Below are 53,349 nucleotides of genomic sequence, written 5' to 3'. Positions count from 1 at the left end.
CATGTTTGCCATGACTTAAATGAAATTCGTTCAACTGTTGGACTGAGAGACACGATGTGACATATCCAACAGTTATGTGATATTTGACAAACCTGGATAAAAACGATAAATATTTTATAAAATAATATTTGTTTTCTAATGTCAGCAATACATTTAGGACTTAAATATCACTGAAATATTTCGTAATGTAATGACGATAGTTTAAAATCAGATAAAAAGGTTTGAAAACAGTGTATCGACTGGATCTCTACACATTTAAAAGGTGGAAATCTCTAAGTTCCAGTTTTCAGAAATGAGCTTTATACAATTTTGAAAGCCAATTAATTTACTTGATAAATTGGTTGACTTTCAACTGTTTCGTGTAAAAAGTAATATCACAAAAATACTGAACTCCGAGGAAAATTTAAAAAGGAGGGTCTCTAATCAAACGGCAAAATCAAAAACTCAATCACATCAAACGAATGGAGAGCAACTGTCATTTTCCTGAATTGGTACAGGTATTTTCTCATGTAGAAAATGTTGGATTAAACCTAAAAAAGTTGATTGACGATGAGTTAGGTGTACCATTATCTCAGCATTCAGTATTTCTTTATGGAACGCCGGGACTGTCTTATAGTGTAAATATTTAATGTGTTTTGTCGATTTGCCGTTACGTCCTGTCATTTCTTCTTTATGTTATGTGCAGATGCCTTTATTTCCTGCCACGGCATCTCTGTATTATGTAAAATTAGTAATTTGTTTGGTCAAACAATTGTATGATATGTCATTGCTAAACTTTGTTGTGTAAAATATGCATTACATTATGCTGTAACTACTATATATTCTGTGAATACTTCGAAACTTTACGATCAACTACCTTTACATTCTCTCATATTTTATCTATGTTGTGTCTATTCCTCTTTTACGTAAGTCAGTTAATAATTGCGTCTTGTCTCAAGTGTTATTGTTATGTCAAATGTTCTAAAGGTTTTGTTTTGATACACCTTTGTTCTATGTAAATCTCATGATATTATAGTTTTTTTGGCGTTATGTTGTGTTTATACATAGGTATGTCTAGTGAAAAACACAATACATCATGGTATAATTCATAAGCGTTTTGCCGAACAATTGATAATCTCTGTGAGCATTCATTACGTCAAGTGCAAATGCCTTTTACATTATGTGCAAACAACTAATACGTTTTGTGCAAACCTCGTTTACCTTATGTGCAAACATCGTTCACCCTGTGTGCAAACATCGTTTACCTCATGTGCAAACACCTATTACGTTATGTGCAAATACCTATTAAGTTATGTATACAACTACATCATTATGTGCAAACACTATTACGTTCTGATAAACGCTTTTTTGACACAGATGAAAACAAAACGCATCAATGATATGCATTTTGAAAATGAAGAAAATAAAAAGTTTGACCTTTCTATCAAACTGTGGATTTTTATATTAATTATATTGATTGGTGTAAAAATGCTATATACATACAATGTATCTAGTTTTATGGGAAATTATTTTGCTCTTCTTTAAGAGTGTGCGTTATGCATCCATGCTTTGAACATTTGTTCACTTTACTTGTTGAAAATTGTAAAAAATAAACAGACACGACACTAGTTTTCAAGATGTGCAACCGAAAAGAACAATACGATATAAAAAGGAAGATGTGGTACGAATGCCAATGTGACAACTCTTCACAAGAGACCAGGATGATTTTTTATTATCCTCCCAGTAGGGTTTTCATCTAGCGAGAAACGTGTACTAGATTAATGCTACAAATGTAATGACGTCTCCCACGATTCATGTAGCAGCTAAGGAATTCTACAAAATGTTTAAGATTTTATTTTCGTTCATTTCCTTAACAGTTGTGAATATTATTATGAATAACCTTCCTAAGACTTATTATTTCCTCCGTCCCTGAAAAGGAGCGTTGAGACGGGTGGGTGTCCTGAAAAGGGGTGGTCAGGTGACCCGCTCCTCTTATCTGACAATTGTTTTTAAAACTAACAGGGATGTTGGAAAAATCTGATCAGATTTTAAATCAGACAGGTAGAAGGGTGTAACAAAAAGCTGCAATTTCTCCAAAAAAAACCTATTTTTTTTCATATTAAAAACTGCCTTATCCTGTAATCCACAAAAATGACGCATACACATATTTTTTTCTGAGGGTTATCAGCCTTGTTTCACCTTCACTGGCCATACTAGAAATTAAATCCCGCAACTTGACATACTGATGTAGTTATTATACATAACTTAATAGGTATTTGCACATAACGCAATAGGGTAAACTATGTTTGCACATAGGGTAAACGATGTTTGCACATAGGGTAAACGATGTCTGCACATAGGGGGAACGATGTTTGCACATAAAGTAAACGAGGTTTGCACAAAACAAATAAATGTTGTGCACATAATGTAAAAGGCATTTGCACATGATGTAATGAATGCTCACAGAGAGTATCAATTGTTCGACAAAACGCATAGGAACTATACCATGATGTATTGTGTTTTTCACTGGAGAAACATATGTATAAACACAACATAACGCCAAAAGACTATAATATCATGAGGTTTACATAGTGCAAATGTGTATCAAAACAAAACCTTAAGAACATTCGGTATAACAATCACATTTGAGACAGGACGCAATTATTAACTGACTTACGTAAAAGAAGATTAGACACAACATAGATAAAATATGAGAGAATGTAAAGGTGGTTGATCATAAAGTTCCGAAGTATTCACAGAATATATAGTAGTTAAAGCATGATGTAACGCCTATTGTTCACAACAAACTATAGCAATGACAAATCATATTACTGTTTGACCAAACAAATAACTAGTTTGACATAACCCAGAGATGCCGTGTCATGAAATACAGACATTAGCACATACCATAAAGAAGAAACGACAGGACGTAAAGACAAAGCGACAGAACACATTAAATATTTACACTATAAGACAGTTCCGGCGTTCCATATTTCTTCACTAACAAGATCTATAACATATATTTCTTAAATTTTCTTTTGATAAATTTGATGTGTTCATATAAGAACTATGATTCCGACTGATAAGTTGACCTAAGGTTGGGTTTGCTATTCTCCTTAAGGTCATTTTGTAATTTTCCATTGAGCTCAGTTATAACTTCCCATTTGAACAGTCTAATTAATCTTTAATTGTTTATAGAACTTTTTACGAGCATAACTGTCAGAAGAATTCCTAAGGTAAAACTTTCCGAAACTGTGCAAGATGCTATAAAGGTTGAAATGGAAAAATCAGTTCTTGAGTAGAAATGTTTAAATTTGATCTAAGGTAAAACCGCCCCAAGCTTAAAGACGTTATCAGAGCAGCTCTCGAATTGTGATTTAGAACAGTAACAGAGAGTCGTATCTTCACTGTAGGTCATATTAAAGATAACCTGATGATTGAATAGTAAATATGGTTACAGTCTTGGTATATGTTTTAGTTGTTTTGTTTCTCTATGTTTGCAATAATTCAATATACACAGCGTCGGTATCATGTTCCCAAAGGTCTCGAAGAAGTGATGATTTATACCAGAGATACTAGTTAGCAGAATTTACAAAACCTTATGTAACGAAATATATGTATAGATATAGATAGATGACCACTAAACTGTAGCAGTGATCACATTTTACATTGTTTTTCGTCTTTCTTTCCTCGTTCATGTCCTCTTTGTAGGTGAACTGTTTTTTCTGTTTACATGTACTATATTTAGAAATAAGGAGATTAATAAACTCATCATAGATACCAAGATTGAAATTTTATATTTGCGCCAGACTCTCGTTTCGTCTAATAAAGAAACATCAGTGTAGCTCGAAACCAAATAACTTTTAAAAAAGGCCAAATTTAGTATGAAGTTGAAGAGCATTGAGGACCAAATTTTTGAAAGTTTTGCTAAATACAGCTAAGGCAATCTATTCCTTGGGTAGAAAAAGCCATAGTATTACAAAAATTAAAAAAAAATTGCAAACCGTTAATTTGATCATATCAATCTTAACTCATGTCAACACAAAATTTGGTTTTTAAGCCAGATGCGCATTTCGTTTACAAAAGACTCATCAGTTACGCTCAAATCCAAAAACGTTTCAAAGGCCAAAATAAAGTAATCTTGGGATAATATGTGTAGAAGATGCTGTATTTTTTTGGTGTCATGTTTCAACATTTAATAACATTAACGGTACCAATTTTTCTGCACCAGATGCGCATTTCGACAATACATGTCTCTTCAGTGATGCTCGTGGCCAAAATATGTAAAATCCAAAGCTTATTTAAAAGATAAAGAGCTATAATCCAAAAGTTCCAAAAAGTATAGCCAAATCCGTGAAAGGAATCAGAGCTTTGCATGAGGGAGATACATTCCTTAATTTATAATAATTTGTATTATTGTATAGCAATATAATATTTCCCACAGAACGTAACCAAAAGTTAGCGTGCAATAAATCTAATATTGCACTAGTGCAATAAATCTTCAAAATTCATGACGTCACCAACGTTTAAATCTTAGTTTAAACCAAGTTTAACTTTAAAATATTATATTGCTATACAATAAAAGGGTTATTGCATGAATATTGGGGAATATTGTCCCTCGTAGAACATATATTGCACTCGCAAGCTCGTGCAATATAAAATTCTACTCGGGACAATATTCCCCAATATTCATGCAATAACCCTATAATATTATATAACGGCAAATTTAATAACACAAAAAAATCCGTATTTTCATGCAAGTACCGGAGTACTGGCTACTGGGCTGGTGATACCCTCGGGGACTAACAGTCCACCAGCAGAGGCATCGACCCAGTGGTAGTAATAACATTAAAGGTACCAATTCTTCTGCACCAGATGCGCATTTCGACAATACATGTCTCTTCAGTGATGCTCGTGGCCAAAATATGTAAAATCCAAAGCTTATTTAAAAGATAAAGAGCTATAATCCAAAAGTTCCAAAAAGTATAACCAAATCCGTGAAAGGAATCAGAGCTTTGCATGAGGACGATACATTCCTTAATTTATAATAATTTGTAATATTATATAAAAGCAAATTTAATAACACAAAAAAATCCGTATTTTCATGCCAGTACCGGAGTACTGGCTACCGGGCTGGTGATACCCTCGAAAATTTGCATCTAGAATGCGATATCCTTTGGCAATATCAAAGAAATTATAGTCAATTCATACCCTTACCATTTCGTACCCCGATTTCGTAATCTCACAAAAACCATTTTGTACCCTGATCATTTCGTATCTTGACCATTTCGTACCTCATGGAAGATTTACATGCATGCCATTTCGTAACTCATGGAAAATTTATATACATACCATTTCGTACATCATAGGCAATTTATATCTGTTTCATTGATGTGCGATTTCGTATCTCATGGAAGATTTATATGTATGCCAATTTGTATCTTATGGAAGAATTATATGTATGCCATTTCGTACCTCATGGAAGGTTTGTATGTATACTATTTCGTACCTCATGGAAGAATTATATGTATACCATTTCGTACATCATGAAATATTTAGAAGTATACAATTTCGTACCTCATGGAAGGTATGAAATATAAGAATGTTTAAAATCCTATTAACTGTCGGAAAAGACACCGTTATCCTCATTAACAATTTGTACAAAACACTATTATTGATACAAATTACGTATCTTTTATAGCTGTTAACTAACGTGTATCCTACTCAATGAAACAATTAATGAGGGATATTATTACCGACCTTGTTAACAGTCACCAAACGTCTCAATTCCTATTCGTGGCGGTGTCAAATAAATTTTCGTACTTCATACAAATTTGCTTCAGTTATAACTTATTCCCGATTTCAGACTACAAAAAGTAAAATAACAAAAATGCATGAATTGTAATATCTGGCATACAAGTACTGAAGGACGCCTCCGGGTGCGGGAATTTCTCGCTACATTGAAGACCTGTTGGTGACCCTCTGCTGTTGTTTTTTATTTGGTCGGGTTGTTGTCTCTTTGACACATTCCCCATTTCCATTCTCAATTTTATGTTTATTATTGCACATATATATAATGTATAAGATGTGTTATCAGTCAGATAGGAAGTGGTCAATTTAAGTCCTCTTATCTTTCTATTACTTTACATGATTATATATGGGTGACAAACTCAGTACGTTGTATATTGTACCTATGACGGAATTGACCCAAGTTTTATGTATATCAGTGAAAGATTGTTGGACAGAACTACATACGGAAGTTGCCATCAGTTGATTAACAATGAGGGAAGCAATAGTCTTGTTGGTAGTCTTTGTAGCTTGTCAGGTATATTTTTATAATTATGTCCTTTTGTTAGTCAAGGAAACCTCGATTCTTTTCTCCAGTCACTGCTATAGTTATGTAAGCAGAGTTTTAACAATTAGACGGAAGAGATAAAACGAAAACCGGACAATTCATAAGAATAACGTGACTAAATATTGGGATATACGTTTAAAAGACGCCGACACAAAACGGTCTGATATGTGTATTATTGAAGTTTTTCGGTACAATTAGTTAGAGTTGTAAAGTTTAATTATAATTCGTACTTGCAGTGTATTGGTTTTTCTTATCAGCTTGGCAAGAAATGGCCATTGTATTTTTGTCATTCCGTTTTTCATCAATATTTGAAATATAATAGACATTTATGTATTTGAACAAAAACTGTCAATTCCATATCTAAACTTATTGTATTTGCGTCCATTCATAACATGTAAAGTATAGTTGAAAGTACCTTTTTCAGGCCGTGTTTCTCAACTTGAAACACGATTGCAAGACAAACAACGATTGCCCAAATACACATTGTTGTGTGACTGATTTCCATGGTGACACGTGTTTCCATTACCAAAACGAATCGCAACCATGTCATCTAGCAGGACATACTATGCATTTATATAAATGTGGGTGCTCAACTGGTACGTAAAAATTATATAAACATCCATATTTATAGTTTTCTACCATTATTTTAGCTATTTAACGATATTGTCAAACATCAGATTTGACTCAAGGACTTCCAGCTAAAAAAATGATCCATTCTGTTTGAAATCACTGTCAGCTTATTGTTTAGTGGTCAACCAACTTGTATTAGTAGATCAATTGTATTTGCTGAATATAGTCATGGACAACTGCGAGTCCTTATTGGTTATTCGAATTACGTTTAGTCCGTTTTGGTAAATTTGGTACCGTTCATGTTATTTCTACTTTTTTAAATTAATCATGTTTTGTTATTGTAGGTTATACATGCCAGGGAATACATATTGATCCAGGACATACACTTCCGGACCCAGATGGTTCTATTCATCATGCTGAAGAATTACTGGGACAGGTTGGATATGGTTTATGTGTCAAGACTTCGACTTAAATAAAAATAAGTTAAATTCACAATTTTGTTCAGTCTATCATACACAAATTATTCTTTTTCGACAATATTGTTTCCCAACATAACTTTATCGTTACCAATAACAACTAATTCCTATGTTCATCCCTCTCTGAAAAATGTTGATACATATTTTCTTGGGTTTAAATTATTCAAAAAGGAGACATTTTCTTTCCCATAGTATGTATATTTTCCCGGATTTGTTCCATTTGTCGAAATCATAATCCAGTCCTCCTTTTCCTCGATTGTAAAATCACCTTAGAGGGTTTACCACAGAGTTTGTACATACCATGAACAACATGATTAATGCCTTAATTGACTTAGATTGTTTACTAACCCTTCCGAATAACCTAATGCCATACCGTTTGTTTTGTGGGGTTCGTGTTGCTGATTATTTGTTACTCTTTCGCCTTTTGAGCTTTGAATGATACTTTTATTTATTCCGCCCCTTTTTCACCTGTTTGTTCAAATGACGTTGTTAATCTAATCTGTTGAAAGGGATAACGTTTTTGACAGAATAATATCCTATGGTTGTTATCTAAAGAATTTGGTGTTAATGGTAGATCTTTGATTTTTTGTAATTCATTCATTACATTTTAGATTCTGAACTATTTAGAGCTTAACATGCAGTTGATGACTTTTGATCTTTTGTGTTTATTGGTTTCTATCCCTTTGGCGTAGTCCTCACATATCCTTATATTCACAAGAATGTGAAAACAGCAAGTTAAAGGCGTCTCCGTCTTGTCATGTTTTTGTTGTTGTACTTAAGTGTTCTGTTGTTTCGTTGTTCCTCTTATTGCTGATGTTTTCCCTCGATTTTAGTATGTAACCCGAATTATTTTTCTCTCAATCGATACATGACTTTTGAACAGCGGTATATTACTTTTGAAACAGATAACTTTTTAAAGCAATACCGAAAATATATCACGTGGGTTTACTTGTTGACTCTTTTCTGCTGTGTTAACTAGCAGTAAGACTCACAAGAATTTAATTCCATGGATTTTGCAGACAACTTATGCACATGTGTACAATATTTTTATATATGTAAGTGATACCATTTCCATTTAAGAAAAAATTCAGTGGTTGTTGTTTGTTTATGTGTTACAGATTTGTTTTTCGTTCATTTTTTTTTATATAAATAAGGCCGTTAGTTTTCTCGTTTGAATTGTTTTACATTGTCTTATCGGGGCCTTTTTTTAGCTGACTATGCGGTATGGGCTTTAGTCATTGTTGAAAGCCGTAAGGTGACCTATAGTTGTTAATGTCTGTGTCATTTTGGTCTCTTGTGGACAGTTGTCTCATTGGCAATCATACCACATCTTCTTTTTTATATTTACAATTAGCACAAGTTAAAATTTCAGTATTTTGTGCATGAAATAATGACTCAATTTCCTGACGCGTGTTTCACTGTTGTCAAAGACGACTTATATTTATCTAACACACGCTTTCTACTTCTTTATAAATAGCGTTAGAGTTTACTTTTTAAGCAAATTTGTTATAATTCTATATTTTGGGGCCAAAAAGGGATCCTGATTGGCCTAGTATGTTCGATAACTAATTTCAAAGGAGATTTTTTTTTTTAAGTTAACGACGACTAGCCCATTGTTATGAGTAAATCTCATTTAGCTCTTAGACTCTATTAAAATAACTTTTGCTAAACACAATACGTATTTTTTTAAATATTTTTTTGTTTTAATCTTCCACTGTTGACATATAAATATAGCAATGAACAGATGCAGGGTAGTTCTATTAGTTAGGAAAGATCATTTTATATTTTGTAATGGGGATAATGGATGTTTAATGAAATGAATGTGATAGTGTTTTGATCTGAAGATAAATAATATTGCCCAAAACCTGCTAAAAAATATTTCTGTACATTTAAATACACATCATCCATAAACTATTTTAAATACAAAAACGGTGTGTACGCAATGAAAAAATAAATCGACGAAAAAATATGAAATAAATAATCAAGTCTTGTAACGAGTGAAAATTAATATTTGTCGCATTACTTTGCTCGAAAGGCCAACCCCAACCAAAGAATTAAACTGGTCGATTTCTTAGCAGTTATATTCCTTTTTCTCTTCTTCTTGTAGGTTCAAAAGACATGTCTTAAATAACATTTGGTTGATTTCTGGACAGTTGTCTCATCAGCCGACATCTTTTAAATTTTTGTATATATGTGTCATCAGTCTCATGAAATTAAATTTGCTATATAATTTACTTTTCTGGAATAGCCATGTGTTCTTAATATTATTTGTTTTCTGATTTTTGTCCCAATGAAACTTACAATATACTGTTGCTGTGCAGTTTTTCTAAATAATTGAATGGTTGCTATGCACGTTTTCAATATAAAAAGATGGTAGCTAGGCATTTTCCTAATATAAATAAATGGATGCTAGGCAACACTATAAATAAATTATTGTTTACAACTAATATGATGACACCCGTAGACCTTTAAGGTTAGGTCTATGTTATAGTTTATATAGTCCTGAATGAAATCATGTATGGTCGCTAGGTACTTTTTTGTATAATAAGGGTGCACGTGGTTGCTAAGCACTTTTGACATGACCTTGACTTTTTATTTTTCATACGTTAATAAGTAGGTGCTTAAAACGTCCTGAACATTTTATCCATTTATAGTATGCCTCTTTCTATTACATTTCATTTCAAAATTCAATTAATATACACAAGATCAAATGACCTTTGACCTTTGGAGAAATTTATGGTTATTAAATTGCCAATAGTTTGCACATCATAGTCATTCAATAATTATTACTTTTTGAGGATTATTTTAATAACATGGCCACATTTTAGAGGTAAAATGGTAAAACTGACACATGTTTGTTTCCATAACAATCATCCTAGAACCCAATTTCCCAAACATTTTGTTATAATTTTTTTATAAGAAACATTGATACTATTCATTCATAACCACAGGTTTATAAATGGAGGTGGATGCAAAAATGTCTATTTTGTTCATACAAAATGTGTAAAATTTGTCTTCTGAACTATGTTGAAAAATGACCTCTGCTTCTGCGGTTGTGACAATATTCAGCCAAAATATTTCTTATATATGGCATTGCTATTTTGTTTGTTTTGTTTCATGTTTTTGAAAAATATTTATAAATATTATTAAATACAACCTGATTTTGATTACGAATGACTGCAACGTTGTTGTTTTTTCTATGCTAAATTCCTAAAATTTGCGGGAAATCGCATTCACTTGGTTGCCATGGCAACCATGGTCTAGCAACAGTTTGGTGGGCATTTTCTAACATGAATCACATGTTTTGGCTAAGTTTCATGACAATCGGTGACTATGTTTGCTGGACCCTATATAAAATGGTTGGTAATTACAGAGAATTGCTCTTAAATACAACTGTCGCAAAAGTTTACTTTGTTTGAAAAGATGCAGTCTAGATAATACATGCATATCATCCGTCTTACTAAAGCTGCACTTTAATTACGATTACAAATGTAATCCTTTTCTGAATACAACTTTTGATAAACTGTTTAAAATAGCTGACTCAAAACAAAATACTGTGTATGTTATGATTTCAATTGATGAACATGTCCCAATATCCGTATGAGTAGTATATATTGTGTGGCAGCAGCAAATATTTTTGCCACGTTGACAAAAATTTGTTCCCGCTAGCAAAATTGTATAATATATTTGTTGAATAATATCAAAATATTGGATTTTAAAATTTGTAGAAATATAAAAGACTGTTTTGATTTTTTCACACGTTGCATTTTGCAGACGTCAAGAAAATTACATAATATAACTGTTGTATAATATTAAATGAAAATTTTGTTTTTTCACTTATAAAAGAATGTTTTGATTTATTTTCCATCGCATTTAACATATAGACAATTTAAATTGTTAATATTTTGGATAAAGAAGTTAAAAGTAAAACTGAAAAAATAGAAGATTAAATGACTTCGCGTTGAGAGAAGAAATTTTATAAAACTTTTAAGTTTCATTTGTAACAAAAATGAATAAGAATTGAAAATATATTAATTAACCCTAACCCTAGCGTATATTGTAAAAACTATTATTATTATTTATTAAAACAATCCATACTCAAACATTAATTAAACCTTATCCATCTACCACTCTTATCCCAACCATATATCACGGAATTAATTACCCCTAATTTATTCCCTAATTAGACTATTGTTTTTATTTCTCATCCGGGTATTTAATTCCTCAAAATATTTGCAAAATGTCACCCATCAACACCATGTTTATATTCATCATCATTTGTTTCACAATGTCAGCTGTTTCATGCTCGCATGAATTGAGAGATGTATGCACAGTGGAGGGGGATACTCTCCATTGCAGATGGACTGGAGCAGGGCTCTACAACACCAGAATCCGACTAGATGTAAAGAAAGTCGTATTCGAAAGATTTTTTGTTGCCGGACAATTGGACCTTGCAAATAATAGAGACCTGCATTCAATTGAGATCAAACAAGGAAATTCTAAATGCAGCAATGTTTTAGCAGCACCAGAAACAATAACAATTGTTAATGGTATACATTGTGATGTAAGTATATAGGAAATTAGAAAAGAATAACAGAATAATAAGAGCTTTAAAGTAATCACGTAGTATTGTCTCTATATGTAAAGTGACTAGAAACAACCTAAACTATGAGCAGATCTTATATATTATTTATTAATTTTATTGTGTAAAACATTTCTTACATTATGTATATTTTTTTTTACAGAATGGAGTCATAGCTTCTACAACAACAACAGCAGCAACAAGAGTAACACCAGGATCCACATTGTCAATCGGCACCACTGATAAACAACTGGTAAGCATTTATCTGATATTTTTTTAATTAAAACGTCCGTTTTGTTTTCTATTTTTATTAGGAAATACATGTACATGAACGAGTCAATTTGTATTCTCTATAGTATAGTGCTTAAAAACAAATTAAAATGTGAAGGATAAGATTTTTTAATATCAACATTTTCATGAAATACATGATTTTATTTCTTTATTTCAGAAGTCAACACCACATGCACAGGAGGAAGACAAGGGTCTAGATAATATTAAGATCATTCTTATAATGATTTTTGGTAAGTATCTAAATTTAATTTATTTATTTGATTGACAAACAATATAAAAATAAAATAAATAAATAAAATAAAAATATATACATGTTCTAATAAAAACACTTATTTATAAATAAGAAAAAGATGCGGTATGAGTGCCAATGTATTATAGATCAAAGTATGACCTTCAACACAGAGCAAAAGCTCACACCAAACAGTAAGCTATAAAGACAATTCAAACAGAAAAACCAATGGTCTAATCTATTTATATATATCAATATATTTTATAATTTTTAAAGTAAGTGACATATTCAAATTTATCTTTACAGCATCTCTAGCATGTGTTATGCTCTTGTCGCTGATGTTATTTTGCATCTGCAAAAAGAAGAGAACTGCAAAAACCAATTTCCGCCAACACCAATTCTCCTTCAATGTCGATGCAGATTCACTATCCGAAATAGAAATTGCAGATTTTGTTAATACACCAAAAAAAACTGTTTAAGTTAATATCTATCTCTGTATTTACTACTTTTTAATTTGTAGAATATATCCTCATCGCAATTTATGAAAGGCTTCAAGAAATTATAAATTATTTTTTTCCACCACGTGAAAATAACAGACGAGTAGCCCCAGCACAACAACAACCACCAAGAATATTGAGAAGATCAAACAGGATATCTATTCGGCCACAGAGACTAACCTATGATTAATTTTCTAAACTTTTAAATTTTATGAAATTTTTTAAATTTTTTTTCTAAATTTTATATTTTTTTTATTTTTTTTTTTTCTAAATTTTATAATCTTTTTTCTAAATTTTATAAACTTATTTATACACTGTTATCTAAATTTTAATAATCACTGATGAGGATGTATTCTACAAATCTACTTATATTATGAAAAATTATATCACCAAAACTTTTCAATTTTCTTTCATTTGATTTATTTGGATTAGTTACACTTTATTTTAATTAAAGAAAAGATTTTGATTATACTCGCATTTCTCTACTCTCATTTTATTATATTGTAAATAGTAGTATACATGTAGTTTGTTTTTATAAATTCACCTTAGTTTATATGTTTCATGCTCATTCAAACCATAAATTTCATTATAAATCTATTCTTTTCATTAAATAATCTACTTTCTCTGGTATTAAAGTTCATTATTAATCTATTCCTTTCATTAAATTATTCTTTTTAGTTTTCCATTTACATATGTTTAGTTTTGTAATAGAAATAAATTAAATTAAAAAACAAATATGATTGGTATTATTGTATATATGTAAATAATATATATATGTATATAATGTTTGGAGAACTTTTTGTTTTTATGTTTACTTTATCATCATTTTCATCTTTGGAATTTTTTCATATGAGAATTTACAGCATCCAAATTTAATTACAACATATTATCGCATATTTTATCATATTGTGTTTGCTTAAACTTTTTTTCTTTTGTTTTTATTACTTTTTATAGTGCTATATGATTAAGTTAAACCTAGAGATAAATATATAAAAATTCTTGATTTGTAACCGCTGTCATGGTGCTTTCTATAACATGTTTTATGTGAAAAAAAATGGTGCATTACAAATGATGTAAGTTTTTTATAACCAAATTTCATTTGATAGTTCTCTTGTTTATATTATTTACAATTGTTATATAAATAGTGCAGAAAACTTGATTTGTTTTGAAACTTACTATGTTGTTTCATGGAATAAAGTATTTGTATTTGATATGTGTTAATAAATTAGACTTTTCTTAAACTTTTCCCACTGCATTGCTACCCCAATCAATGTGGATGATTACCAGTTGACACCATTTGTATATCATCTAGAAATTTGCAAACAAAAACTTTGCTTAATTAATTTTTATCTACTTTAAATTTATTAATTATAAAAGAAATATGGTTTAATTGCTGATGAGACAACTCTTCAAAGAGGTCAAACCACAAGCTTCAATCTCAAATCTTGTCAAGAAAATGAAATATTTACACAGGAAAAAAGAAGCTAGCTGAAAAAAAAGTCATGAACAAAACAAGATTCACCATTTACAATGATCCAAAGAAAAGAAAAGAGCATATCTAGAAATTTGCAAAACAAAAACTTTGCTTAAAACATTTTTATCAACTATTAATTATAAAAGATGGTAATCCACAAGCTTCAATCTCAAATCTTATCAAATGAAATATTTACACATGGGAAAAATTAGCTAGCTGCAAAAAAGTCATGAGCAAAACAATTAACTACGATCCAAAGAAAAGAAAAGAAAAAAGTAGCATGTAGGGGGAAAAATAGAGAGAGAGAGAAAAAGGAGATATGATCCACCATTGAAAATATGATCCAAAGAAAAGATGATCCAAAGAAAAGAAAAAAGTCGCTTATGTTCTAACGAAGGAAAAAATAGAGAGAGAGAAAAAGGAGATAGGATTCACCATTGAAACTATGATCCAAAGAAAAGAAAAAAGGTGTTTTAACGATGAAAAAAATTAGAGCGAGAGAGAGAGAGAAAAAAAAAGGAGATAGTAATGAGATGTAAAAATAATCGTCAAAATCCAACTCGATTTACCATTGAAAATATGATCCAAAGAAAAGAAAAGAAAATAGGTTTTGTTTTAATGAAGGAAAAATTATATATAGAGAGAAAAAATAGTAATGAGATGTAAAAAATAACCATCAAAATCCGGTTCGAACAAATCTATAATATATAATTGATCTTAAATAAAAACAATCAAAATTTATTGAGTAATGATCACTTTTCAAATTTGAAAGGTGATAAACACTTTATATTTAAACTGATGAACTAAGATTTAATGTAAACAGAAGGTGTATTATCCAAATACTGCCGCAATATTGGAGATCAATCTGACATGAAAAATCGCGATCGGGACAGATCTACACTGAAATTACATATGAATTAATAAAATGGTGTAACATGGATAATGGAAGGTTGGCGAGCCTTTAGGAGTAAATAAGTGTTGGAAACTATTATTCATAATTTAATGAAACGGAAGCTTTATTCCTTTATTAACGCGGTACACTCAATTCTATCATAAAGCGATAAAAATGATGAACCAGGTTGAGTACATGAGGGGATTTGGTGGAGAAGTAGAGCGGGCTGAGTTGAATTTTGGAAGAAAGAAGAACATTGCGGTTACACCGTACAAGGGATATGTTTATATCCACATAGGCAGTTTAACAAGTAGCAGAAGCATAACTCTTGGGACTGATGAGTTTAAAGAGCTATGCAATCTGAAGCCAGTTCTTTTAAAAGCTGAGGCAGAAATAAAAAAACAGGTTAGTGATTTCTAATATTTAGCAGTAAATATTTACATGAACATATAGCTAAATTATTATCGTTCAGCAGCAAATAGTTGAGCGTGATATATATTTTATTCTCTAAGAAATAGGAGCGATCTACAAAATTATTTTAAAGTAAGATATTGCGAGTGTTTAATAAAAGCACCAGCTGCAGATGTTTCACCTTATATGTTTTTTCGTAAATTTCACTACTGCTAGTAAGTACACATAATTTTCAAAGTTATTGAAAGCGAGTAAAAACTATATGATAAACGTTCTAATTATCCTTCAACAGCAAATAATTGAACATAAATATATACTTTATAGGTTTAATATACAACAAACGTTTTAGTTAAAAGTAAGTTATTGATAGAGAGTATTTACAAGCGGCTTGCGTTCAGCTGCAGATATTTCACTTGTTTCTGGGTTGATTTCACCACTGTTAGTATTAATTTTCAAAGTTATTGATAGCAAGTAAAAAATGTTTTGATAAACGTTCAGTTGCAGATATTTCAACATTTTTGTTTCTAGGTAAATTTCTCAACCGCTAATAAATACGAATTTCTTTCCCACAGCAAACGTTGATTTATATGATTTCTTACACGTTCAATTGTTTTTATTATATATTAATTTTTTTAGCTGCAAAAACCTAGCAGGAAAAAGAAGGTTATAGTTGTTGAAGAGAAGAAGAAGAAGAAGAAGAAGAAGAAGAAGAAGAAGAAGAAGAAGAAGAAGTAGAAGAAGAAGAAGTAAAAAAAGTTACTTTGAAAAGAAAGGTAAAACAACTTTTGTTTTTTTTTTTCTATGTAAATCAAAATAAGTAGTTATAATTTTCAAGTTTATGAATTTAAAGTAATTATCCAATTAAATGTACCATAAAAAGAAAAAAAAAAAAAAAAAAAAAAAAAAAAAAAATTGAAAACATTGAAATAACTTTAAAATTTTAAGATGATTTTCTATATTATGATATTCTTATTTTAGAGAAAGGTGATTGCTATCAGCGATAGCGATGAGGAGGCGGGAGTGTCAGAGTCGGACGTCAGAAAGGTGATTGTTGCAGCAGAATCTGGCCCGTTCAAGGGGCTAAAGAAGAAAAAGAAAACAGCTGGAGCTGGATTCATACTTTCTGAAGCAGTTGAAGATGGCGAGTGAAGATAACACCAGTAAGTGATCAAATTTTTATTCTGTTTCTAATATGTTCTTATATACAATAGTTAGGATAGAAATCATTTATAACTTAGCAACATTTTTCCAATCAAAGATTGATTTATCAATATGTGAAATACTCGCTTTAAGATAAAACCATTGCCTTTGATTTAAAGCGATCTCATTTCTAAGAGGATCATTTCTCAATAATACAAACAGTTCACTATTCAATATACATGTATTTACAAAAATATCTTCAGATAAAGCAAAAGTGTCCATTTTATTACAAAATAAATCGTTTCCGCTACTGTTTCGTTTAACATCATCAGATATGAATGGAGGATCATTTTCACTGTTTAATGGCCCATTTATTAATATAACTGCTAGAGTTATCGAACAGAATAACAATCCGACAATTTTCATCTTTGCACCAAGCCAGTGCAGTTGTGGAAACTGGTCACTGATTTCAGCTGTATCCATATTGATAAAATTGTAATCATGCTCATCTGTCATTTTAAGTGAATATTCTTCCACATTTGCACTACTCAATTCATCCTTTTCATTTATTTTAGAAATCTCCATTATGAAATCCAATTTCTTAATACAGGTGTCGCACTTTGTTCATTTGTTTTCATGCATGTATCTGTAGATTTATGATGTGAAAACTATTTTACTAGAGTTTATGTATCTTATTTATTTCTTTTAGCCAATCAGAACAGAAAAAGGACAATGGGAGAAGAAGTAGAAAAAAAGACACTGAGTGAAAAACGAAAGCGGTCAGCTCCACCTTCATTAAGAACTTTATCTGTTGCATGTATTTATAATAAATTAACAACAAAATGTGATATTCAAATGAGAGATTTTTTTTGTAAAATTCCCTCACCAATTTTAATTATTTTTATGGATTATGCAGACTTTCAATTTGTTTTAAATCCTGGATTTGCCGAATTAGATGTGTTTAATGCTGCCGAGGAAATTTTTGATCAAAGATATCAATTAAATAAAATGATAAGGGAATGCAGCCATTTCACATCTGAAGAGATATTCATTCATTTAAAGAACGTCCCAGGGTCTGTTTTAAATTCACTCGGACTTTCGTTCAATAGGGAGAACTTTTCCGATATTTTAAGGAAAATATTAAACATGCGATTTTCACGTGTTTAATTTACCAAAGAATATGTCTCATATATTTTAATCTAAAATTTAAGAAATTTATTTGTAATATTTTCATCGTGTTTGAAGGTCTTTTTCCCCATTGCACAATGTATTTCACTGGTGCGTTTGAAGGTGTAATTCCCCATTTTCATAATTGTGTTTAATTTACCAAAGAATATGTCTCTTATATTTTAATCTAAAATTTATTTGTAATATTTTCATCGTGTTTGAAGGTGTTATTCCCCATTGTCCAATGTATTTCACTGGTGTGTTTGAAGGTGTTATTCCCCATTTGAAGGTGTTATTCCCCATTGACATAATGTTTGAAGGTGTTATTCCCCATTGTTCTAATGTTTGAAGGTGCTATTCCCCATTGTTCTAATGTTCGAAGGTGTTATTTCACATTGTCCTATGTTTGAAGGTGTTATTCCCCATTGTCCTATTGCCTTAATGTTTGAAGGTGTTATTCCCCATTGTCCTATTGTCATTATGTTTGAAGTTTGTTTGAAGGTCCATTTGGGTTTTAAAGTTATGTATTTTCATTGGGGTTTTTAAGTTAAAGTCGCCATTTTACCATGCTACTCCCCATTGCCCTATGTATTTCACTTCCCCAGGTTGATAGCAAACGGATAAAACTTAAATATGTTGATATATTTTATTATAAAATCATATATTTATTTACATGAAATAAAATATTATATAATTATTGTACAGTGTGTTTTCTTTTTCTTGAATTTATTACGGATATGGATTTTTTTTTCAATTTACAATTGTATTAATGTTTTTCTTTTAATTTTCTATGAAAATATGCTAGCGAATGCACATTATCATCCAGCAAGTGTCTCTTGTCATCATATGGTGATAGTCCACTTTTCACAACCTTCACCATGTGAATCTGATGGTTGAAACTTCTCAAAGTGTACATATGCGAGAGTAGTGGAGAACAATTGAACAAGGTGTTTTTATATTGTTCGAATCTAACATTTCGGGTTTTAATACCCTTTGCTACTACAGTTTCCTTGTCGTCTGCGGTGATAAAACTATACATTTTTGCTCTTAGTCCGATATATTCCACCATTTGAATGGACTTGCATTCATCTTTGAATAAACCAATAATCGATTTCCTGTCTTTGGTGTAAAGAGGGTGATCAGCTGGATAATTTGAAAAGTCATATAGCTCACTGTTTAACGACATGTCTCTATATATGTCATCAGTTCTCACATGCATAATGAAACTGTCAGTATCTGTGTAACATAATGTTACATTCTCCTTGTATAGTTTTTTCATGTGGTTGTAGTAGTAATCAACCATGTGCGCCTTTGACAGATCGAGAATCATTTGTCCTAGGTAAATTGGTTTGTTGAAGAAAATTTTTGTTTTGGTTTGTAGCACGCCGCACAAGTGGTCGTTGAATATCTTAAAGCTTTTAAATGATGATTTTGCAGTAAGTTTTTGAAACTTATCCCACCTATGACAGAGAGAGAAGTTGATATGTTTCCGCAACGATTCCATTGATTTACCGAAAATAGCATTGTTGCCATTTTTAAAAAGTTTTTGCTCGAAATTGCTAGTAGCCTTTTTCCTCATTTCGGTATTGAAGTCAATATACTGTTTCAACCATGGACGCTGTTCAAATGAAACTATATTGTGAATCTTCTTCAAAACCAAACCTAGTTTGAGGTATAACTTTAGATTCACATAGTGCAAGATGTAATGCTTTTTATCTTTCAAAGTAGCTAGCAATTTGGTGCTCGGTTGGTATTCTTTCCCATCATCATTTGCTTGCTCATACAGATGACGTGAATGAGGTGAAAGCATTTCATTTGTTATCACTCCTTTTTCAACTGCAAGAGGAAAATCATTGTGAAGATCGTGTAAGTTATCTGGGTAATCCAAATCGCATTCAATGACATATCCGATGTCAGCGTTATTGGATACATTTAAGACATTGAAATCGTTTATTTCCTCTTCTGACAACCACTGGAATTTCCCCACAGCTAATGGCATGCTCATGCTTAAACCGTATAAATTGTTCGCATCTACATACATCAAGTATGAAGTTGGTAAAGCTGGATCATAATTGCTCAAGTAGGGATTGTTTGCTTTTGCATGTCTGCAGCTCACCATTGTTAAACCTCCTCGTATACTCTGCTCAAAGAAGAGCCACATTGTAGGATCTGTCAATAGCTCAAGTCTCACACCAGTCATTTTCAATGCAGATTGCCAGGAAAGCCCTGGAAGAGTGTAATAATTTGCAGGGTCGAGGGAATAGTTCGTTATCCACTTCTTCCTGAAAGTTTCAAATACATCAGCTAATAATAGAACGTCAGTTTTTAGATAAAGATCGTGATATTCGCCTATATTCTTAATATTCATTTGATTCCATACCCGTTGCGCATGTTCATACTCGGTTTGACTAATTGTTTTCTCTGATAAATTGCTGTAGAATTTGTCTATAGAGGGTAATTCAGTTTCATTGAACCTTGCTGCATTGTCAATGTATTCGTAAGGATATGTTCCTTTTTTCAACAAAAGAGCAATCCGCTTATCATCATCAAATTCTTTTGTAAAATGTTTAAATGTTTCTTTCGGATTCTCCTTAGACATTGACGATACCAATTCCTCTAGTGAACAATTCAAAAACTGGTATGAATCGATAAAGCGCAGATTGGATAGGTTGAAACTGATGTACTTTTCTGCATTCGTGGCTATGCAGCCAATTTCTTCACTCTTGAAAATACCTATCGAGGAACAGATTAAATGTGCATCAAACTGTTTCAGGTTATGAAATATAACTGGCACGAATGTGTGTTCTTTAAAATTAAGATTGCAATCTCTGCATGAAGCGCCACGAAATTTACCTGAAACATGTGCATGGTCTCGAACGCGGATAGTGGAATCTGTAAATTCTTCCATGCAAATGTGGCAATGTGTACTTGATTGAAAATCTTCCTCATCTTCAACAGTCATGCACAAGGGTTCAGGATTGTTCAAAATAGCCTTTATACGTTTATTTTCGTCAAGAAGACTATGAAGGAAGTGTTCACTAACATTTTCACCTCTATATATTTTAGGTGGTTGAGTGTATCTGTCATCGATGCAAACAACTTGATAACCGTACCCGCATGGTATCAACTTTGTTAATTTCGTTGTGCTGGTTCGATTATCTTCTGGCTCTTCAGTAACCATAGGTTCGCAAAATGTTTCCATGTCAGCATAAATAACAAATGATGTTTGTAACTGTTTGGCGTGATCTTGAAATGTTAGTATATCGTCTACCCCCTTGGTGGGATATGTCACATGTTGAGCTTCAAATTTTGAGCAGTATTTTATATGTTTCTCTAAAGTATGTTCACTGGTGAAACCTGATAAACAGAATCTGCAATACTTATGACTGCGTCCCAAGCATTTTGTTCGATATAAAAGTCTATTGAGATCTGTAATCAAACACCAGTGACTTTTATTCCCACTTTTCAAATACAATAAGTCAACTTCATGATGAGCTTCTCTTAGACCTGTTACATGGAGGGGGAAAAATTCACCCTCTTCAAATCCTAACACCATTACTGAAATGTTATTCTGCCTTTCAAATTTACTCACAAATGATGGTGCAACGGGCAATTGTATACCTTCCATGTTCAATTCATGTTCATATGGGATGTAGTGATGCACTTTAGAAGGGTCACCTGAACACGTAGGATGTATGGATGCTATAATAGCATATACAAAACATTTTTCATCTAAGTTTCTTATGTTGAGTAACGCTCTGGTTGCAGCAAGAGTTCTTGGTAGGGGTATATACGATCCACCGCCTAAAGGTTTATATTTAGCTGTATTAATCTCAATGTGTTTAATATGATCTAATGACCAACCGCTCCCATTTCGTATATACTCATCAAAACTTTTGAATATTTTTTGATATGTCACATTAATATCATGTTCATCATCTATATTTGCTCTATCAACTAGATTCGATGTCTTCGAGATAAAATGTGCATTATTCTTTAAATCATTACCACCTTCACCTCCATTCGGCTTGATCATTTGCACAAGACAATTCATATACCACTTAATATGACCGAGTTCATCACACATCTCTTGTAAATGAGTTTTTACCTCATGCTTAATTCCAGATAAAAATGCTAGAAGATCATACTTTTCCCCATTATCCTCATTCGGATAAATGAAACGAGCTCGTGCTATTCCCAAGAGAGCAGACTTATCCACACTTTTATGTTTGATTGTAGTATGTGAATTTGAATCAGTGTTTCCTGAACCAGTCTGATAAGTTGTATGATCGATGTTGCTATGTTTAAACAAATTTTCCGCTGAATCAAAATGTCTATCACATTGTCGACATGGAAATGTACAACTGTTTCTCTGGTGTCTCTTCAGTTTGGAAGGGTGATCAAACAGAAGTTTACAATAATAACATGAATAGACCTTAACCGTAAGATTTGATCTGTTGTCATTATCAACACTCAATCGATCATTTAACTCTCGCAACTGCTGTTGATATTGAGGGTTACTGTCAGGATAAAGACGCAATAAATCCTCGCAGAAATGATCATCAGCCATGACAATTGTGATATCAATAGCACTTTCAACGTTTTATATATACTACGCGATCGTGGACTAGAACTAATAGGCGAACATATGTTATCTAAATATTTATTTTATTAATTAAATTTAAAGGTACACAGTGTAAATATACAAATAGACAATATATTATATACATATATAAATATAGACAAATTTAAAGAAAAATACAAGTGATTGATTGAAGTCTCCAATAGTTTTAAATAATCCACTTCTTCATTACAAATGAAATGATAACCATTTACTCTTTAATCTTTTGCGATTTTGCGATTTTTCCACATTTCTTAAGAATTTTTCAGGAGACATCTTGATAGCTTTACCCTCTGCTGCACCATCATATTCATCAACATCCATCCTATTTTCCTCTTGATTGTCTGATTTTGATCGATCTACAGTTTCTTTTAAATTTTTCAATTCTGTTTTTTGCAAAACCTGACCACTACCATGTTGTTTGGTTACATCTTCTTCTAGGTTTATTTCTGTTTTTATACTGTCACTATCTTTACCATCATATTCCTTTTCTTTTTCTTTCACATTAACAATTTCACATTGGTTGGACATATTCATCAATCTTTCATATTTCTCCTTGGGTAATAGTATTAACTCCCGAGTCATAGTATTTGAAAAAAGATGATATCAATGTTGGAATAATAACAATTATCTTCAGTAAACGTTTTCTCCTCAACTGAGGTGTTATATTATTAACTACCACAGCACGAATGAACTTTGCAAAAGTTGAAAGATTCCTTTTAACCCTCTCAGACAATGGTATGACGCTTTTTAGACAGTTGAATACTATTTCTACTAATAGTTGTAATTGTCTGTGGTCCGTGCTTTTTATGATTTGAGCAGATTGTTCAGGTGTAGTGTTCGCCAATAATTTAAGGAAGCTTCTACTTGATTCTTTTAAAATCATTTTGGTTGATAAACAATCGTGTCCTCCCCCGGAAAAGGATTTGCGCGCAACTGATATTCAGGGTTTGAACCTGGTGCAATATCCACTATCAAGCAATTGTATGGTCTGCTAATTGCACGTTGGTAAACGTCCATGAAAAAGCGAACTTGACCTGGAAACATTTGTCGAGCTAAAGATTGTATTTGCAGTGAATCTCTACCATTTTTGAAAAGAAAAAAGACGTGAGAATTCAAACTGATTGATCGCATAACCTTCCCCTTCTGATATAAATTTTGTAGTATAAAAATAATTGATGTTAAGGTGTGATGACTTAAAACGCAATAAATCTTCTGCATCAGTTTACAGTCCACTACTTCATCCATTTTATCATCAATGATCCATAATGTGTGTATATCCTTATCAACAAGAAAATCACTTTCATCAGGCAGTTCCAGTTGAAATGAAATGTTGGAGACAGTTTTTTTCAATTCATCGAAGACATCTTGCCATATGCTGTAACAGTAGTATATCTTCTGAGGTGGTATTGTAAACATTTCCTGAGCGTTCTCTAATAATCTTTTAATGTATGTAGTTTTTCCTGAACCCGTTGGACCGACACATATTGAAGTCATGGGTGTTTGAAATTTCACCAAACTCATGATGATCACCTCTTGCTCGAATGATGATTGTTACCATGTGTCTCATCATTTTAAACACTTTTTCATATGCAGTGTGAATAGGTTTTACCAATCACATTGAAAACAAAGATGTCGTTTGCTTGATGATTATCACTGAAAAAATCGTGAATGTTAGTTAGATCATACTCTCTACATAAGAGTGATAAGATGAAAATGCAATATTGACCGCATACTGATGAATTCTCACTCTGTAATCGTTTTTGATTTATTTCCAGAGATATCGCATTGTGTTCAAAGAATTTTAAGAAGTGACGTGAATAATAATCGGGAGAGTGTGCGAAGCTGTCGAAAAATATCCCTCTTCGTTCCTCATTTATGAAAAAGGCGATCCAGTGTGCACCATTCTCAAAATGATTTTCAGTGTTACAAATAAATCCCATGGGTCGATTTCTCACTATCTTAGGTATCTGATCTGCTGCAAATATACCAACAATTTTATCCTTCATTAGTTCATCACAATTAATCATACACTCCAATTGCATAGTGTTCATTCTTGAATTATGATGTCTCGAGTTTGAGTTATTTCAAAATATCCACTAAATTCACTATAAATGATTATAGTTGTTGGTTCAGTGAGGGGAGAATCAAATGTGCATTCCAAATTGACACGTTCATTCCTTTTCAATGTTAAATAATCTAAACCTTCAAAAATTGGTTCCAGTTGAAAGGCATACAAGGCATATCCTTCAGAAAAACTGTCTCTGTTTAATCCATTACCACAGTCTTGCAGAGTTTTCCCAGCAACCTCAAATAGATTGCGAAATGCAACAATGGATGATTCTCCACTTGACGAGTCAAATTTTACTCTGACAGGATTCCCGGAAACTGGCACTCCCTCAACTTTAAGATTTATTTCACTTAGGTGGCAATGTTTGAATGTCCACGGACATAGTGAGTAGTCACCTGCTATGTTTTGACTCCCCGTAAAGGCTATCAATACCTTATTGGGTCTATTATTCTGGAATATGTTGTTGAAGTTAAAACTTATTTGACCAGCTGGAAGTGAAATTGTGCGAACATCATTTTGCACAATGGGATATTTAGCGTTTACTGTCCTGAGTATAGAATCGTGGCCATATACAATGCCGGGGTGAACGTGGATCTTTGCTATTGATAGATACATATCTTCAATCTCAAGGTAATAATCAGCATCTTCATCAACCGACATTAGATAAAATTCTGGTCTCGATCTGTAGAATTTCACAGTAACTCCTACTTGATTTAATATGTAACGATTCATTGAAAACAGGGGATGGAAAATGTTTCCTTCAAGATCAACAGTTTTACCATTTTTTATGTATGCTGTTCTTCTGTAGAGCCCAAGATTTGATCCTGTGTTACAATCTGCATCATCCAATGTTCCTTGATGATCGTCTATCCATAATTGACTTGAGAGCTGCGATTCTTTAGCTTCTTTCCCATATTTCAATAAAGTTTGCATATAAGCTTTGTAAGGGTAAAATCCTGTTGAAGATGTGACAATTTTATTTTGAATTAAAACATCTATTTGATTAAATAATGCATGCAAAACATAGTTCACAGGCCCGCAATTAACGTCACTGCTATCTGCTATGGTTCCATCTCCTCTTTTAAGTCTTAGACGTACATGCATTGTTGATTTACTTAAGTCTAGATACTCTGTTCCACCAGATATGTGAAACTCTATTGGCGATGTCTTTGTAAAAGTTGCAGCTGGTCGAATATGTTCATATGTGATTCTTGTGACTGCAGTTTGATGACCTGGTAGATTGAATAAAGACAACTGACTTGGTTGCAGCTCATGAAATGTTTCAGGATTTATTTTAGCCATTTTGAATTTTACTGGAAAATATCCTTTTCAATTAGCTGATTCTTTAATCTTTTTTTCACACTCTGTACACTTCCTTTCTTACTGTTTGTTTTATTTTTCCTTCCTCCTTTCTTTGTCTTTTTCGTTTTCTTCTGCTCCCCTCTATGGCTTTTTCTATTACTGTTTTGTAACTTCCCACGTTTGCGTTTTATCTTTTTCACAGCTCGACTAATTTCCGACTTAGCATTTTCCACCTGCTGCTGTGCATGTGTTACAAGTTTAATGGGTGATTGCGCATGTGGTTTACTTTGTGGTAATGTGATTGGTTCCATGAAGCTAGCTGCTGAATTAGTGAGGGAACCACCACTCTGGATAGTTCTTCTGTATGAATTATTAAGATATGAATTGTGATGTTTGTCATTCGCTAGATTTTCATAGTACATTATCCATGTCCTAGGGTCTAGCACATATTGAGAATTGTTCAATTCCATGATTATCATGCAAAGTATGGATACGACCTGAAGTGCAGTGTAATCGACACTGGATTTTTTAAAAATGATGCATGACTCCCTTGCATGTCAGTAATAAAGAATTCAATGTCTCTTATTTCACTTTTCACCACTGGAATGTATGCAAGTTGATCAAAGTGGTAGTATTCAGTTTGAGAGCAGCAACATATTCGCTTCAATAAGGGTTGTTTGTTACCATCGACTATTACATCACCGCATATGTTTGCATATATATATAGATCATTATTTGATGATAATTTAATATCAACTAATGCGACTTTCCATTTTGATTTCATCACTATTGGCGTCTGAAGATATGTACGGAATTTGTGTGGTCTGTTATGTGGGTAAATGTCTAAATTTTTGTTACTGTTAATGACCATGTAAAAGCTCATTTTAAAAGTCAACAATATCTCTCTCAGGAATCCACTGACAAAAACGTTTATCCCAATCCTGGAATTTTACATAACCCTCACGTTGACCATTCCGCCTTCGCCATTTAAGCACTTTCTCAACAAACCACAATGCGTCAGCCTCCTTTTTCACACGCTGCAACTCTGTATAATTGAAATTGCCTACAACTTCCTTGTCCAAAAAATCTTGTACTTTATAAAAGATTTTCCCATGTATTAGAAATCGTCTATATATTTTAAATATTTCGGAGGTCCACTGTTGCTGATAAGCTCTTTGAAACGGTTTCTTCAAATGGCTCAGTCTTACCATGTCATTGATTTTAAAATGAAACTGTTTCCCTCTTTTACGTTGTACTTTTAATGTTTCTTTCTTTTCTCTGATTCGTTTTTCTTTGGGTGGAGTTTTAATATACATATATGCCCACAAATCATATTTGTTTTTCTCATTCACATCTTTTGGAGCTGTATTATTTAAACTTCTATGTGGCGTTGCATTATAACTTGCTACCAAATTTTGTAGAACATTGAGATAGCTATAAGTTCTATGCTTTGTAAAATATCGGAACATCATCCTCCGAAATGTCAAATTGACCCTCTCTGCTATTGACGCTTTACTACTGTCGGAATTTAAATAGACATGATGGTAAATGTCATATTTTTTAAACACACGTTTCAAATCTTTGTTTTTGAATTCAGTTCCCGCATCTGTGGAAACCTTCAAAGGGATTTTACCATGTTTGAAGATTTTTTCAAATGCATCAGCTACTGTCTTCCCAAACTTGTTTTTTAATGGATAAATCCATAAAAACCGTGTGAAAATATCGATAACAACCAACAGGAAACGTGTCTTATTGTTATATTTCTGTATGTTGGATACATCCATAAGGTCAGCATCGTATTGCTCATACGGTTCCGATACAATTATTTTCACTCTTTTAATTCTACGTTTTACAGGTTTTTGTAAATTGTAGTCGTCTATTTTTTCCATCCATTTCCTGATCTTGTATACGCTTGGTACATTTCCATCTCTTGATGTCTTCAACGTTTGATAAATTTTTTCAGCACTTAGGTATGCTCCCCCATTTGCTGTATTGTAATATACATTCCTAAGTTTTTCATCTAAATCATCATTTTCCATTGTTAAAAATAGGTTCCAAATCTATCATTTTTTCAACTTTATCTATTATGCGAGATGCTCTGTGCGGTGTTTTCAATATAGTATTTTTCCAATCTGTTGATTGTAAAAATGTAAGTTGATAGTAGACTCTCACATTATCTGGAATATTTGATTGTCTGACTAAATTAACAAAATCGGTGTACACTTTATCTGTTTCTACTTGATAAAAAAAATCCCATGCATTTCCTCCACTTATGTGTTCCACTTGATTTTCCTTCTTCAGAATGTCAAAAACTGACTTTGCATATATTATATCGAATATGTTATCAAGTCTGGCTATATTTTCACATGATTCTATCTCATCCATGTTTTATTAATAATAATAATAATTTATAATGTATGATATTTTTGTTTGGGTTAGGGTTAGGGTTAGGGTTAGGGTTAGGGTTAGGGTTAATTATTATATTTACCAATTAAACTTTTATCAAATTAAAGCTCTCAAATTGTTTTAAATGTTCCTTTTACTACTTCCATATCCAGCATATCAACAATTTAAATGATTGGTAATGCGTTAAATTGTTTAATGAAATGAAAATTTTTTTTAAATGTTCAATTTACTTTTACTACTTCCATATCCAGCATATCAACAATGTTAAATTGATTGGTAATGCATTAAAATTGTTTAATGCAGTGAAAAAAAAATAAAAACATTCTTTTATATTTTACAAATTAAAAATCAATATTTTGATATTATCCAACAAATATATTATGCAATTTTTGCTGACGGGGGCAAAATTTTTGTCAACGTGGCAAAAATATTTGCTGCTGCCACACAATATATACTACTCGTATGTGTAGTTTGTATTTTGCTAGTTATTAACTTTTCAATGATTTTTTTTTATGTAACATGAAGTGCATTCATATTGAACTAAGCCGTATTTGGCACAACTTTTTGGAATTTTGGGTCATCAATGCTCTTCAATTTTGTACTTGGTTTGGCTTTCTAACTATTTGATCTGAGCGTCAATGATGAGTCTTATTTAGAGGAAACGCAATTCGTCTGGCGTATCAAATTATAATACCTGGTATATATGGTACCTTCGATAACTATTATTGTTATTTTTTGTCCAGCACATAACTTTTGTACTCTTGACAAACTGATGCATCTTCACAAGACGATGTTCCGCGTATAATCATGACCGTCTTATGTCGTTCACTTTTGACTTCAATGTAAAAATATTTATCTTTATGGCTAACCCAAAACAACATTTTGTCTTGTTTGTCAAGCCAAATTTAAGTGCATTTTAGTGTCTTGTTCCGGGGGATATTCAAAACCCCTTATAAAATATATCTTAGCAAATACAAATTTCAAAAAAAACCACATCACAACCCCTTTGTTTATCTCTGTTTTTAATATGGGAGGATATCGTGTCGTAATTGCACATTAAGATGGTGTACATTATAGGTTTGTTTTCTTAGATGATCTCAGAACTGTATTTCTGTCATTTGCTAAACCTGAGATCATCATAATAGTAAATGAATAATAAAATAATAGGAATATCAATGAATGCATATACTTTTAGCTAAATAAATAAATACAATATGATAGATTGCAGAACAAATTACAGAATTATTCGACACATGACTGCTATTACTTTAAAAAAAAACATAGCGTCGTTCAAAAATATCATTTTCACTTTGTTCGAGTGTTTGGAATCACATGTACATGTATAATTAAATTTATCCGACTCCAAGATATGAACACCTACAGAATGATTTATATGGTACAGATACAAATTCGTACTCTCGCGGGTTCTGTAAACTGTTCACCAGAACTTCTGTAAACCCAAACTCTTGCTTACATTTACCACGATCGTATTTCCCACATGGTGATAAATTCCTTAAATATCAAAACATATCTTAAATAAACTTTCAAAAGTTGGCACAGAGTGAAACTAAAATTTAGTAAAAATCTAAAATTAAAATTGAGCTATGTGCACAAATGTCAAAAATATCTTTAGGTATATACTTGTACTTCAGTCATTTCAAAATTTCGAAAATGCCGAATTTAACAAGATATAAGTTTGCAAAAAAAAAATAAAAAAATTGACAGAATGGTTTCGTAAAGATCATTGAATCTGTTTTGAGACAGAGACGAAGAGAGCTCTATTCCTCAAGATTAAATAGATATTCTAATTACAATGTGTTATGAATTACTTACATACATTCACCTTCCACCCGAAACTGTTCATTTGTTATCAAACCTCCACCAAACATTGAACTTATCACAGGGGTTCTTGTTACCCCATTATGTGTAAAAGGTTCGTTATCAGCAACGATTTTTATATTTCTGAAACGAAAGTTAAAAAAGATTAAAATTAAACAGTAAAATTTGTTTTTCGATTTTAAAAGCAACGAAATAATCAATGATAGTATTATTTGACATGTTTTGACTTACGTTTCACAACAACGAATATTAGGACGACCTTTTGCTGATTCATTCGAACCCGCTCCATCGAGTCCAGCAGTATCACTGATTTGATCATTAGATGTTTCGCAGTCCATCTTACGTTCCGTTGGATTGCTGAATAAGCCTTTATAGTTTCTGTTAAGTAGCCTTTCTTGTCTGTCAATATTACATTTATCACTATAGCAATCACAATAGAGGCATGATTCGACAGTTCCGACAGGACAGGTGCGAGGTCGTATATTCTGTGGTATATAGTCTCCATTTATATGTCCATCAAAACCATAAAATTGTCCCGTGTGTCCACGTACAGCTTCACAAGTCATGATAATTAAATAAATGGCATTGAGATTCATTTTCATTCTCTTTTTATGAAAGTAAATAAATTTGCACATTCAAAAATTTACATAATTTTTCTGTCAAATAGTGTCATATACAGACTATAAGTATTTCATACAAAAATTATAGACTTTGTTATACGAGAAGATCATACCATAAAACTAAATATGAACTAATTTTACTTTGTGAACTTAAGGTCCCAGCTGTCAGAGGATTTTGTATCCGATATATTAATATAATTATCCACATATCTTTAAATAAATTAATTGTGTTTACCAATATGCATTCAGAGAGGTTTGGTATGCTATCTTAATCTCTGTTGATAAATAATAAGAAATCCTCTTAGAAAAGATTCTATAGCTATAACTTTCATTTAATTGATCATCTTACCCAAAATTAATCGTGAAATGTTTGATTCATGTCACCAGCAGCATTATCGCATTTGGTATGGTAAGTCCCAATCAATTTCGAATTAGAAATTATACAAGTATATATCCCAATGACACCATAAATCTCCGACCTATTAAAAACTGCTATATAATATGTATTTCTTCAACATATAAACACTAATTGAATGAATAAGGTTGTAATTTGATACATTTGTCAATAATACATGAACATCTACATCTAGATGAACGAATATTTTATGTGTGGACGAATGCTGGTTACATTTTCTACATGGTATAGTTAACTGGTATAATAATTTAACCAAACAAAAAGGATCTTATGTAATGCTGTTCTAGTTGTCTTAAAACTCTAGCAGCAAACTGACAGCATATACACTTGTAATACAGGTTTTTATATATAAGTTACACTATACAGCATCTACACATTATATGATTATATTAAAGAAAATTCAGTAACTTATCATGTTTCATAGAAAACAGGCTTTCCGTGATTATATTTCTGTTATTAGTTGAAGATTAGCATATATTCTAGTAAAGGTTTTTGACCTACATATTTCCATAAACATATTGTACTTTACCTGGATATTTCTTAAATTAAATAAACACAGAAAATGCTAAAAAGGACGGAAATACGTAATATAATAATAGTTTATATTTTACTGGAGCAAGCATCCGGTCAAATACCAGGTTTTGGAGAAAACAAACTTCATCAAGAATTACATAAAAGTACACGCGTTCGTGTACGTTCGTGTCGTTTAGGGTCATCTGCCAAATGCCAGTATTGTGATTGCTATGGTGACTCTTGCTCAGCTAACAAAGTTGAAAGAACGATAGTACATTTCTACGGGGGAATATTTGTGAACAAGAATGAATTTCGAAAAATGTTAAACTTAGGGTCAAACCATGAAAAAGTTGGCAGAATAAAGACATTTAAGACTGCTGCTTCTTCCAGGAGTTGTAAAAATAAATTTATAGATGACGGTTGCTGTAAAACGTAAGTTTTTGTGTCGTTTATTAATTTTTGATTTTGTCTTTTTTACACAAAATTTAATCTTTGTTTCCATCTGATCTGATGTGCGAGGCTTGTCGAGAATTTTAAATATTTAAATTTAACTGTTGTAAGTAGGAAATATCGTAATGCACGAGTTATAATTATTATGGTGGAATCTGTTTCTCTTATGATTTTTATCCTTCCTTTTCAAAGATCTGCAGAAAGTTGTGTTCTTTATCCGTATCGTCATCGCGCATGGTCGCCTTTTTCATGACTTCACAATAGGAAATTTAGAAGAATTCAGAAAAAATTTAACGTCATAATTAAATTTCGACACATCATTTGCTGAGAACAGATATTGCACTTGTGAGTAGAAATATTTTTCGCATATCGCTCAAGAAGTGCGAAAATAGCACAAACACTAGAGAAAAAATATCATAACACAGGTCTACGAAGTTAAAAAAAAACCAATGGATTTAAAAAAAACCAACAAAAATGAATATATGTAAACATCGTAACTTGTTTTGACTTAATATGATCAAACTATGCGCCTAATTTAAAAAGCAGTTTTATCATATTTAAATATATTAATAAGATTTTTAAAAAAATGCAAATTTGTACATGTGGTATATAATATATTCAGATATATTTCTTTTTTTATATAATATGCATTGAACATTCTAAATATCATATCCACATCATAATTGCCATTTGCATTCGTGGTACATTTATCCTCGAGCATTTATCAGATATCATCTTCACATAGGAATCACAATATCCTAAATCTCATCAGATTCAAATGTTGTTGGTTAAAGTGTTTTATAACTCAACATATAAACTCAAACAATTCTGAGGATGCCGGAATACCATTTGGAACATACCGAACATAATGTCTTTATAAACGGAATTAGGAGAAAAACACACGAATGGTGCCGATAAAATAAAAACAAAATATACACATGAAAAACTGTATACATTGATTTTACTCTTACGAACTCCAATCCAACATACTGATACCACAAATTAAAGACCGTGTCCTATTTTTTCATGCAAAGTTATATTTGAACATATGTTTTTTAGGGTTATTACACATATTGAGCCTTTGCAAATTGAGTTAGATGGTGTAATAAGGACAGTTGTAAGAGCTGATGGTAACACACATCTTATATCAAATCAAACTATTGAAACTGGCAAATGTCGCAGGTAAGAATAGGAATACTCGTGGTGGTCTTCTATTCTAAAAAAAAATAAAAATTAAAAACAAATAGAGGTTACATTTATATTAATGTTTATCGATTAAAAATTATAAATTGTATATTTACAAATACATAATTATTAGATAATTCAAAATCCCGATAAAAGTGGTACGAAAACATCCGTAAACATCCGTTGAGGCTACATCAAGACGCATTCTTACTTACCATAGCAAGAGGGATTTTGCTGTGTGTGATGTATGAATACATAGATGCTACTAAGTGAACATTATCCCAAGATATTTTAAGGAGAAGCCTATACGCTTTTCAATTTTTGCAATAACTTGTTTAGGGGTCAATAGAATTTTCTTTTTTGAATGACAAAATTCAAAACTGTATTTTTTTTAACAAAACTGCCATATTATAGTGTTGCGTTTTACGCAACCTACAAAAACTGTAAGACATTACTTAGTTACTTTCATTTGTAAGCATATAAAATATGTTCTGCTAGTATTGACAATGAAATAACGATCCATCGACGACCTAATGACGTAGATAGTGGCAAATATATGTCGCCGTACGGTCTTAAACAATGAGAGCATCTGATAGCGCATAGATATATCAAGTTTAAGAGCTCAGACAACGGCAAATGTAAAACAATCTAGAAATGAAAAAAAAACTAGATATTTTAAATCGCAAAATTGTTTTTCTTCTTCGGTCAATACATGAACATTATTATTTTTCCAATAGATGTTCAGGAAGTTTTTGTCGATGTGGAACAAACAACGAAAGCAGGTGTATGGAAGAAAAGTTTATTACTCATATTCTTGTCTTTGCAGAAAATAACAATTTTGAATACGAGTTTATTTTTTATGAATTTAACAGATTTTGCAGGTGCATGCATACATGAATAGCCTTTACAGAACAATTAGCATTGGTGTTGTGTTTTAGTTTCATTGTGTACATGCGTATTGATACCATTTTATGTATAAATATCTTATACTATTACTTTACTGTCAATAAATCATTGTCAATAAATCCTTGTGTTAATGTACTTAGTGTACAAACTGTAGTATAGTTAACATGCTATTAAAATGTATATTGAGATTAGTACTTTTATTTTTGTTCAATTGTTTAGTTTCTTGTTAACAAGATAATAAACCCCATTAGAACTTTCTGCACCATATACTGTGTACTTACGTAATGAAATGAGACCAAAATCTCATTTATATTGTCTCAACCTGATAAGGATTTCGGATTGACCATATAGGCACTTGTCAAAAATATAAAAACACTTTGAAGGATTGTTTGTGACCCGTCCCTCAGTTATGGTTATACACGGTTTACATGTTAAAGTTTGTTATTAGTTGAGATAACAGAAGTTTATCCATCCTCAAATCTCACATATAGATAAAAAAGAACAAACAAAACTGAGGGAATCGCATGATATTATTCAAAGCCCGCCTTCACGACAGGGTAAGCAGATCCTCCTCTACGTACATCACCCGCCATGCATATTATGGTCACACTCGGTCAAAGATATACGTACGGCTAGTGGTATCTACTTTAGTTTTATCACCATATGTCCATCTCGTTTCTTTTCTTTGATCAAGCCCCATGGTTTATTGACCCCAAAACCTTAGTTTTGCCATTCTAATTTCAGCAATTGCATTATACTATCAGTTTACATAGATGCGATACATTTCTTTTTGTCAATTGTTTATTTTACATTATGTCTTCGTTTATAATGACTAAAGATTATCGTCTTGGAATATCTCATTGCCATGCAAATTATTTGCCCTGCCCATTCAATCATGGTTCATTGAATGTTTTGAATAGTTCCATGACGTTGCCTGTTTATATTGGACTTATGAGCTTGATGTCCCTCTAATATCTTTTGTCTCTCTTTGCATCTCTTTTGTTCTCGCTATGTCTTAAGTTTTCTGCTTGAATAAAACACATTATGAATAATGATAGTATTGTCAACTTCACTCTCAGGAAAATGCTTTCTATAATACCAAAGAATTTTTGCCGGATTTTCAAAACAACACATGGCTAGAACTGAAAGAAATACATTTAACATGTTTATGCATATTGTTCTCGGTTTAGAACACATGTACAAGCATAACCGTTAGTCTAACAATGCAATTTACTTGCAACTTTGACGCTTAAATTCAACATACAATCTGGACTAAAAGAAAGTGGCCTGAATGATTAAAGAATTACAAAATGAATACCATTCATACCTTCAAGAATATCTATGCACCTTATGTCAATTTGTTTGCCATTACTTGGTATAACTGCAGCTCCCATACAATTTGACGTTATGAAAAACAATTGACCCATATAATAATGACTTTTATATGACGTTGATTCAAAGTTTTAATGTCACAATTCTAGTCCAATGTCGCATATATTTAAAAAGTGATGAGTCCTTGTAAAGTATTCTCCTTACCCGCGCGCGTATTGATGTCTAGTTGAATGATGTCTTATCTGCGACAACGTCTACATGGTTGTGGGATGTTAGATAGAATGCCTCGTCTCGCTCACTGAAAGTTGAATATGCTCCCACTTATAGTATTCTTAAATGCTTTGTTATTAGAACAATTTCAAGCAGGTTTTATGCCTTTCCTGTCAGAAAACATGCATATGGAGTAAACAAACAAAACTTAAAGTCCTGCTTTCTAATTCTTTCTAAATGGAAACAGGGGTCGGGGTATAATATGTATTGTAAGAGAACAGTTTATAGTATAATACAGTGATTTTATCAAGGCTTTGAATCTTATAAATAAGTATTGTTGTGAAAAAAAAGTGTTTTTCAAGAGTGTTTTGTTTGAATAAATGTTAGTATAGGTTAAACTTTGCACATAAAGCTGTTTTGCTTAAACCATGTCTCTTTGATGAGATATATAACATTCATAGGTAGTTAGTTTTGTTGACATTCTGATTCCCACACATTTTTATGTTTCATCTCAAAGAGACATAATTTGGGAATGCCACTTCTATAAAAGTACATGGTAGATGGTGAAATTGAATTATGAGTAGACATAAAGTGAATGGAGGGATAGTGTAGAATTTTAGTATAAGTTTTGAAAACGAAATCGACAAAAAAGGAAAAGACAAATATTTGAAAGTCGAAGGTAAAATTCGTATGTTAGTGCATAATGTTGATACTTATAAAATGCCTTAAACTGATTATTCCTTATAACATTATTAATACACAAATATATATTCAACTTTAATAAATAGGTTAAGCCAATAGTAACATCTGTTTTTAACATACAGCAAAGTAGATCACAAATGCAATTTATATTGAGGTTTTTTTTCGCAATAGCTCGAAAACAATCTAAAATTAATGCTCATTATTTTTCTCAAACAGTTATGCCCCTTGTAACGTAAATGATATGGAAAATTGAATTTCAATAAAGTTTTTATAAAACAAAAATTATTTATTTCAGTCATTGTCCTGGGATCCAGTATATAAAAGCGGGAATACTTGGTATTTTGCAGAGTTTTGTCTCCGAATGACCTTAGATCAACTCCGAATAACCTTCTTACGTCAAACAACAATCAATTTTTAATTGTGACGTCATTTTTTTCAAATTGTAATGTCAAAGTTTATAGTCGAGTGACATTTTTCAAAAAGACGCCTAGTTAACGACTTGTATGCACCAACTTAAAATACGTCCGTATGATATATCATTCGAAAGCGTATCACCTGTACCCTCTGTTTTGCACGGTCGTCAATAATTCGTATGGTGCAATTATCGTTAAATCAAGATCAAATGTTAAAATTGAACATTCCTAAATTTTGCCAGAATTAAACAAAATGTCATTTTCAGGTACGTGTATGGATTTAAAAAAGAAAAATCACCTTATAAAAAAATTTCCAATCGTTTCAAATCAAATGCAAACTTAAATGTTGATTGTGCTATATTTACAGAAAATTGCATTTCGAGTGGTATATGATTCAGCCGTATGTTAGATGGGCGTGCATCAAAAATATTTTTTATGGTTTATATATATCACTCGTGTATTACGGGAACCTGTGTAATGTTACGTAATGACGGACAAATTTGCATAAAAGTGCAAATAGTTTTTTTCTTTTATAAAAGTACAATTTTGGAGATTGTCGAACTGATGATGGCATTATCAAAGAAGAAACTATTGAAAAATAATATCAATGAAAAAGGTCAATTCCCATTTTCAAATCTGCGCTGGCTAATGCAATGTTTAAATAAATACAAACTGTATAAAATAAATGCATGTGGTAAATGCACAAAATACGTTACCTCCTTTCGTCTCAATAATCAAAGGATCTTTATCATTGAAGACTATCTAAAAAGCAAAACTACTCTTCACTGTCTTTTATTTGGTATCCATGGAATATTTTCTAGTCAAACTAGCATTCTTATGTAGAAAGTTAGATAAATTCAATAACCATTATCTATACTTGAACACAGGAAGAAAAGAGCTTGTGAAAAAATTACAAATGAAACCTATTATTAATTAATCTGATGTAACAGCTATAGCAAAAACCAAACCTAGAACTTTGCAGGAATTTTTTTTTTTTACAACTATTTTGACCCTTGATTGCGTAATTTTATACCCTTTACATTAATTAATTGTATATTTAGGACCATCTAGGCATACATTTTATATTAAAGTGTAATTTATTTTTTTAACACTGCACTGTTCCCTAAATGTGTATTTTCTACAGGACAGAATGGTTACAACACAAATTTCTGACTTTGTGCAAGCTTTTCCCGAGGTAAATGGGTATATGGTAAGCGCCCAATTTTATGACAGTTGTTTATATGTGTGTGGTATTGACAAAATTGGGTACACAAATATTGCATAACTTATAGCTTTTAACTTCTTATATAAAAAAAGTAGCATTTAGATATAAGTATAAATGCATTTATTTTTATTTCATTAGATATTTACACTTACAAGTAATTGAGAAACATAAGGAGATTTGTTACTCGTGGTTTTCAGTGTACGGATGGTACAAACCAAAAAAGTTGTGCTGCCATCAGCATTCATCGGTTCATTACAAAACGTCATGTTCGTCGTCGGAAAATTATTTGTGAAAAAAATATGCAAAACAATAAAACGTTTAATGTGTTTTAGCTTTTGATTGTGTCATTTGTTTAGACACATTGCGCTTATAATTTTCCTCAGAGTTCGGTATTTTTGTTATTTTACTTTCCACTTCCATGTATTCTTTTTTTAATCTTGATCAATCTCAATTCGTACATTAATCTTTTAAATGGATACAAACTTTTCAAATTTAAAAGGCGATCGCTGATGTTTAAATACTTAAAATTCAACTGTCAAAGTGGATAAATACCGTATCACATGAGATTTGGTGATGGAATCTGTTTCTCTAATGATTTTCAAACAATACGCAGGCAAATTTTATTATTCTTTTAAAGCAAAATTTACTGTGCGTATTGATATGTATCTCTTTATTCTGCATTGGCTAGAGGTATTGAGGGAAGGTTGAGATCTCACAAAACATTTTTATCCCCGCCACTTTATTGTGTCTGTCCCAAGTAGCTTCTGTCCATTGTTAGTCTTGTATGTTTTTTAAAGTTTTAGTTAATTTATATGTTTTAGAGTTTAGTGTGACGTCAATTTTCTATGAACTAGTACACATTTTTTATTTAGGGACCAAATGAGGAACACCTCCGGGTGCGGGATTTTCTCGTTGCGTTGAAGACCAATGGTTGTAATCTGCTATATTGTCGGGTTGTTTCTGTTTTTGACTTATTCCCCATTTCCATTCTCAATTATTTTATAATATATATTGGGTGGATATTAATATGTTATTGTTTCGTTAAAATATTAAGCCTTTATATATGTGCTTTTCGTATTTTGATTAACTTTTTCCATGTTGTTTCTCTTCAAATATTCATTACTGTACCAATGAACTTTTCATTTTCGTATACTAGTTATATATTTAAATTTATATAGGGCTTATTTTATGTGACTATTTATTCTGATATATTACCCTCATCTATGAAATTAAATACAGAGAAGGGAGGTTGGTTTTGTGTGTATTTAGGCAATATTTCGTCGATAGATTGTCATGATATGTTGTCTCATGAAGGGAGGTTATCAGTGGAAATGAAATCAAAGAAGTATTGGACAAGACATTCCTCTAATTCTTTACCTCAAAAACGCCGTCGCAAATAATATGCCGATCTAGTATATACAAATACTATAAGTACATTCCAAAATTTTCTAGGCACTCATAAATATTATTATTTCTGTGACTGTATCTTACATTTATTGTAGGATCCTTTACTATAGATAATTTAGCTGATCTGTAAAAAGAAACCATCCAGGCCATTTGGTGTCACGATATCTCAGAACCATGGGTTCGAATACCGGCGAGGGAAGAACAAAAAATTTGCAAAAGCATATTACAGATCTAACATTGTTGTTGAGTTGATGTTAAGACGAGTTGTATATATATACCAACATCAACCCAACAATTATAGATCAGTAAATTAGAGAACCAGTGACAACTCTACAACAGATTTATCCATCGGATCACCAGCAGTGGTGGTGATACATGACTGTGTACATTCTGTATATACAACTCGTCTTAACATCAACCCAACAATGTTAGATCTGTAAATTTGCTTTTGCAAATTTTTGTTTCTTCCCTCGCCGGGATTCGAACCCATGCTACTGTTATTTTTACAGATCAGCTAAATTATCTTAAGAATGTACTTTGGTGAGGTTAGGTGAAAATTAATAAATCAAGAATTTAAAATTGATATCATAAGCTGGTAGAGCATCAATTAAGGATAAAGATAAGCTAAAAATATTGATAGGTCATGGACCTTCTTTTCGAGATATTTGAGATTTAAAATTTGGCGGGAAAAGGCTGACTCGGACTTTTACCTTATATTTGCATTGGTATTATTTTGTCTCTCAAAACAGAAGAAAGAAAATCAAGAATCTTCTAAAATTTTGGTAAATGACCTTTCATGAGCTATTAAGTCTTATATGAAAAAATAAATGGTTGTTATGGGGCAAAATATTTTACATTGTATTGTATGGAAAAATACCAAGGAGTCCGAACATTTTACACAAATTCCAAAACCTCACCTAGGTACATCCTTAAGTAAAGGATCCTACAAATTAATGTAAGATACAGTCACAAAAATAATTATACTTACTAGTATATCAATTAAATTCTTCTACAGCATAGCACATGTGACAGTTGTATGATCTTGTTTGTGGAAAATCAGTATACTATTATGTCTAGTTTGTCTTCGTTATTAACTTTTGAAAAATATCACTGGAACGTCTGTCGGGTTGTATCATACAATATTATCTCTCGTCTCTTCAAAGACTTTTTGTCCACATTAGTTTCTAGAAGTTGATCATATATAGCAATTTTGATAAATCTTGACAATAGCAGAAACTATAATTGCCGATTGAAGATGTGTACCTTAATTTAGCTTTTTAAAATTCCGCCATTTCCCCTTAAAAATCAAAACAGTTTCAACCGTAATGAACTTTATGAAAAGGTAACCAATCATGTGAAAATCTGCATCTAACATTCCATGGAAACAGCAAATATGTAAAAAGATAAAAATTGGTGAATTTAAATAAAAGTTTGTTTGCCTGGTTATTCTTATGTGCGCAATTAATGGTTTTAAAAATTGAAAATTGATGCTTCAACCTTGAATACTACAAATTCTGGGCAACATCCGCTATTGCTATTACCTGTTGGTGTTTGTAATTGTCAACCAAAACCTCTAGTTATGAAATCATGAGATTATGATGTTGATGAAGTTACATAATGTAATAGAATCTATTCATTCCTTTATATCATTAAATGTAATGAATATTTTTCCTCTGCTTCTCGACGAAGACATAGTCCTTGTTATTGTTAATAAAATTAACGGTACCAATTTTCTTGCACCAGATGCGCATTTCGACAATACATGTCTCTTCAGTGATGCTCGTGGCCAAAATATTTGAAATCCAAAGCTTATATAAAAGATGAAGAGCTATAATCCAAAAGGTCCAAAAAGTATAGCCAAATCCGTGCAAGGAATCAGAGCTTTGCATGAGGGAGATACATTCCTTAATTTATAATAATTTCTATCATTTTGTAACAGCAAATTTTAATAACACAAAAAATCCGTAAATTCGTGCCAGTACCGAAGTACTGGCTAAAATACATCACAAACTCCATAATGTATCTAGTCATCGCACTATTACGGATTTTTTTCACTTGTCCTTTCAAATGTGTATTCCCTGTATAACTTACATTTGAAAACCTCTGTTGCAAACCCCAAAGTACTCTCTAAAATTTCCCTTTCCCAATAAAGACCTCGATGCCATTAACTTGGGCAATCATCCTTCATCATAAATTAATTCCCTTTTATAAACCTCTTGATTGCACTTCTGCATTCACATATAATCTGGATATAAAAACGAATTGGTCTATGAATACACATGGTATTCGATCCTTTATTAAACAAATCTTGCTAATCACCTGACCATCCTTAATAACAAACACATTGTTGTCCCCTCAGATTAAGTTAGCCTTTAATTTTCTGAGTTGTATTATGTGTATAATGTTTTTCCTTTTATCGTTGTTTGTTGATCTTTCTTATCACAATGTCAGTGTGTTTCCACTTATGAGTTTAAATATCTCTTTGATATCTTTCGCCTCTCTTTCACATAAACGACCACGTCTTTTCGAGGTACAACTGTAGTAACATCAGCGGCATACAAGTGAATCAAGTGTGTATTTCAACGGTAATAAACGGAAAAGTGGCCATTTAAAAAGATAAAGTCGCAACTTTTGCAATATATTTTCTCGATGAAGTAGAAATTTTACAAAAGAATTTTTCTAAATGCATGTTGTGAAGTCTTTATGGACTTTTGTCAACATACATTGAATTTTAAATTTTAAATAAACCAACGTCATTCACCAGAGTATCTAAGATATACAGGGAAATGTTGTTCTTTGATTATTATGTAATAGGTTGCTGTGACATACCAAACGTGTTAGTTTTCCAGCTTTATTCCCTTCTTTCAAAAAGCCCAGCTGTCAACACTGAATTATCATTGATATGGTTATATTTATAAATTAACTGTTTACAAAATTTTGATTTTTTTTAAATACTAAGGTTTTTCTATCTCAGGCATAGATTGCCTTAGCTGTATTTGGCAAAACGTTTAGGCATTTTGGTCCTCAATGCTCTTTAACTTCGTACTTTATTTGGCCTTTTTAACCTTTTTGGATTCGAGCGTCACTGATGAGTCTTTTGTGGACGAAACGCGCGTCTGGCGTATATACAAAATTTAGTCTTTGTATCTATGATGAGTTTATTTAAAACCACTGGGTCGATGCCACTGCTGGTGGATATTTATTTCCCCGAGGGTATCACAAGTCCAGTAGTCAGCACTTGTGCTGACATGAATTATCATTGATATGGTTATATTTATAAATTTACTGTTTACAAAATTTAGATTTTTTTGAAATACTAAAGCTTTTCTACCTCAGGCATAGACTACATTAGCTGTATTTGGCCAAATGTTCAGGCATTTTGATCCTCAATGCTCTTCAACTTCGTACTTTATTTGGCCTTTTAACTTTTTTGGATTCGGGCGTCACTGTTGAATCTTTTGTAGACGAAACGCGCGTCTGGCGTATATACAAAATTTAGTCCTTGTATGAGTTTATTTATTGGTATAGTACTCATTCGAGCTTATTTCATATAATTTTTAAAATTATATTTTCTAGGCTATATTTTTTTGCCAAGTTATATCTATGTACTATGCCATTTCGCGGTCCTTTCCTTCTGTGTTCTTTTTTGTTTGGTTCATTTATTATCTACTTTCGTTTTGTCGCATTATTTTATATTCTGGTCTTCTTTATTTACTTTTTCAATTTTTAAAGTTAAATAACGATCATTCATTAAAATGCAATCAAAGTTAAATATTGCTTTGGTTGGATAAATGAACCGGATTTTCCCCTTTACAGTCTAGTCATTTTCGTATGTTATGTTTTGTAAGCTGAATTTATTCAGAGATATTTTATCTATAATTGTGTAGGTTCAGTAAGACCCCTTTATGGCCCCAAAATATAGCAGTTTTGGAAAATTGTGAAAATGTAATCTTTAAGCTATATTTTGGAAAGGAAAATGCTTCTGCTACATAAATATGAGCTGTTTTTGCCACATACAATGCACAAATATCGCGTTCTACCATCATTAAGTCATGATAAATTACTGAAATCTTCAAAATTGTAGCATTTTGGTTAATTTTTAGACAGTTTCCGTCTAAAATGAAAGTGGCCGCATTCGTGTTTATTCATAATATTGAAATGGAAGTTGTATTTGATAATAATACAAAACATATATAAAGGTTGAGGATGAACACGGATGCGGCCACTTTCATTTTTGACAAAAACCGTCTGTGTTGTTTTTTTTTGGCATATTTAATAGATTTTTCATATTTAAGCTTGGATCAGAGCGTTTTTAATGACTAAATCAGTTAAAATCTTTCACATAAACTAATCGAATCAATTGAAATAGACACTTAAGTGTTTAAAAAGTGTCCAAAAACTTTCGTTAGATGAACCTGAAATTTGAGGCCAAAATCGGCCCTTACCGGACCTACTCCTTTGATAAGGGACTTTCTTATTAGAATTTTACTTAGAGTTCGGCATGTTTGTTATTTTACTTTTTATAGTAAGAGTTCTTTTTATGTTGCCAGTTTAAGGAGAACATTTGACAATAGGGCAATGATATTTGGTATCCAGTTGTAGCAGCATTATCATATTCATGATCATTTCCAGAAAGTATTTTGTAGCATTGCAACTTCAGTCAAATTTCATTGACTTTGAATGGTTTGCATAATAAAAACATGATAACGTATTTTACGTTATTTTCAATGACTGTATTTAACTATTAACATTACTTACAGACATGAAAAATGATACATATATTTGGGTCAACACTTCAATATTGTAGCCTGTAACTAGGCAGACATTTTTCAGAGAAATAAGTTTAATGTCAATTCTACTGTCTATGGTACAGTACTATTAAAATAATTAGACACCTCGTGCAAATAGGCTTTATTTAATGCAAATGCATGTTTACTCAAATAAAACATACATGGGATAAAATATTCAAAATACATGGCAAGTTGTAAATACGTTTGTCGTGTTCAATACGTCTATGTTTGAAAAAAATTAATATTGTTTTGTTCCAACAAATGTCAACATTCGTCGGAGAATTCACCATAATGCATCTCCCGTTTTGAAATGCTAAATCTTTTCTACTTCAGAAATAGATTACCTTAGCTGTACTTGGAAAAGCTTTTATGTATTTTTGGTCCTCAATGCTCTTCAACTTCGTATTTATTTGGCCTTTTAACTTGATGAGTCTTTAGTAAATACAAAATTTAGTCCCCGTATCTATGATGAGTTTATGAAAATATCCGCGTTTATCAACATAAGAAACGGTTTCTCTATTCGCATAGCCCATAGACTGACTTCTATCGAGTTTTTATTTATATCCTACATACTTCTAAAACTCCTGAAGAATCTTATTATCCATTCTATTAATTAATATAACAATTTAAACGGACGTCATATCAGTTGATTGACTGTCATGAATATCAAAAACTCAGATGACGACGGATATGTTCCACAATCATGACAATCCTGTCCTCTTTTTCACGAATGTGACCTACCAAATTAGACTTGTCACCGGCAAAATGTGGTCCAGAATCTTCTTATCCTTGTTGAGCATCTAAAATCACAAACGAGTTATCCTAGGACTCGTATTGCTCAGTCTATAGTTTTGTATGTTGTGGTTTTATTTATACTGGTGTTTGTCTTTTGGTCTATTCTCCTTTTTTAACATAGTGTTGGCAGTTTATTTTCGACTGATAATTTACATGTCCCATTGGCATCTTTCACGTCTGTTTGAAACATTATGACCAACAAAAGATTGTATTCATGAACAACACGGCCATCATATTACAACTTCTTTTTTTCATGTATATCTTACTAAGTGTTTCCCTAATTTATTTTTTGTTTAAAACTGCTCAATTTTTTTTTACGAGGTCTGACGTAATAATATTGTGTATTTGTATTCTATAAGGTTTTTTTCTGAAGTATAACTAGATCATAACCTTTTTTCAATTTTTGCAAGGCAAATGTTCACCTGATGTTTGGTTACGAATCCGTTTTCTTATATTATTTGTTGCATCGCATCAGATCTAACTCTTCACCATTCTAAACAGAATACTAACATTCAATTGAGTCAATTTTTATAAAAAAAATCATAAAAATCTTGCCTTCTCAAACCATTTATCTAATAGTTTATTTGCCAATTACCGATTTGATTCTGTTATTGCGTACTTTTTAAACAAATAACATTTTACTCCCCTTTGTCAATCATAAGACTGGTTCTTTTTGTTTGTTTTTTATCACTCAAAGGATGATAAGTGGAAAGTGATGTATTGGCGTTTTAACAAATCTTTAGTAAAACAAACTTCTGAGATCAGAAATATGAGCTAAACAACAAATTATATGTAATTTAAAGATTCGCAAAAAATTATTGATTACACATACATTTGTACTTTGCACTAGCTCAACTTTTAAATTAAAAATGTGTCCCTCTCAAAGGAGACAACTAAATCAAATTGATGGAAAGCAACTATGAAGAGATTGGAAGAGAAGTTTGAATAATTTCTTTTGGGGCGAAAGATACCAGAGGGACATTCAAACTCAGGGGTTCCAGATGGCTAAGCAGAGTCTGCTCCACATGTGGCACCCGTCGGCTTGCTCATGTTATTACAAATGAGGCTTAGACTAGTCGACTATGACATAATTTGACATATCAATATGAAATTCAATGGGAATCATCTATACATTGATAAATATATGCCAACTGTTAATCATTAACTTTTGTTAACATTATCCTTAATTGCAGATTATTTAAAGGTGAAATCGCAATAATATTAAACTCAAAGGAAAATTCAAAACGAAAAGTCCCTAATCAAATGGCAAAATCGAAAACTCAAGCACATTAAACGAATGAAAAACAATTGTCATATTCCTGACTAATCACGTCTTCGAAATGTTCATAATCTAAACAAATCAAAAGATTTTAATTAAGACCAAACTTTCAATTTATGAGATAGAATAAAAAGGCTTATCAAGAATTTAAATTTTTTAATGCAAATAGAAATAACACCAATAATAATAATATTTAGATACAATATAATTACAAATATTAAAATAGTGTAAAGGTAATCAATCTTAAAGAAAAAAGTCATCATTTACAGGCTCAGACTACGCACAATTTGTATAGTGATAGAAAAGTCTCTGGAATAATCTTGAGAGGTTTTGTTCATACTAAGTCAATCTATACAATCAAATACCGTAATTTTACGTTAATCAAGGGTATAAAGTCTAATCAAAATAAAAGTGAAGAATCCAAAACTCAATCATTTTGTGAATTCTTTTAGTAAACGTCTTGAAATATCTTTCTATGTTAAGAATTTACATATTAGAAATAAAGAATGACATCTGTATACACAAACGAAAACAATGTCCATAAATTTGTCCCTTTTTAAGGAATAGGTTCAAATATTTTATTTAAGAAAATATTAACTGAAGATATTGCTATCGTTTTGCCTTAAGGGAGCTCGCGGGTCTAAATCAATTGTTTTATTTAATATAGGATTTCGCTATATTTTTCTATAAATGAACTTTATCTTATACTTAATAGAAAAATGAAATAAAAAAATAAAATAAAAAAATGTGGTCACCGTTCATTTACGCTCACAATCTGCTTTCGAAAGAAGCATACATTTTTGTTCATGTCCTTTTTTTCTGTTGAGCTAATAGGAGAAATAGCGGTAATATCGAAATAAAAAAGATCTAAATTACATAAATCGCTTAGATTTTACAATTATTTAGTTTATGTACAGCATATTTGAAAACAATAATAAAAAATATAGGTCACTGATGAGTTAAAAAAGATATTTCAATTTAAATGCCAAACAAGAGTGCACACTCTGAAATGTCTCGCCTTCTTTACTAATTATTGATATTATGTTGATAGTCATATAAATATTTATTACATAAACTCATCATTAACCAAGAAAACTAAACATTGATCAATGAACCATGACAATGAGGTAAAGGTCAAATGAACCATGCCAAGCAGACATGTACAGCTAACAATTATTCAATACAAGAAATATAGTTAACCTATTGCTTATTAATTATAAAAAAGAGACCAAAAACACAAATTCTTAACACTGAGCAATGAACCGTGAAAATGAGATCAAGGTCAAATAAATTCTGCATGACTGACATTTAGATCATAAAATATTTCCATACACCAAATATGGTTGACCTATTGCATGTAGTATTAGAAAATTAAACCACAACTCAAAACCTAACTTTGACCACTGAACCATGAAAAAGAGGTCAAGGTCAGATGACACCTGTTAGCTAGACATGTACACCTTACAATCATTCCATACAATAAAATATAGTAGACCAATTGCATATAGTATAAGAAAAACAGACCAAAACACAAAAACTTAAACTATAACCACTGAGCATTGAAATTAAGCACAAGGTCAAATGACACCTGCCAGTTGGACATGTACACCTTACAGTCCTTCCATACACCAAATATACTAGACTTATTGCTTATAGTATCTGAGATATGGACTTGACCACCAAAACTTAACCTTGTTCACTGATCCACGAAATGAGGTTGAGGTCAAGTAAAAACTGTCTGACGAGTATGAGGCCCTTGTAAGGTACGCACATACCAAATATAGTTATCCTATTTCTTATAATAAGAGAGAATTTAACATTACAAAAAATCTTAACTTTTTTTCAAGTAGTCACTGAACCATGAAAATGAGGTCAAGGACATTGGACATGTGTATGACGGAAAGTTCATAACATGAGGCATATATATACAAAGTATGACGCATCAAGGTCTTCCACCTTCTAAAATATAAAGCTTTTAGGAAGTGTGCTAGCACCGCCGCCGCCGCCTGATCGCTATCCCTATGTCGAGCTTTCTGAAAAGTTGCAGGCTCGACAAAAATGGCATTTTTTTCACCAAAGGGAGATTATTTGGAGCTTATTCAATGATATCTACATTTTAAAAGTCACCTGGGGCAAACACGTATTAATTTGTTGAAATAATTTTTGTACCATATGATAAAGTAACAACTACTTAGGGTTATTAATAAAATTTGTTATGAAAAATACATCTTTAATTTTTTTCTGAAAATCTTACAAAGGTCAAAAAGTCTGAAAAGACCAGTTTTTGTCTGAATTTGCATGAATGTTTACTCGACATTCTTAATTTGTATGAATAATTTTTAAATTTTTTTGACATAGTATTAATTAGTCTAATAAGGTTCTTGATTGTTTTGGACATGTGTTTTGACAGTATGAATACTGTCTTAAAATTTCTCGACACTTCCTGTATCATCTGATAAGAGTCTGGATTAGTCTCGACCAAGTCTTGACTGTCTTAAACTTGCCTCGATCTGTCTTGACATATTTTTGACATTCTTAATAATGTCTGATTATGTCTTGACATATTCTTGACATTCTAAATAATGTCTGAATATTTCTCGACACATTCTTGACAGTCTTGAGTATGTCTTGACATATTGCACATGTACATTTTGCCTGAAATGTGTACAGACTTATCCTGCACTGTTTATGACATTCTATTGCTGTTATATACTCCTTTTTATTATGGCTAAACTAAAATTTGAAGAATCAAGGATTAATTTGGTATAGTAAGATACCCTTTTTGTGCACCTAAGTTGGAATACCCTGTTTAATCCCCGATGTACTTTAATTTTGATTTTTTTTATTAAACGTTTAGTTAATTGTTTTCACTTGGAATATAAGTCGAAGTAACTGACAAACAGCATTTGGATTTTTGCCATTCGAAAAACTGCCAGTCAAATTTGCTTTACTAAAATAGGTGTCTTGAAGGCAGTTTTAAAATGTGACCATGTGTCTCTTTTGGACTCCACAATTCATCTTTTGGGTTTGTGTGGCTAAAAACAAAGGGGGGGGGGGCATTCGTGTAGGTCAAAGAATTCGTTCTCATCTTGATTCAAAAACCTTATTTATTTTTAGAACAACCCAAAAACATTTTTTATTCAAATTTGAGTGTTGAATTTTATAAAATTTTATCAATTTTTTTTGGTGATACATGTAACTCCTTCCTGAAAAGAAAAAAAATGTTTAGATCTATATTATGCATGTCTGTTTGAGATTCATTTCATAAGACTAATGATTTCTATAGAAATCATTGATGGGAACCATTATGAATACTTTTTGTTTTTATTATTCCTGGAGTAGATAATAATTTTCTTTTAATCTTTGGAATGGTCAATTGATAAGTTGTATGGCTGCTAGCAGGTAAATCAGTAATTTCTATTTGACAGTTGCGTGTATTCTGGGGTGTGGAATACCTTAATTTTATGAGGAACATCCTGTCATGTGTAATACTTTATGCATTCCAACAGATGACATTACACACATGTTTTTGTATATTATCATAATTTGCTATTTATATAAACCACATTTTTGTATAATATTTATTTACCATATTCAAATTGAATATTATGAATGTAGAATGAAATATGAATACAGTATGATTGGTTTTAATAATTTAATTAATAAGATTTAGGAATCAAAATTTGTAATATTTAAATTGTTTTATATCAACACACCCACATTTGAATTATTTTATACACTAGATTTCATTGCCATATTTGCATTTGTAAAAATATTTAGATACCCAAATTTTCAATTATTTTACATGCCTAACGTTCATATTTGTTGTAAACAGTATATAATGTAAAGAGGAATAAAGATTAAAGTTATATCACGGATATTGGTCATGATTTGTAAAACTCAGAACTGTCAAGTAAGTTTAAGTCACAATTCAAAATGTTCAGAATATGTCAAGCTATACTGAAAAAAAAAATAAGAATGTCAAGAATATGTCGAGAAATTTCAAGACAATATTCAAATGTCAAGAATTTTAAGACGATATTCAGAATGTTGACAATATGTCGAGTAAATTTCATACAAATTTGATATAAATGAGAATTGATCAAGAAAAATTAAGACGCAAGTCATACTTTTGGAGAATGTCGAGTAAAAGTTCATGCAAATCAAGAAAAAACTGGTCTTTTCAGACTTTTTGACTTTTGTAGTGAAGCTTATACCCGCGAGCCTCCTTAACGCGAATATTTTCTACTGATAGCGGATGGTCAAAAAAGGCTTAGGGTTCGAAAAATAAATGATAAAAAATAATTCCGTCTTCAAATTATAATGGCTTGACTGTAAATTTAATAAACAATTCAAATCTTATTATTTGTGCTTAGATATTTTTATTTACAGTGTAGATACTATTCTGTACGCTATCCGGACGTCGCGATTTTCGAAGCGAGAACCTTTTGGATCACATTTTAAATTTGATGGATATACTGTATCAAACGGTAAGTTGATCATCTGTACATTGCTTAATGATTAAATCTCAAATGTTTTAGAATTAAATTCAGCACATTCATTATTCGTATCTTTGCCATAATCAAAAGATTTCCAAAAAGTGCATCACTAAGGAAAATCAGTCGGTGAACCTAAAAACAATCTTTTACAACCTCTTAGTGTAAAAATTAACGTAAACACCGGACTTAATTAACTAAATGAAGTATATTTCAAGTGGTGGTAAAAGTTTCAACCAGATCTTTGAAGCAGAAATAAGAAAAATACACTTGTTTGAATTTCTCACTGTACGATCAGTCTCTCTTGTATATTTTGAAACTGTATGATCAGTCTTTATTTCACTGTATTCTAGTGGTGATTTCAAAGTTATTTGCGATACATTAGAAGGTGGCATTTTTCTAAATAGCACAAATATATTTCAATAAATTCGCATACTGAAAACTTATGAAACATGCCTTAGCTTGATAGGGTGTACTCGACTTACTACATTAAGTGTAATGATGTTTAAATGGTGCTAAAATAAGAGGAAGGTTTGTTGTATATATAAGTTCCAGAAATGTCCTCCGTTATACTTTAAAATTGTACAAATACACATATTTAATTGTTATATAAAATGCATGTATTTACACACATTCGAGTACGTACTGTAGCCTATAATTGATCACAGTTCCTTCAATTTGTTTTGGATGTAGAGCTGTCTCTTTGACACTCAATTGTACACCACTTTGTAAAGCGGGGGTTTATAGTGATAATGAAGTCTGTCTTTCCGTTCGTCCGTTAGGCCGGTACAATTTGTTTCGCCGGTTTTGTAAGCTCATCTCCTCATAAACCACTTTATATACATTGAGGGTTCCAGCCATTTCTAAATGGAGAGGGGGTCCAATCCAGGAGAAAAGGGATTACAAATATGTGTACCCATACAAATGCATTGATAGTTACAAAAAGGGTTTCAAACCGCCGGATGCCTTTTTTGGATCCGTCACTGATAGAACTATTAATTAATCTTTCCCGGGTTCCTTATCATAAATGATAATGACTGTATTGTGCACCGTCTATTTCGAATTTTAGTAAATATCTTTTATTGGGTTTCTTTAATATATAAGATACGGACTTTAACATTGCATTATATGGGGACATATATATATTATATATTATGTGGAAAATCTTGTTAAAAAGGTTAAAGTACATTAAGCAAATTATGATCACTTTCACAAGTTGCCACGCAATTAACAAATACACTCAGTACAATTACATATATGGATTGACCCAGAAATCGCTTTTAGTAAACTGATAAAATCCTTAACATTTTAAATTCATTCGTTATTGATACAGCTAATGATTTCTGTAAACTTACCCAAATTATATCTCATGAATTATGCCACTACACAAAGCTTTCTTTATCCTTTTTGTAATTTTAAGAGACAAGCTTGATTTATGATATAATCAATTGGTCAACGGCGGACGGTGTAAAAATGTAATATCTAAACAGATAGCTGCAACGATAGACTATTTCAAAGTCCACAAGCGAAACATGTATTGATTTTTAGCCATTTGATTTTAAATAAGACTAACGGAACAAAAATACAATTATTTTGCCGTCTACAAAAATCATCAGAAATATATTTGTATTATCTGTTGAAAGAAATTACACGTTATAGTTCCCTGGACAGTTCATAATATCACATAGACACGTATATACCTTCAAATTGCCGTTGTTTGTTTTTTTTCAAAATCACGACTGGTCATACAGTCAAGAAATCTGAAATCGCTTCTAGAATACAGTCAGTTCTAGACTGATCGTACACAGTAATTTATTTTGTGATCCTCAAGGAAAGCATATTTTTATGAGGAATACGAATATTCTACTTAAAAACGAAAAGAATATTGAAACAGTATATATTTAACTGTACACTGATGCAAATATTTGCAATAAAAGATTATTTGCTTTGTACTACGAGAGCAAAATTGTCCATAGATTTCACTTTTTTCTATCAAGTTGGTGTGATGCAGACGTATATTTCATATTCAAATGAATGTTTTTGTTACAGTTACGCATATTTATGATGCTATACATACCTTGAAGATGTTCAAAGCACTTTATAGATGTAGGAGTAAACAAATGATGAGAAAAGTCACCGTAGGCAAAACCGTCCTGTTAGCCAGTTGGAAATCATCGCTTTGAAAATCGCGATTTTCGGATAGCGTACAGAATAGTATCTACACTGTGGTATATATTACCAACATTTAAAGCGTCTTGCAATTTTTCTTAGGCCAATTACTAATTTGTTACGGAGCTGCTTACTCATTA

At 31.6% G+C, this 53,349-nt stretch overlaps 6 protein-coding genes and 1 long non-coding RNA gene across 8 annotated transcripts; 3 read left to right on the top strand and 4 right to left on the bottom strand.

The window, feature by feature from the left end:
- Positions 1 to 6,147: 6,147 nt before the first annotated feature.
- Positions 6,148 to 7,399, top strand: LOC139518377 (uncharacterized). The gene is made up of 3 exons (XM_071309931.1): positions 6,148 to 6,304; positions 6,759 to 6,930; positions 7,249 to 7,399. The coding sequence occupies exons 1-3, from the start codon at positions 6,260 to 6,262 to the stop codon at positions 7,374 to 7,376; spliced, it is 345 nt and encodes a 114-aa protein (XP_071166032.1). The 5' UTR covers positions 6,148 to 6,259; the 3' UTR covers positions 7,377 to 7,399.
- A 4,221-nt stretch (positions 7,400 to 11,620) lies between these two features.
- On the top strand, positions 11,621 to 14,190 carry LOC139518960 (uncharacterized). 2 transcript variants are annotated; one of them, XM_071310659.1, is made up of 4 exons: positions 11,621 to 11,944; positions 12,126 to 12,215; positions 12,411 to 12,483; positions 13,003 to 14,190. In XM_071310659.1, the coding sequence occupies exons 1-4, from the start codon at positions 11,621 to 11,623 to the stop codon at positions 13,167 to 13,169; spliced, it is 654 nt and encodes a 217-aa protein (XP_071166760.1). In that variant the 3' UTR covers positions 13,170 to 14,190. The 2 variants fall into 2 exon arrangements, with proteins under 2 accessions (XP_071166760.1, XP_071166759.1); XM_071310658.1 differs by having other exon boundaries at positions 12,789 to 14,190.
- A 4,639-nt stretch (positions 14,191 to 18,829) lies between these two features.
- LOC139518676 (uncharacterized) lies at positions 18,830 to 22,633 on the bottom strand. The gene has a single exon (XM_071310149.1). The coding sequence runs from the start codon at positions 22,631 to 22,633 to the stop codon at positions 18,830 to 18,832; it is 3,804 nt and encodes a 1,267-aa protein (XP_071166250.1).
- A 2,101-nt stretch (positions 22,634 to 24,734) lies between these two features.
- On the bottom strand, positions 24,735 to 26,057 carry LOC139518675 (uncharacterized protein F54H12.2-like). Its single transcript, XM_071310148.1, has one exon. It carries the CDS (start codon positions 26,055 to 26,057, stop codon positions 24,735 to 24,737), a length of 1,323 nt encoding a protein of 440 aa, XP_071166249.1.
- Positions 26,058 to 26,941: 884 nt separating this feature from the next.
- Positions 26,942 to 28,096, bottom strand: LOC139518673 (uncharacterized). Its single transcript, XM_071310147.1, has one exon. It carries the CDS (start codon positions 28,094 to 28,096, stop codon positions 26,942 to 26,944), a length of 1,155 nt encoding a protein of 384 aa, XP_071166248.1.
- A 1,531-nt stretch (positions 28,097 to 29,627) lies between these two features.
- Positions 29,628 to 31,009, bottom strand: LOC139518376 (uncharacterized). The gene is made up of 3 exons (XM_071309930.1): positions 30,534 to 31,009; positions 30,297 to 30,425; positions 29,628 to 29,975 (listed from the first exon to the last, which is right to left on the bottom strand). The coding sequence occupies exons 1-3, from the start codon at positions 30,935 to 30,937 to the stop codon at positions 29,816 to 29,818; spliced, it is 693 nt and encodes a 230-aa protein (XP_071166031.1). The 5' UTR covers positions 30,938 to 31,009; the 3' UTR covers positions 29,628 to 29,815.
- Positions 31,010 to 31,446: 437 nt separating this feature from the next.
- Positions 31,447 to 34,582, top strand: LOC139518375 (uncharacterized). The gene is made up of 3 exons (XR_011663324.1): positions 31,447 to 32,282; positions 33,360 to 33,482; positions 34,223 to 34,582. It is a non-coding gene; the product is annotated as an uncharacterized lncRNA (long non-coding RNA).
- The last annotated feature ends 18,767 nt before the right edge of the window (positions 34,583 to 53,349 follow it).

This window comes from Mytilus edulis, chromosome 4 (genome assembly GCF_963676685.1).
Source record: "Mytilus edulis chromosome 4, xbMytEdul2.2, whole genome shotgun sequence".
In the NCBI taxonomy this organism is placed as follows: domain Eukaryota; kingdom Metazoa; phylum Mollusca; class Bivalvia; order Mytilida; family Mytilidae; genus Mytilus; species Mytilus edulis.
This window is presented reverse-complemented; position numbering and strand designations above follow the sequence as displayed.

What these genes read in the sequence shown, in the direction of transcription:
- LOC139518376 (XM_071309930.1), bottom strand. Translation starts at nt 30,937, where the DNA reads ATGTGCAAATTTATTTACTTTCATAAAAAGAGAATGAAAATGAATCTC. An exon ending in AATATTCGTTGTTGTGAAAC is followed by an intron (nt 30,426 to 30,533) that starts GTAAGTCAAAAC and finishes CTTTCGTTTCAG; the next exon opens with AAATATAAAAATCGTTGCTG. An exon ending in CGGGTGGAAGGTGAATGTAT is followed by an intron (nt 29,976 to 30,296) that starts GTAAGTAATTCA and finishes TTGATATTTAAG; the next exon opens with GAATTTATCACCATGTGGGA.
- LOC139518675 (XM_071310148.1), bottom strand. Translation starts at nt 26,057, where the DNA reads ATGGCTAAAATAAATCCTGAAACATTTCATGAGCTGCAACCAAGTCAG.
- LOC139518377 (XM_071309931.1), top strand. Translation starts at nt 6,260, where the DNA reads ATGAGGGAAGCAATAGTCTTGTTGGTAGTCTTTGTAGCTTGTCAG. An exon ending in TAGTCTTTGTAGCTTGTCAG is followed by an intron (nt 6,305 to 6,758) that starts GTATATTTTTAT and finishes TACCTTTTTCAG; the next exon opens with GCCGTGTTTCTCAACTTGAA. An exon ending in TAAATGTGGGTGCTCAACTG is followed by an intron (nt 6,931 to 7,248) that starts GTACGTAAAAAT and finishes TTGTTATTGTAG; the next exon opens with GTTATACATGCCAGGGAATA.
- LOC139518960 (XM_071310658.1), top strand. Translation starts at nt 11,621, where the DNA reads ATGTCACCCATCAACACCATGTTTATATTCATCATCATTTGTTTCACA. An exon ending in TTAATGGTATACATTGTGAT is followed by an intron (nt 11,945 to 12,125) that starts GTAAGTATATAG and finishes TTTTTTTTACAG; the next exon opens with AATGGAGTCATAGCTTCTAC. An exon ending in CATTCTTATAATGATTTTTG is followed by an intron (nt 12,484 to 12,788) that starts GTAAGTATCTAA and finishes TTATCTTTACAG; the next exon opens with CATCTCTAGCATGTGTTATG.
- LOC139518676 (XM_071310149.1), bottom strand. Translation starts at nt 22,633, where the DNA reads ATGGCTGATGATCATTTCTGCGAGGATTTATTGCGTCTTTATCCTGAC.
- LOC139518673 (XM_071310147.1), bottom strand. Translation starts at nt 28,096, where the DNA reads ATGGAAAATGATGATTTAGATGAAAAACTTAGGAATGTATATTACAAT.